The sequence below is a fragment of the Anolis carolinensis genome, chromosome 4 (genome assembly GCF_035594765.1).
Source record: "Anolis carolinensis isolate JA03-04 chromosome 4, rAnoCar3.1.pri, whole genome shotgun sequence".
NCBI classification, from domain to species: Eukaryota; Metazoa; Chordata; class Lepidosauria; order Squamata; family Dactyloidae; genus Anolis; species Anolis carolinensis.
Genome location: NC_085844.1, coordinates 207 through 68,078, shown reverse-complemented (window position 1 = coordinate 68,078; position 67,872 = coordinate 207). Strand labels below are relative to the sequence as shown.

At 46.3% G+C, this 67,872-nt stretch overlaps 4 protein-coding genes and 2 long non-coding RNA genes across 7 annotated transcripts; 3 read left to right on the top strand and 3 right to left on the bottom strand.

Annotated features, from left to right (window-relative positions):
* Positions 1-7,160: 7,160 nt before the first annotated feature.
* LOC134298735 (zinc finger protein 135-like) lies at positions 7,161-22,061 on the top strand. Of its 2 annotated transcripts, XM_062979803.1 has the most exons (3): positions 7,161-7,387; positions 7,665-7,841; positions 18,127-22,061. In XM_062979803.1, exon 3 carries the CDS (start codon positions 18,357-18,359, stop codon positions 19,596-19,598), a length of 1,242 nt encoding a protein of 413 aa, XP_062835873.1. In that variant the 5' UTR covers positions 7,161-7,387; positions 7,665-7,841; positions 18,127-18,356; the 3' UTR covers positions 19,599-22,061. The 2 variants fall into 2 exon arrangements, with proteins under 2 accessions (XP_062835873.1, XP_062835872.1); XM_062979802.1 differs by lacking the exon at positions 7,665-7,841 and having other exon boundaries at positions 7,162-7,387.
* Positions 22,062-23,715: 1,654 nt separating this feature from the next.
* Positions 23,716-37,255, bottom strand: LOC134298738 (uncharacterized). Its single transcript, XR_010005826.1, has 4 exons — positions 37,115-37,255; positions 32,210-32,424; positions 26,215-26,322; positions 23,716-25,621 (listed from the first exon to the last, which is right to left on the bottom strand). It is a non-coding gene; the product is annotated as an uncharacterized LOC134298738 (long non-coding RNA).
* On the top strand, positions 37,254-44,376 carry LOC134298739 (uncharacterized). Its single transcript, XR_010005827.1, has 2 exons — positions 37,254-37,342; positions 42,051-44,376. It is a non-coding gene; the product is annotated as an uncharacterized LOC134298739 (long non-coding RNA).
* Positions 40,201-42,052, bottom strand: LOC107983776 (oocyte zinc finger protein XlCOF6-like). Its single transcript, XM_062979804.1, has one exon. It carries the CDS (start codon positions 41,941-41,943, stop codon positions 40,900-40,902), a length of 1,044 nt encoding a protein of 347 aa, XP_062835874.1. The 5' UTR covers positions 41,944-42,052; the 3' UTR covers positions 40,201-40,899.
* Positions 44,377-48,799: 4,423 nt separating the features above from the next.
* LOC103281811 (cocaine esterase-like) lies at positions 48,800-59,444 on the top strand. The gene is made up of 7 exons (XM_062979319.1): positions 48,800-49,836; positions 50,841-50,975; positions 51,088-51,270; positions 52,615-52,768; positions 53,282-53,386; positions 54,102-54,140; positions 54,669-59,444. Exons 1-7 carry the CDS (start codon positions 49,412-49,414, stop codon positions 54,993-54,995), a joined length of 1,368 nt encoding a protein of 455 aa, XP_062835389.1. The 5' UTR covers positions 48,800-49,411; the 3' UTR covers positions 54,996-59,444.
* Positions 59,445-62,308: 2,864 nt separating this feature from the next.
* On the bottom strand, positions 62,309-66,903 carry LOC134298737 (zinc finger protein 239-like). Its single transcript, XM_062979806.1, has one exon. It carries the CDS (start codon positions 63,738-63,740, stop codon positions 62,922-62,924), a length of 819 nt encoding a protein of 272 aa, XP_062835876.1. The 5' UTR covers positions 63,741-66,903; the 3' UTR covers positions 62,309-62,921.
* Between the last annotated feature and the right edge of the window lie 969 nt (positions 66,904-67,872).

Sequence of the window (67,872 nt, the reverse complement as noted above, 5' to 3'; positions counted from 1 at the left end):
ATTGCATGCAAAGGAAGGAGTCAGAGAAAGATACAAAATAACCAGATAGAGAGTGTTACTGTTAAAATGAATGCTACTTTTATTGGGGGATTTGTTACATAGTTCAGGGAAGGGGAAAGTGAAGAAAAAAAGATCTTTTAATAATAGTCTGCTGCGGTCCCGTCCCGTTCCTTTGGCGAGTGATCTGCGGAACTCTCCGCTGCGCTTTCAATTCAACTTGAGAGCCGGGGTGACGGTCATCATATTCCCCACTCGGGAGGGCGGGGCGAGGTGGGCGGAGCCCATTTCGCCCCTGCCCTACCGCATAAGCATTATAACCTCTCAGCGGCAGCATGGCCATCTGCTGAAAGGGGTTCGAATGGTTCTTTTGCTGCAAATTTGGAACAGAGCGGGCAAATGCGACCAGCAGCAGCTTATTATTAGAAGGAAAAGGACTACAGCTAGAAAAGAGGAGAAATCCTTTGCAAAACCGGGCTAGAATTGACAGGGAGGGTTAGAGAAGAAATGAGAATTAGGGTTAGGGTTAGCACGCTGGACAGCTCCCAGCGGTGAAGGATAGGGAAAGAACAGGGAGAGAAAAATAGAGAGAAAATTAGAACTCACGGCTCCTGATTCAGCACGCTGGACAGCTCCCAGTGGAACCACGGTGTCAGTTCTTCCGAGCGGGGGGGGGTTGAAGTGAGGGCCGATTTGACAGCTGTCAAAGTGAGCTGTCAAATGTTTGTAGGTCCAAATAGGGGTGTTCCCGTGGTGCTAGGGGGATGGGATTTGGAGGGATCCTCGGAGGGGGTCTTGTGCTTCCGTCTCTGGCGTTTGGTCTTTCTCCGGACCTCGAGAGGGTGTAGGTCAGGACAGTTTGCGGGCGGCAGGCCCTGAGGAGGTGTTTTCCGGAACAACACCTTCAGGTCGTCTCCCAGCTTGGCAGTCCACAGGTCTTTGTCTCCCTCACCGCTGGTGGGGGCTGGTTCTGGTTCAGGAGCACTTTTGGTGGATATGCCATCTTCACCAGGCGCCTCCTAGTGACCACAGCCAGGTCCAGCACCTCCGCCCGGGAAGGGGGGTCCGAGGGATAGAGAATGCCTCAAGACAGCAAAGAAAAGAGATCACGTGTCCCCTCCCCACTCCCCTTCCCCCAAAACCCTAAGTGTGGAGGGTTAATTTTGTAAAGAAGGAAAAAAAGGAAAAAAATGGAAATAGATCATTCATACCTTTTGGGACGTTTTCAATACTGAAGGTACATCTGGCATTCTCGCAGCCATGTTAGGGCTCCCCACTCGCGCCTGACCCAGCGACCAACAGCGAGGGTCTTGTTCGTGGCTCCATGGGGACGCACTTTCAGCATCTGCCGCCTCTTCTCAGGTGAGGGGGGGTCGCCCTTACGTGCCAGCCTTCTCCTGGTCTCGTGGGGGCGCCCTTTCCTCCCTGCAGTTGAAGGGGGGTGTTCTTCTGCTCAGGGTCAGTCTTACGACCCCTGCCAGGGATTAGAGCCAGCTGGTAGGTGGGGGCCTCATCACCGTGATGGCACCCCACTGGTTGCTCTTGCCTTATCTGAGCTGGGTTTCTCAGAGTCCCTTTACAGCCACAGGAGCGGATGATGGTCCTGGTAGTCCAGGTCGGAGTGGGGTGCCTTCCATGTGGGGTGCCAGGGTTCCCATTCTACATTTTCCAACGGTCCCTTTTATACTGAGAGAGTGTTAGTAAAACCCCTAACCCATTGTATACACAGTCATTCAAGAAATAGCAAACAAGAGGGGGAGAGAGAAACAGAAGGGATAGCTCAAGGAAGAAAACCATGAGAAAGAGGAACCAAACTTGGTCCCCCATATTTAAAAGACAGGCAAATTCCAAAATCAAGGCAACAAACAAAGAATACTACTCAGAGAACAGGGAAGCCCCAGGCAGGGCTCAACCAGTCCCTGAAGATGGAAGGTTTTCCGAAGATACACAATAACTCCCAGAGAGGGGGGGGGGGCTGAGATAATGTTTTGAAAACAAACAGAAAAGAAGAGGGAAAAAAGGGGATTGAACTGTGACTCAAAAATTCAGAAGCAGATTGCTTTGAAAAGGAGGGAGAGAGGGGAAAATAATTCTTTGGAAAGCTATTGACCCAATATTCAGGCTTCAGATAAAACAGAGGATGGCTATGGATGTTTTATGGTCTCTGAACAGTCAATTCCTCCTTCCTCTGATGGTCCTCATCCCCCCCCATGGCCCCTCCTTTCCCCCTGTTCCTCTGGCCAAAAAGGACGAGCGAGAGGAAGAGAGGGAGAGATTAAGGGAGGGGGGGGGCCGCAAGGGGGAAGAAGTCTTGGGGTGGAAGGGAAAAAGGCTTAGAGGGATTCGGTTGGGGGGGGGGCGGAGAGGGAATAGGAGGTTGGGAAACGGAGGGGAGATGGGGCTGAGAGAAAACAGAGGGCTGGGAAACGGAGGGGGGACGGGGGAAAATGGCAGGGAGTTGGGAGAGTGAGTCTGGGAGAGTGGGATCCCGGGAAGCAGAGGTTCCCTTGAAGGGTTGATTTGGGGTTCTGGGTCGGTGCAGGACTCAGAACAGGGGAGAAAGCGGGGGATGAGGTGGGGCAAGGGATGGGGGTCGGGGTTGGTAAGGTGGGGGGCAAGCAAATGTCTCCAGAAGTTCCTCTTCTGGTGGAGGCGGGAGGGGAAGTAGGTCTAGAGAGGAGCTTCTGAGGAGGGTAGGTTTGGAGCCCACGTCCCTGCATGGGAAGACTTGGACCCCCTCCCCCCTTCCACTCTCCCTCTGGCTTAAGGCCATGAACATCGCAGCATAAGCAAGCTGGAACCACCTGCCCTCCCCATGGCGAGTCACCTTAGGTCAACACTCCGAATTCGGCGACTCGAGCGGGGGGGGGCAAGCTGTTCCCCCTTCAAGGGCCACAAGGGGCCACTTATGTGCTCTGAGTTAGCCCAACCTGGCCTGCACCATGTTTTTCGATGCAAAGCCCACCCCAATTGGCCAGGATCTTGCCCAATGGAGAATCCCTGGGGATGTCTGCTGGGGTGGGACACCCTAGACGTGCTGAACAAACACCCATCCTTGGCTCAGCCCCTGCCCAGACCCGACAGTTAATGGAGTAACGACTCACCCAACCGGCTAGGTCAGCTCGTCCTTTCAAGAGTTCCTTCCACCAAGGCTGAATGGCTGGCGTTCGTGGAATCCGCAGGTGCCCCGGGAACACAACCGTTCCCCTACCCCACGATCCTTGAACCTGTAATCTTACAAGCCAGACTGTTCTCACACGCCCCCCGGGTGCCAGATGTTCCCGCGTTTCACCAGGAATTTGTTACCGAGCCCTGATCCGAAGTGCAATACCTCCAGAGCTCCGCCCACCTGGGTCTCAACAACGGGGCCGGTTCCCTTTTATTTTTTTCCAGGGCGTCCCCTGTTTCACGTTGGCGCCTTTCCTTCGAGGAGCTAAAAATCTGCTTCCTCCTATCTGGCTCCTTTGTTCAGTACCCTGAATCAGATCTAGAGAGAGAAAGGGACTGCCAGAGAAATTTGGATGTGAAATGAGGTCAAATTGTTGGTCGGAGGGCCCTCCTTGCAGCCGTTTCTCTCCCCAACCTGTTCCAGAATATCTGGACCAAGGTCGCCGCTTGGAATTTTAGCCTAAAAAATTGATTTTTGGAACTTCCAAGCAAGTCCCTTCGTGGTAAAGCCAAATTATGTTGTCGACCGCGTTTTAGGGGATCGGGCCCTTAAGGAGAGACCCGACCCGGTCCAGAGGGAACGGACCTTGGCGAAGCCAAAAGGAGAATATAAGCCGCAATACAACCTAAAGCCCGAAATGAAGAAGGTTCGCCAAAGTTGAAGGAAAATCCGCCAAGGAGTCTTTATTGAGCAATTCAGCTGAAAAGGACGCTAATAGCGATCATTCAATCTACTAGCGTAACATATGTTTCAAATAAAGCCATATTTATACAATGTTTCGGTCTGACAGCCCTTTGAATTTCCCGCCCCGCTCCCCCGCCCATCTGATCGTGGATAGGCTAGGAGGTTGAACGAGGCGGGCTTTCGTTTCCCGCCTCGCTCTGCTGGCCCAATGGGGAGCCGCTTTTTTGTCCCCACTCGGGCCAATCAGGGAGGAGGAGGCGGGAGCTATTGAAACAATGAAGTGACCGGACAGGAAATATCAGATTAATCCTGGCCCGGCCGATTTCTAAAGGAATTAATGGCACCCATCAAGGATGTCCGGGGTCCTGTCACGTTCACAGATTTTAGATATGCCTTGGGGTGTCAGGGGGAAGTAGAGAAGGGTGGTGATGAGCCGTCATTGACGGGCCCCACAGGGTGCCTTCCTGAGGCGTCCTGGCCTGGGATATGACAATGTTTACCTTGGGGTCGAATCACCTTTAGGAATTTGGTGACTCAAGCCCTATATTGTCCATGCGATCGGAATGAGATTGGATTAAACTGTGGCAGATTATCCTTTTGTTTTTGGGAAGGGAGGTCTGGATCATGGGGGCTAGGGTTCACGTTGGGGTCATAATATTTCCCATTTGATTTCATGATTTGACAATTATATGGGATAGAGTGAAAATTAAAATAAAGTTGGAACATAAACCCTGCTGGGAAGAATACATATTTTCCGGGGATCCCAAAGAGTACAAATACATACAGGCAGATAGATAGATTTCAAGGAAATAAAGGAGAATCCATAAAGGTGGGTGACATTGCATAAAGGGGAATCATGAATGATATAAACAATAGAAAACATTTGATAAGAACGAAGTTTACAACATCTGGGGAACCCAATATAGAAGTGGAGTTCTAGCAGCATGATTTCACAATTCATGAAGTTAGCCCAACGATTAGAAGTTCATACAACAGTGAGTCATGAGAGTGTCCAAGTACATAGAATATGAAAATTCACAAATACATGAGGAAAAAGAGTTCATAAGGAATTCATAGAGATGGCATGGGGAAGGGGCACAGGTGGGTTGTAGTCTTCGGAAATATAAGATTCCATAAGTCCAGGGATAGGTCTGGGGAAGAGTGTTCTTCTCCTTCATAAAATTATGAAAGTATGAATGAAACGTGGAGGGCACCCGTCCGGGCACCCCCTGGCAGCTGCAGAGAGGGTGAGGGTACTTGGAGATCCATGTCTCCCCCGCGAGAGAGCGATCCCCCCATCCCCAGTTCACAGAAAGGGGCTAGGGATCTCTTCCGCGGGGAGAGGAAAGTCCGGGATAAGGCAGCAGTTTGGCTTGAAAGGAGCAGTCGGTCCCGTTTGACAGTCAGCTGTTGAGGTGCCGAGAACTGGACCGATTTCGGTTCCGCTGGTGGTCTTCGAGTCAGGAGCCTTAGAAAGGGTTAGGACTAAAAGAGGAGCGTTCTAGGGGTAATTTTGATAGAGATATGAGCCGATTTGTATCGTCCGCCATATTAATCTATGGCGGAGAAACCTCAGCCGGAGTTAAAGGGACGGGAGAGAGAGAGAAATTGCATGCAAAGGAAGGAGTCAGAGAAAGATACAAAATAACCAGATAGAGAGTGTTACTGTTAAAATGAATGCTACTTTTATTGGGGGATTTGTTACATAGTTCAGGGAAGGGGAAAGTGAAGAAAAAAAGATCTTTTAATAATAGTCTGCTGCGGTCCCGTCCCGTTCCTTTGGCGAGTGATCTGCGGAACTCTCCGCTGCGCTTTCAATTCAACTTGAGAGCCGGGGTGACGGTCATCACCCGCATTTATAATATAATATTTTATATCAGTTTTAATAATATAATATATTGTATATACATATGATATTGATAATAATATTATCATTTTACACAATAGAATACTAATAATAATACCATATAATAATATTAATTATATGTTATATATTACATATAATGTTATAGTATAGTGGTATAGTTCAATATAGTAATATATAATGCTAATATTGTGCTATGCTAATAATATAATATATTGTATGTACATATAGCTGCTCTGAATTCCCTTCGGGGTGAGAAGGGTGGGATATAAATGTAGTAAATAAATGTAGTAAATGAATAAATAAATAATTTTGGACTTAGGCTTGCCCAGAGTCTGAAATAACTTGAAGACACACAACAACAACAACAATCCTAATTAACCTGACTATCTCATTGGCCAGAAGGAGGCCCACACTTCCTATTGAAATCCTGATAGGTTTATGTTGGTTAAAATTATTTTCATTTTTAAATATTGTATTGGTCTTTCATTGTTATTGTTGTTTTGCACTACAAATAAGATATGTACAGTGTGCACAGGAATTTGTTCGGTTTTTTTCCCCAAATGATAATTCGGCCCCTCCACAGTCTGAAGGATTGTGGACCGGCCCTCGGATTAAAAAGTTTGAGGACCCCTGATCTACGGTGTCTATATATCTGTGGAATAATATCCAGGGTGGAGAAAGAAATCTTGTGTGTTGGAGGCCAGTGTGAATGTTGCAATTAATCACCTTGATGAGCATCAAATAGCCTTGCAGCTTCAAGACCTGGCTGCTTCCTGCCTGGGGGAATACTTTGTTGGGAGGCGTTAGCTGGCCCTGATTGTTTCCTGCCTGGATTTTCCGTTTGCGGAGTGTTGTTCTGTATTTACTGTCCTGGATCCTGCGAGCCCAGTGTTGTTCATTTCCATGGTTTCCTCCTCCTTTCAGTGGAGATTGTCCACCTGCTTCTTGTCGATTTCAGTGGACGTGGTGGTGGTGGTGAGTGGACCAGCATTGCTGTGTTCTCAAATAATAAACTATGATCCCCAATAAATATACTGTGTCCGGGTTGGTTCATCAGGTGCTTGTGGCTGAATTAGTCTCCCCCAGGCAGGAAGCAGCCAGGCTTTGCATTTGCAAGGCCATTCAATACTAATCAAGCTGGCCAATGGCAACATTCCCACTTGCCTCCAACAGACAAGGGTTCTTTCTTTCTTTCTTTCTTTCTCCCACTCTGGACGCCAAGGAGATAGATGAGCCCCAGTGGCCTAATTCCCAACAGACTTCCCAACCTCTGGGGATGCTTGCCACAGAGGTGGGCGAAACGTCAGGAGAGAATGCTTCTGGGACACGCAGCGACCTTTCCTTCTTCCTGCGGTGACGTCAGTCTCTCTGTCCCCGAAGCGGAAGAAGAGAAGGCTTCTGGGAAGGAGAGGCGCCGGGCTCCTTTCTCCTCTCCCTCCCTGCCACTTTCTTTCCAGCCTTTTCTTGCCACCCGTCAATCAAAGCTGCAGAGGCAACCAATGGGAGCCTTGGGTGGGCGGGGCTTCGCGGGCTCAGCCAATGGGAGGGAGCGGGCCGGCTTGACGGGCGAAGACGAAGGAGAAGCCGAGTCAGGAGGAGGGCGCTTCTCCCTCCGCCATTGATTTGTGACGCGGGAAGGCGGCGGGGGAAGGAGAGAGACAGAGAGAGAAGTATGTATATATATATGTATGTATGTATGTATATGTATATATGTGTCTCCCTTTGGGGCAGAGGCGGCACAGCGCGGAATCCCATCGAGTCCCTGAAGGCGCCTCCTCCCCCCCCCCCCCCGGGCCTCAATGGCCGCCACGCCCCCTCCTGCTTCCCAGAATGCCTCGCGCGTGCCCCCCCCGCCTCTCCTTAATAATAATTCTATATTTACCTTCCTTGCCTAGTTTACCCGTGCCTCACAACCTCTGAGAAGGCCCTCTCTCTCGTCCCCACCAGGCGTAACGGTGAGGAAGATGGAAGCGAGAGGAGGGCCCCGCCAGAGGATCTTGGAGATAATAACAACAACAACAACAACTTTATTCTTATACCCCGCCCCATCTCCCCGAAGGGACTCGGGGCGGCTTACATGGGGCCTTGCCCAGACACAACAATATAAAAGCAAAACAACAATGGGTAAGGTGCTGGAGCGGGTGGTTGCCTCCCAGCTCCAGGGCTTTCTAGATGACATCAACCACCTAGATCAGTCACAGTCTGGTTTCAGGCCTGGTCACGGCACCCAGACAGCCTTGGTCGCCTTGGTGGATGACCTCCGTAGAGAGCTGGACAGGGGGAGTGTGACCCTGTTGGTTCTCTTGGACATCTCAGCGGCTTTCGATACCATCGATCATGGTATCCTTCTGGGACGACTCTCTGGGATGGGTCTCGGGGGCACGGTTTTGTCGTGGCCTTTGAGCTGTGGGGTCCCGCAAGGCTCTACTCTGTCTCCCATGCTCTTTAACATCTACATGAAACCGCTGGGAGAGGTCATCCGGAGTTTTGGAGTTGGGTGTCACCTCTATGCAGATGACGCACAACTCTACTACTCCTTTCCATCTAATTCCAAGGAGGCCTCTCGGGTGCTGGACGAGTGCCTGGCCGCTGTGTCCATCTGGATGAGGAGGAACAAGCTGAAGATCAATCCCGACAAGACAGAGGTCCTTCTGGTCGATCGTAATCCTGACCGGGGTATAGGGTGGCAACCTGTGCTGGACGGGGTTACACTCCCCCTGAAGCCACAGGTCCGCAGTCTGGGAGTCCTCTTGGATTCATCGCTTACGCTCGAGGCTCAGGCGTCGGCGGTGTCTGGGAGGGCCTTCGCACAACTGAGACTCGTGCGCCAACTGCGACCGTACCTCGCGAAGGCTGATCTGGCCGGGGTGGTCCACGCCTTGGTCACCTCCAGACTGGACTACTGTAATGCGCTCTACGTGGGGCTGCCCTTGACAACGGCTCGGAAGTTCCAACTGGTCCAACGAGCGGCAGCCAGGATGTTAACTGGGGCCCCTTACAGAGAGAGGTCAACCCTCCTGTTCAAGGAGCTCCACTGGCTGCCATTTACTTTCCGAGCCCAATTTAAGGTGCAGGTGCTTACCTACAAAGCCCTGAACAGTTTAGGACCATCCTACCTCCGTGACCGCATCTCCGTCTACGAACCCACGCGTTCACTTCGGTCATCTGGAGAGGCCCTGCTCGTGATCCCGCCTGCGTCGCAAGCGCGGTTGGTGGGGACACGAGACAGGGCCTTCTCTGTGGTGGCCCCCCGACTCTGGAACACCCTCCCCAAGGATCTCAGACAGGTGCCTACATTGGCAGTCTTCAGAAAGAACTTGAAGACCTGGCTGTTCCAATGTGCCTTCCCAGATTAATAGGAAATATCCAACACCAAGTCCCATAAGCACTTTATTAGAACTAAGATTGTATATCGCACTCTGCACTTGCGCTAGAAGCCTTATATATCACCTGTCACATCAGCACTTTTAATCTTGTACCCATTACTCTGGCCCGGCCCAGTTTTATTGTGTTTTAGCGTATTGTTTATTGCTTGTTGTTTATACTGTTTTAATTGTTTTTAATTTGCCTTTTGTTTTGTATTGTTATATTGTGTGTTGAGGCCTTGGCCTTTGTAAGCCTCATCGAGTCCTTTGGGAGATGCTAGCGGGGTACAAATAAAGTTTAATAATAATAATAATAATAATAAAACAAGTTTACAACAATAAAACATCAGCATCAATAAAAACAATCATAAAAGGTCACCATACAAAATAAAGCGTTAAAACAGGAATATAATACACAGATCTGGGAAATGTGTCAAAGTCGGAGAGGTAGTTACACAACTGACATAGTCAATAAAGTGCTAAGAATAACAATGAGAAGGCGAATCAGTGGGTCTATTGTTACGTAGGCAGACAACTCGAGCCTGCAAGGATCAGTCATCAAAGGCTTTTTGGAAGAGCCAGGTTTTCAGGCTCCTCCAAAAGGAGAGGAGGGTGGGGCCTGCCTGATCTCCCTGGGAAGCGAGTTCCAAAGCCAGGGGGCCACGATGGAAGAGGCCCTCTCCCTCGTCCTCGTCCCCACCAACCGCGACTGCGAGGGTGGTGGGAGCGAGAGGAGGGCCTCTCCCGATGAGCGAAGAGATCGTGTGGGTTCATAGGGGGAGATGCGGTCTCTAAGGTAGGTGGGTCCCAAACCGTTTAGGGCTTAGAGTAGGTTCATAGGGGACAACGCGGTCATGAAGATAAACAGGTCCCGAACCGTTTAGAGTTTTATAGGTAAATAGCCTGCACCTTGAATTGGGCCCAGAATATTATCGGCAGCCAGTGGAGCTGCTTGAACGGGGGTTTACTAGTTATTACTGTATTTACGAATTTAGCACCAAAACATGGCAACATTAACTACAAAAACAATGACTACTAAAAGGCAGACTGCCTTGGATAATACAGAACCTTGGATAAGTGAAGCTTAGATAGGTGAGACTCTACTGTATGTTGAAGGATAAAACAACTATTTAGAGAAGGGAAGGGACTAGAAAGGGATGGAGAGCGAGGGAGATTGATGGAGGGGTAGGACCATTCAGGGCACAAGTCTAGGGGACTGGGTGTGTGTGTGTGTGTGGGGGGAGCACTGATTTACATTTCAGTTCACTGATAGTTAGATGGCTAACTTTTGGATCCAGTTATCACCTGGTGGATTTTGAATGCTGCTGTACAAAACTTGGCAGTATTATAGGTTAGTTGGTATCTGAGAGCAGCAGGATGGTGTAAAATTTTCCTGAACAGCCCAGATAATTATATAGCAAAGGCAAGATTAATCTGGATCAAATGTCCCTGTAGTACAGGCACTGGAGGAGCACATGCTCAGTTGTTCGATTTGACCCGAGTCGCAGGGGCAGAGTCTCTGTGGGTGGGTTGGGGGGTCTTCTGGTATCGGCCCTCAAGTACAGCTGATGGACGGGTGTGAGATCGGGCCAGGGTGAAGGAGCTCCAATGATTGGGAATCTCTAGATTTGTTAAGAATGCCATAGGGGAGGCGAGATATTTGCTGGCTTCGTTGACAATAAAGGTTGGGGTGTAGGTTAGATCCAATTGGCGCTCTGTCCAAGATACGGGGGCCGAGTTGTGGCGCAGGCTGGTTGGTAGCCAGCTGCAATAAATCAGTATGACCCAGAGGTCATGAGTTCGAGGCCAGCCCATGTCAGAGTGAGCACCTGACAATTAAAAAATAAAAAATAGCCCCTGCTTGTTGTTGACCTAAGCAACCCGAAAGATAGTTGCATCTATCAAGTAGGAAATTTAGGTACCACTATGTGGGGAGGGTAATTTAACTAAAATTTACGACACCATAAAACTGCCACCAGTGTGCAGAAAGGAATGAGGAAGTCGGCTTCACAGTGGATGATGAAGCAACTGCTCCCCATGTGGCCGGAATCGAGCACACCCTCAGGAAGCTGGAAGCTGGAGAAGGTTAAATTGCCTCTGTCTTTGTCTCAATGTTCCCATGGCATTGAATGTTGGCCATGTATGTGTACAATGTGATCCACCCTGAGTCCCCTTCGGGGTGAGAAGAGCGGAATATAAGTACTGTAAATAAATAAATACGTTGTTTGATGAGTGCTTTGGCTTGAACGTATTTCATACTGAGTAACAACCCTGGAGAGAAGCCCAGTGATGAATTGTTTGTTGCTACTGCCTGTTTCCAGTAGTTGAGTATGACCAGCCACACACTGGCCTCCATTTTCATGAAACCTGACTCCAGTCGTAGAATGTCATTGGAGATGCATTTTGGTACTTGCAGGGCTGATCTCAAAAATTTGATTGTACAAGCTCTAGAGAGGCAGAATTGGGGAAGGGGCCTAGCTGGGCTCCATACAGGAGTTGTGCCACTGGTTTGACTTCAGATCATTTGAGTGCTGCAGGTATGAAGTGTCCCCCTCTTGACTTGAGGTATTTTAGGATGGCGAACGAGCTCCTTTGAGCAGACTCGGCCACGTGGTCTCCATGGGCTCTTCTGCTTCTGTTGGATTGGAAGACTACTTCCAGATATTTGAAACAAGAGACCTGCTCGATATTGTGTCCGTCTACTCCAGGCGTAATCCTTGGGTCTTTTGGCAAATGCCACAATACTGGTTTTCTTATAATTAAGTTGGAGCTGATCTGTTTTGCATTGTTGTGTTAGTGCTTTTAGTGCTCATTTAGAATACAGCTGTTCTTAAGAGTACAGCTGCATCATCTGCATAAAGCAAAGTGGGTGTTATTTTGGGGGGGGGGTATAGAAATCCATGTTGTGAAGATGGTCCATAATGGAGTTGATGTAGAAGTTAAATAGTGGAGGCGCCAGGATGCAGTCTTGCTTGACACCTTTTCCCATTCCAACTGCCTATGTAAATATGTGTTGTTTGCACCCAGAGTTCTCAGTACTCATCAGCACTGTTCTTTCCAACAGTTCATCGAATTCTTCGCCTTCTTTGTACTCCATAATGCAGTTTTCCAGGTTCCATTTTTAGGATGGTGTCTTCAGCTGTGTCGGACCTTAATAGGCCCCAGCCAGACCCCAAACATACAATTCATTCATTCCATTCATCACACCTGTGCATGTCGTTTTGCACAGAAGCTGGTCCCCACATCAGAAATGGCACTCAAAGGTCGAGAAAAGTTCCCACACCACACAAAAAGTACAAATGTAACATGAATGCCCAAATGAAAAACATAAGTGTATGTCTACATTTTGCTTTTATGAGTGCATTTTGGCACCACATTAACTCCGATAACTCAATGGCACAGAATTCTGCGAGCTGTAGATTCACATGCTCTTAGGTTACTCTGCGACAGAAAGCTGGTGCCTCCCAAACTACAGCTCCCAGGCATTTGACATCAATGAGCAGTTAAAGTGGTGGCCCCTCGGCTACAGAACCCCCTCCCCAGCAACATTAGACCAGCCCCCTCCCTCCTGGCCTTTAGAAGAAAGGTGGAAACCTGGCTGTGGGATCAGGCTTTTAGTGAATAGGGCAGTGCAATGACAAATCTGGAAAATATGGAATGACTAGAAAGTCCTGGACTATGACTATGGATGGCGTGATTTCTTGTGTAATGTAATGTTTTAAATGTTTAATACATCTGATTTTAATCTAAATTTTAATTTATTATATATTTTTAAGGCATTGAATAATGGCCTCTATGTAAGCCGCCTTGAGACCCCTTTGGGGGTAGAGAAAGACGGGGTAGAAATAGAGCAAACAAATAAATAAATCATAAATAGGCTGGGGTTGTTGTATGTATTCCGGGCTGTCTGGCCATGTTCTAGAAGTATTCTCTCCTGACGTTTTGCCCACATCTATGGAAGGCATCCTCACAGGTTGTGAGGTATGGAGAAACTAAGCAAGGAAGGTTTATATATACAGTAGAGTCTCGCTTATCCAACGTAAACGGGCCGGCAGAACGTTAGATAAGCGAATATGTTGGATAATAAGGAGAGATTAAGGAAAAGCCTATTAAACATTAAATTAGGTTATGATTTTGCAAATTAAGCACCAAAACATCATGTTTAACAACAAATTTGACAGAAAAAGTGTTCAATACACAGTAATGCTATGTAGTAATTACTGTATTTACGAATTTAGCACCAAAATATCACGATGTATTGAAAACATTGACTACACAAATGCGTTGGATAATACAGAATGTTGGATAAGCGAGAGTGAGAATCTACTGTATCTGTGGAAAGTCCAGAAAGAAGGACTCTTTGTCAGTTGGAGGCCAGTGTGAATGTTTTAGTTAATCACCTTGATTAGCTTTGAATAGCTGGCTTCTCCTGCCTGGGGGCATCCTTTGTTCAGAGTCGTTAACTGCCTTTGGTTCCCCTGTCTGGAACTCCTCTGTTTTCAGAGTGTTGCTTCTTATTTACTGTTCTGATTTTTGAGTTTTTTAATATTGGTGGCCAGATTTTGTTCATTTTCATGGTTTCCTCCTTTCTGTTGAAGTTGTCCACATGCTTGTGAATTTCAGTGGCTTGTCTGTGTCGTCTGACATGATCGTTGTTGGAGTGGTCAAGCATTTCTGTGTTCTCAGATAATATCCTGTGTCCAGGTTGGTTCATCAAATGCTCTGGCTGATTTCTCTGGTTGAGTGAGTCTACAGTGTCTTTCATGTTCTTTGACTCGTGTTTGGACGACCCTATGTAGACTTGTCCACAGCTGCATGGGACACGGTAGACTCCTGCATAAACAGTCTGTTCAGGGAACCCTGGAAGGTCTCTTCCAAAAGGCATCCAGAGAAGACTTTTTCTCTCCACAGCCTCCAGTTTTCGTATGATTTCCTTTTGCCTGCAAAGACTGTATGCCATGTTTTTATTTAATCTACAGGGCATAAAGCTGGCTTATCTCCTCCCTGCTTTCCTCTCTGCTTCACGTATGCACCGTAAGGCATTTGTTTGGAGGCTTCTATGGGAGGATTGCGTAGAGTAGATGCCCATTCTTCCCAGTCGGGATTCATTGCTTTGGTTTCTGTAAACACATTCCTACAGCACTGTATGGAAAGCTGGCATGCCTGCTGTTCTTCCCTTCCTGGAAGAAGAGGAAAAGGGAGAAGTGGGCAAAGATGAAAGAAGTTGGCAGGAAGGAGGCTTTGTCAATGGACCTCTGCCTGTCGTTGTGTCTCATCCTGGGGGTCCAATCAAGGGAATGAATGGCCTGAATGGAACTGAGTTCAGCATGGACTCATTTTGTGAACATCCCAACAAGCCTCAATGTGGTTTTGAACCAGCCGGGTGGGAGGGCAGGTGCTTGGTAGTTTGGAGGATGTTTTTTTTTGGGGGGGGGGGGATCTAAGAAATTTAGTGGCAGCAGTAACCATTTGGGATGCTCAGAAAGTAGAGTTGGGAGTCCCTGTGGCCTGGAAGGTGATGAAATAACACTATGTAATACAATTTGGAAAAAAAATGTATGCCTGGTTTGAAAGTGTTATTTCCTGTTTAATTATGCGATACTTACAGTAGTCTCTCACTTATCCAACATTCGCTTATCCAACGTTCTGGATTATCCAATGTAGTCTGCCTTTTAGTAGTCAATGTTTTTGTAGTCAATGTTTTCAATACATTGTGATGTTTTGGTACTAAATTCGTAAATACAGTAATTACTACGTAGCATTACTGTGTATTGAACTACTTTTTCTGTCAAATTTGTTGTATAACATGTTTTGGTGCTTAATTTGTAAAATCATAACCTAATTTGATGTTTAATAAGCTTTTCCTTAATCCCTCCTTATTATCTAACAATATTTGCTTTTGCAACGTTCTGCCGGCCTGTTTATGTTGGACAAGTGAGACTCTACTGTACTTTGAAAGTAATTGTTATACTCCAGAAACTTGGTTTTTGTGGCTTCCACAAACTATGTTGAATTGGTTGAGACTCTCTGAGATATTCATTGAAAAACAACAGCAAAATGTGCTTCAGGATGTCCCACAAAAACAAACATTTTGCAGTTTAATAAACTTTTTCCATGTTTTCTAGATAGATCCAGTTAGGAAATGTCGTTTATAGAACAGGAACAAAACTCGTATTACGTAGTGTAATCAGTAAAGAAATAATTGTTTCTTTCAGCATTTAGCACATGCCGGTAATTCACAGAAACTCATTATCCAGAGTTAATTACATCCTTTAAAATTGGAAGGAGTTCTTCCTGCCTGCCTTCTGTTCCTTTAGCCACATTTGGGTTTGACCCAATGAAATCAGTGTGACCCTCTAATCTTGAGAAGTTTCCATTCCTTCCCTTCCATCTTTCTATTATCCTGCCCTTCTGTGTTTCCTATCCTCTGTCTTCCTGTCCTTCTTTTATTTATTTTTTCCTTTTTCACTTTCTTTACCTTGAGCCATATTTGAGCCAGGACTAATTGTGTTCCCACATGTGTTCAATGAAATTGGATCTGGGTCAGATTGTTCTTGTTCATGAATCTGTGGCCACCTAAAGTATTTTGCTTTGTACAGGGAGGTGACCACAAATCATGAACTATTATTTATTTATTTATTTATTTATTTACCATATTTATATCCCGCCGTTCTCTACCCCGAGGGGGACTCAAGGCGGCTTTCAAACGGCACTTATACAGTGCCTTCAGCATAAAACACAGACATGACATAGAATTATACAAATTAAAACAAACATAAAGCATAATTAAAATACATTCCACTATGAGACACGTCATCCAAAGGCAAGGTTGAAGCCGTTCCAAAATCCATTGCACCATTTCCAGGTAAAATCTTTTTTTGCACTGCGCTATTTATCAAAGGCCTGCTTCCAGAGCCAAGTTTCTACTGTTTTTCTAAAGGTTAGGAGGAAAGGGGCTGATCTAATAACTGAGTAATAATGAAATGAGCATTTAGCACATGCCAGTTATTCACTGAAACACATTATCCAGAAAAGAATAATTGACTCTTCTGTTCCTTTAACCACATTTGGGGTTGACCCAATGAATTCAGTGGGATCCTCTAACATGGAAAGCGGTTCCTCTTCCTTCTTTTATTCCTTTCTTTCTTCTGTCCTTGTTTTGCCTTCCTTCCTTCCTTCCTTCCTTCACTCTCTCCTTCCTTTCCTTCTATCCACTCTTTTGCCGTTCTTTTATTCCTTCTTTTCTTCTGTGCTTCCTACATACCTTCCTTCCTTCCACTTATCTGTCTTCCTCTCCCTCCCTTTCTTTCTTTTCTCCCCTCCTTCCTTGTCCTGTGTTTGTTGAATCATCTTTGATCCAGGACTAACTTTCATCACTATTATATTCACTCAGAGCATCTGAATTCGTTCCTTATTGTTTATGAATCTGTGATTGCTTTGCTGGTTTCTGTGTACGTCCTTGAGCCACTTTATGCCTCTATTTATTGGTATTTCCATTTTTAACATGATACATAAAAGAAAAAGAAGATAATGTTGGAGGTTAAGGATGTTTGGAACTTCATGTTTAATCTGGCTTGCATCACCAAGACCTGGTTGGATGAGCCCAGCGGGGTAAATCTTGCCCAGCTGTGTCCTCCAGGTTTTGGGGTGCAACAGCAGGCCAGAGCCGGGGGGCGGGGAGGTGGGGTTGCAGTGGTCTTTCGGCAGCCCATCTCCCTGGTCAGGTGCACCGCCCCACAATCTGCAGGTTTTGAGTGTGTCCATCTTAAGGTGCGTACCCGGGACAGTTTGGGGATTCTACTGGTGTACCATCCACCCCGTGACACGGCAGTCTCCCTGCCCGAGCTGGCAGAGGTGGTCTCTGGTGTGGCGTTGGTCTCTCAGCGGCTGGTAGTGCTGGGGGACTTTAACATTCATGCCGAGGCCACCTTAACTGGTGCGGCTCAAGACTTCATGGCTGCCATGACGACCGTGGGACTGTCCCAAGTGATATCTGGTCCCACTCATCAAGCTGGACACACACTTGACCTGGTTTTTGTTGCGCCAGATGGTGAGGTCGGAGTGGAAGAGCAAAATATTCTTCTGTTGTCACGGTCCAATCACCACCTGACCTGGCCATGGTGGTCCATGCCTTAGTTACCTCTAGACTGGACTATTGCAATGTGCTCTATGTGGGGATTCCCTTGAAGACGGCCCGGAAACCCCAACTAGTCCAACGTTCGGCAGCCTTGCTTCTAACTGGAGCTAATTATAGGGAGCGGTCACCCCTCCTGCTTAAGGAGCTCCACTGGCTGCCGTTCACCTTCCGGACCCAATTCAAGGTGCAGGTGATCACCTACAAAGCCCTGAACGGTTTGGGACCCTCTTACCTTTGTGATCACCTTTCCCCCTACGAACCTGCACGATCTCTTCGTTCATCGGGAGAGGCCCTCCTCTCGCTCCCACCACCCTCGCAGTCGCAGTTGGTGGGGACGAGAGAGAGGGCCTTCTCCGTGGTGGCCCCCCGGCTCTGGAACTCGCTCCCCAGAGAAATCAGGCAAGCCCCCACCCTGGTAGCATTCAGAAAGAGCTTCAAAACCCGTGTCTTCACTCAGGCCTTTGGATAAAGATTGCTCATCCCCATAACAATCCTGTATCTGTCACCATTCCTGTACCGGTTTGCACTTTTTACTTTTGTCAACTTGATATAGACACAGGGTCTATTCCCATCCCAATTTACACTTCCAATAATTTGCAGCACTTTATCAGTCACCTTGTGTTTACAATATTTATGTGGTGCACCTTACCCAGTCTACTTTTACAACCTCTTCATTTTAATCCATGTTTTTTTTAGTTCTTGTCATTTGTTTTTATTTGCTAATGTTTAAATTTTTATAATTGTGCATGTCTTTTGTCTATTGTTGTGTTTTATATTGCTATTGTTTTTATTCGGGCTTGGCCCCATGTCAGCCGCCCTGAGTCCCATTTGGGGAAATAGAGGCGGGGTATAAAAATAAAGTTATTATTATTATTATTTAAACTTTTGCTTCTTCTTTCTTTACCAGGGACATGAGGGTCCCATGGAGCCACCACTGGTGTGATGAGAAACAAACCAGCTTCTAGTGGATATTGAAGAATTTGGAAACTAAAGTCCGGTAATGACACCAGTCCTGTAGGAAAATAAATCTTCCCAAGGTGCGGATCTGGTTGAATTCTTAAACTCCCTTTCGATCGGAAATGGAAACACAAGAATCAAGTGTCCATAATACAATTGTATGTACATAACACTGTCAACATGGAGGAGAAAACATATAAATGTACTGAATGTAAAAAGATTTTTGGTCAGCTTGCAGCTCTGAAGAGACATCAAAGGACTCACACTGGGGAGAAACCCTATAAATGCCTGGAGTGTGGAAAGAGCTTCACTCTGATTGGAAGTCTGCATTCACATCAAAGGATTCACACGGGGGAGAAACCCTATCCGTGTCTAGAGTGTGGAAAGAGCTTTGCTTGGAGTGGATCTCTAAGTTCACATCAAAGGACTCACACGGGGGAGAAACCTTATAAATGCCTGGAGTGTGGGCAGAGCTATACTCAGAGTGGAAATCTACGTTTACATCAAAGGACTCACATAGGAGAGAAACCCTATAAATGTGTGGAGTGTAGACAGAGCTTTACTCAGAGAGTAAATCTACACACACATCAAAGGACTCACACGGGGGAGAAACCCTATAAATGTCTGGAGTGTGGACAGAACTTCACTCATAGTTCAGGTCTATGTTCACATCAAAGGACTCACACAGGGGAGAAACCCTACACATGCCTGGAGTGTGGAAAAAGCTTCACTCATAGTTCAGGTCTACGTTCACATCAAAGCACTCACACTAAGGAGAAATCCTATACATGTCTGGAGTGTGGGCAGAGCTTTGCTCAGAGTGGACATCTACGTAGACATCAAATGACTCACACTGGGGAAAAACCCTATAAATGCCTGGAGTGTGGAAAGAGCTTTACTCGTAATTTTTGTCTACATTTACATCAAAGGACTCACACGGGGGAGAAACCCTATACATGCCTGGAGTGTGGAAAGAGCTTTGCTATCAGGGGGCATCTACATTCACATCAAAGGACTCACACGGGGGAGAAACCTTATAAATGCATGGAGTGTGGGCAGAGCTTTACTCAGAGTGGACATCTACGTTTACATCAAAGGACTCACATAGGAGAGAAACCCTATAAATGCGTGCAGTGTGGACGCAGCTTTACTCAGAGGGGAAGTCTACGTAGCCATCAAAGGACTCACACTGGGGAGAAACCCTATACATGCCTGGAGTGTGGAAAGAGCTTCACTTATAGTTCAGGTCTACGTTCCCATCAAAGGACTCATACGGGGGGGAAACCCTATACATGCCTTGAGTGTGGAAAGAGCTTCACTAAGAGTGGAAGTCTACGTTCACATCAAAGGACTCACACTAGCGAGAAATCCTATACATGTCAGGAGTGGGCAAAGCTTTTCTCAGAGGGGACATCTACATAGACATCAAAGGACTCACACTGGGGATAAACCCTATCATGATGAAATATGATAGATAGTATAAATGAATTGTATGAAACATGAATGAATGAGAGTTAATAACTTTGGAGACACCATTCTGAAAATCAAGGCCTGCAATGAAAAAAATCATTAAGTACACTTAAAGGTAAAGGTAAAGGTTTTCCCCTGACGTTAAGTCCAGTTGTGTCTGACTCCGGGGGTTGGTGCTCATCTCCATTTCTAAGCTGAAGAGCCGGCGTTGAAGAGCCGTAGACACCTCCAAGGTCATGTGGCCACTGGCATGACTGCATGGAGCGCCATTACCTTCCCGCTGGAGCGGTACCTATTGATCTACTCACATTTGCATGTTTTCGAACTGCTAGGTTGGAAGGAGCTGGGGCTAACAGTGGGTGCTCATTCCGGGATTTGAACCTAGAATCATAGAATCATAGAATAGTAGAGTTGGAAGAGACCACATGGGCCATCTAGTCCAACCCCATTCTGCTAAGAAGCAGGAAATCGCATTCAAAGCACCCCCGACAGATGGCCATCCAGCCTCTGCTTAAAAGCTTCCAAAGAAGGAGCCTCCACCACGGCCCCGGGGAGAGAGTTCCACTGTCGAACAGCCCTTCTCACTGTGAGGAAGTTCTTCCTGATGTTCAGGTGGAATCTCCTTCCTTTCCTGTAGTTTGAAGCCATTGTTCCATTGTGTCCTAGTCTGCAGGGCAGCAGAAAGGAAGCTCCCTCCCTCTTCCCTGTGACTTCCCTTCACGTATTTGTACATGGGACCTTTTGGTCTGCAAGTTCAGCAGCTCAGCGCTTTAACGCCCTGCATCACCACCAGGGGCCCAACTACACTTAGGAAATGTAATTAAAATTCGCTGAACTGCTGACATTGATAAGAACTGTGACAAATGATTAACTGTTGAACCTTTTGTGAAAAACAACTTGTTTACGTTAATCAGAAACAATGGATCTTTAAATTAAGGGAATTTTACAACATTCCTTATGTTGAGAAAGAAGTCAAGAAAATGTTTACAATATTCCTTATGTTAAGAAGTAAGTCAACACAAGGCTGCTTGCATTTGACAATACCAATTACACAGAGTCAACATCCGCCAGGAAACTGAGATGGAGCCAGGATCTTTCAGGATGGAAGACGTCTATCATTCATTTATAACTTTGAAACAACATCAGCAGAAATATTGCTGTATAAGAGAGATTATTACAACCCCAAAAGTGTGGCACACAGCAGAGCTGCTCACCCACCATCCTCTATGGAGAGATGGTCTAGGAAGAGAGTCCGATCTGCAATGGGATGCTGGAGTCTAGACCAGGGGTCCCCAAACTAAGGCCCGGGGGACGGATGCGGCCCACCAAAGACATTTATCTGGCCCCCACGGCACAAGGGCTTGAAAGGGGTTGGGCTAAATGACCCAAGGGTTCTCTTCTCTTAAAACCATTATTATTATTATTATTATTATTATTATTATTATTATTATTATTACTGCTACTACTAATAATATTATTATCATTAAGGCTGGGTGGCCATCTGTCAGGGGTGCTTTGCTTGTGCTTTTGGTCCACAGAGGCAGAAGGGGGTTGGACAAAATGGCCCAAGGGGTCTCTTCCAAGCCTCTATTATTATTATTATTATTATTATTATTATTATTATTATTATTATCATCAACACAACGACGTTGTATGGCACAGCAAACAAGATAGATATGCTGGATTTCGTTTTGCAAAACCACAAGTCGAACACTTCCCAAGTGTCTAGGACTGTGTGATGTATTATCTGATGATGTGTGCAGATCCATTATTATTAACATTGAGGCTGGGTGGCCATCTGTCAGGGGTGCTTTGCTTGTGCTTTCAGTGCACAAAGGCAGAAGAGGATTGGACTCAATGGCCCAAAGGGTCTCTTCCATCTTTTATTATTATTATTATTGCTGCTGCTGCTGTTGTTATTATTTTTACTATTAATTATTATTATTAATATTATTATTGCTCGGTGGCCAACTATAGTCCGTCCGGCCCTCCAATGGTCCGAAGGATTGTGAACTGGCCCCCTGTTTAAAAAGTTTGGGGACCCCTGGCCTAGACATTGGGACCTCCTTTTCTCAAGGGAAGAGAACGGCGTGCATTTTGGAGTCATGGTCCTTGTTGCAGGGAGTCAGTTTCTGCTGTATGGAAAACAGGGATCTGATCCTTGGCCTTGTTCTTCGGAAAAGGAGGCATTTTGGCCTTTTAGAAGTCTTGGTGCGTTGGCAGATTTGCAAGGAAGCAGTCTGGATGTTTGTATGTGTCAGTGAACGCTGAGTGAAAATGTAATCTCCCCTTGTTTGTTTGTTAGCCAATGTAACTGTAGATTGTTTGTGAATCTGTATTTCATTCTTTGTGCAAAAGTTCTGATCTACCCTCTCACACTGAAATTGCAATAAAAGAACTTTTGTTTAAAAAGTATTCATGACAACCCTGTAAATGTGTGAAAAGAGCTTTGCTCACAATTTTGGTCTATATTCACATCAAAGGAGAAACCCTATACATGCCCGGAGTGTGGAAAGAGCTTTGTTTTGAGTGGGCATCCACATGCACATCTAAGAACTCACACGGGGGAGAAACCCTGTAAACACGTGGAGTGTGGAAAAAGCTTCACACGGAGTGACTGTCTACATCAGGGATCCCCAAACTAAGGCCCGGGGGCCGGATGGGGCCCTCCAAGGCCATTTACCTGGCCCTCGCCCTCAGTTTAGACTTAGGCTCACAAGTACCCAGCCTTCCAAGCAGCAAGCCTATTCCATTGTATTCCAGCTCACCAAACAAGATTTGCATAAGAAGAAAACAGCTAGGCTTTGAGGCTGCAAGGCTATTCACTGCTATTCCACCTGGCCAACAAATGATTACCATAAGCCACAGCAACACGTGGCCGGGCACAGCTAGGGTTAGGGTTATATTGTGTATACATATAATATTGATAATAATATTATAATGTAATATAATAATACAATATAATAATATTAATTATATATTAAATATAATATTACTAATAACATTACAGTACAGTGGTATAGTACAATATAGTAATATATAATGCTAATTTTTTGCTGTGCCAATAATATATGTTATGTACATACAACTTGTAAGTCGCTCTGAGTCCCCTTTGGGGTGAGAGGGTGGGGGATAAATGTAGTAAATAAATAAATAAAATGTTGTTGGGGTTTTTTTGCACTACAAATAAGACATGTGCAGTGTGCATAGGAATTTGTTCATATTTATTTCAAATAATTCGGCCCCTCAACAGTTTGAGTGACCATGAACATGACCTCCACTTTAAAAGTTTGAGGACCCCTGGTCTACATAAACATCATAGAATTCACACTGGAGAGAATGGTTATAGTTGACATCAGAGAGTCTGGTGTGAATTGTAAATATTGGAAGCAACTCTTGTAAATGTTGGAAATGCAGGTAGAATGTTGGGGCACTTTGTCATATGTGGTGTATTGTAGAAAGAGTGAAATAAAATACATTCCACCCGAAAAGTAATTAAAGTTAAATGAAGCCAGAGGGGTTTTTTCAGAATGTTAGAGCTTTACATATTGAATAAACACAGTAAGAATTGTCTATGTGCAGAGATGGAAGGATCAGCTTATTCCAATGCAAAAAGAATGGTTTATGGATTTCTTCAAATTAGCCTAAAGGAACAAACTACAAGAATATGGGCAAATGTTAGTTGTAAAGTTTATTAATTGGAGGAATGTTATCAAAAATAGAACTGCGATTATATAACATCTAAAGGGAGTAGAATAATAAGGGATAAGACAGAATGTAGCTTGTAGAAATGTATCCATATTCCTGTTTGTTCATTGTTTTGTTCAGTTTGTGTGTCCGTGTAGGTATCTGTTTGGTGTTTTTCTTTCTGATTTAGTTTTGTATTTTATGTAACAGTTTGCTGTGTAGTTCAAGCATTATATACAATTTCTGCCTTTTTGTATTTTTGCTTTTTCCTCTTTTGAATAATATTGTTTAATATTCTTAGGGCCGGGTTGTGACGTAGCTGGCTAGTAACCAGCTGCAATAAATCACTACTGACCGAGAGGTCATGAGTTCAAAGCCCGGGTCGGGTTTATTACTTACTTTTATTTTATTACATCACTCCTACCCCGCCCTTCTCACCCATCAGAGGACTCAGGGTGGCTTACAATATAAACATACACATCAAAAACAGTTTTCATCATAGAATCATAGAATAGTAGAGTTGGAAGAGGCCTCATGGGCCATCCAGTCCAACCCCCCGCTAAGAAGCAGGAAATCGCATTCAAAGCACCCCAAATCTAAAAATCCATCAAGATTAAGAATTACAATAAAATTAAGAATATACATTAAAATATACATAATTATACATTTAAATATACATTTAAGGCGCTTTCCATGTCCAGGTGGGGTCTGTCAATAGGCCATATATTCATATCTCATTTTTGCAGCCCCCGACCATTAAATAGCCTGGCTTACTGTTTACTTAAGCAGCCCGAAAGACAGTTGCCTCTGTCAACTAGGAAATTTAGGTACGCTTTATGCGGGAGGCTAATTTAACTAATTTACAACACCATAAAACTGCCAGCAACAAGTGGAAAGGAATGAGGAAGTACAGCACTCGGTGTCACTAGTGGACGGTGAACCAACAGCTCCCCCTATGGCTGGAATCGAGCATACCTCATGAAGCTGGACATGCTAAATGCCTCTGTGTGTGTCTATACTGTATGTTGTTTGTCTGATAGCATTGAACGTTTGCCATATATATGTTCATTGTGATCCACCCTGAGTCCCCTTTGGGGTGAGAAGAAAGGGCGGAATATAAATACTGCAAATAAATAATATTTTGCAAAAAAAGGGACAGATCTATAAGGGTCAAACCTGCTGACACGGGAGAGGTGTATAGACCTGGTTTTATCCCAAAATGGGGTTTAATGTCTAATCTAGAGTAGTAATAAATGATGTTCAAAGGCAAAGGACTTACTGTTGGCATCACGTCAACACTGAGCTGTTTTTATCTGCAGCTATGAATACATTTTATGAATTTTAATGTTTTACATTGTAATTATGTATATGTGTTATTGTAATCCTATGGTTTTATCGTTGAGATTTATGATTGTCTATATAGAGCACTTTGCTGTATTTTGTTAGCCGCCCTGAGTCCCTTTGGGGAGATGGTGGAGGGGTAGAAATAAAATTGTATTATTCCTGCCTCTGTGTTGGTGGCATGGGTTTGGATTCAATTGCCTTACTTCAGACATTATTTTTCATATTCTGTTTTGCACAACATAGGTTCACTACTTTGATCATCATCTATTGCTTTTCACCGTCTTGTTTGTTATCACAATAAATCTTGCATTGATCCTCTTTTGTTATGTATTTGGTTTTCATTGCCACACACCTTGATTCAACATTTAAATACAGTTTGCCCTTCTCATTTGCAGGTTTAGTTGTCATGGTTTTCTTTATTCCCAGATTTCTTATCCATAATAAAAGGGGTTTGTGTTAGAGCTGTAAGTCCCATTTTTTTTTTCAGTTTTAGAGTGGTCACTTTTCTGTTAGTTTTATTATTATTATTATTATTATTATTATTATTATTATTATTATATGTATATAAAATGTCATTTAAAACATATATTATTTTAAATGGCAGATATTATCATTATCATTATTAAATTAAAACATCATTTGTTAAAAGACGAATTTAAAAGAGATATATATGAAACATCATTTATTAAAACATTTTAAAACGGAGGGGCCTTGCCTGCGCCCCCGAGAGGACGGCGCCTCCTGCCCTGGCGTAGTCCGCACACCGCTCCAGCCCCCCCGGCTCCACCTCGGCCGCCTTGGTCCTCCTGGCTGACCGTTTCCCGTGGCACAATGTCCAGGGCCTGGTTCCGGACGATCCGCTTCCCGGGGGCCCCTCCGCACGGACCGGTGGCGGCAGCGGAGGAGGAGGATCCAGCACTCAAGGCGTGGTTTCCGGCAGGTCTCTGAAAATAAGATAATAATAATTATTATTATTATTTTAGTTTTGTACCCCGCCACCATCTCCCCAGAGGGACTCGGGGCGGCTTACAGATATAAAACCAACATACAATAATATCAAATACAAAAACACACAAATAAATTTAAAGGCATTAAAAATCACAGTCATTATAAAACACTTGAGAAACACAGCAATAAAAACATAAAATGAGCTGGGCAAAAGTAAGGTTGAAAGTAAGGTTTAAGAATCAGAGTACGATTCTAGGATTCGATGAAACTGACTCCAAATGAATTTGCTGCACTTTATTTCTTATCCTGAATTCATAACGTATGAGGCGCACTTTGGCTCCCCTGATACTGTAACCTCGCTGGTGTTGATTCTATGTTTTATGAAGCGTGTTTTTATATCATAGGCTAATGTTGAGATTTTATAACGGGTGCTGTATACGGTTGTTGTTTTTATTTGATATTTCTGTGAGCGGCCCCAGTCCCCTTCGGGGGACATAAATAGACGAAATACATAAATGAATAAACGAAGGGTGAAGGGCAGAGGGGCAACAGCAGCCCACCCACCCACTCGCCCTGCCCAGCTTCTCACCTCTTGTGTCGCTCTTTCAGCTTCCGGCTCCTCTTTGGCCGCTTTCTGGGCCTGAACTTTGGCCTCCAGGTCACCGATGTTCTCCTGCTCCATCTGGTCCCGAACACGCTGCAGGGAGGGAGGGAGGGAGGGAGGAGAGCCCCATGGACCCCCACTCAATACAATGCAATATTTAAAAATGAAAACCATTGTAACCAACATAAACCTATCAGAAGTGTGGGCCTGCTTCTGGCCAATGAGGTGGTCAAGTGAATTAGGATTCCTGTTCTGTGCCTTCAAGTCATTTCAGACTCTGGGCAAGCCTAAGCCTAATATTATTTATTTATTCATGTACAACATTTATTTATTACATTTATATCCTGCCCTTCTCACTCCAAAGGGGACTCAGAGCAGCTGTATGTACATACAATATATTATATTATTGCCATAGCACAATATTAGCATTATATTATTATTTTATTGTATGACACAGCAAACAAGATAGATATGCTGGATTTCGTATCACAAAATCACAAGTCGGACACTTCCCAGTGTCTAGGACTGTGTGATGTATTTTCATATGATGCGTGCAGATCCCAGCAGGGTGGCCTTTTGCAGTTGTTAATAATAATAATAATAATAATAATAATAATAATAATAATAATAATAATAATAATAATATACATCACACAGTCCTAGACACTTGGGAAGTGTTCGACTTGTGGTTTTGTGATACGAAATCCAGCATGACTATCTTGTTTGCTGTGTCATACAACGTCGTTGTGTCAATAATAATAAAACTTTATTTATATACCGCTCTATCTCCTGGATGGGACTCAGGGCGGTTTCCAATCATAAAAACAACACAAACATTACATAGCAAACATAATAACATATTTGTTAGGTTTTACTGAGTCATGCACTGCTAATGGGCTTCTATTGGGAATCATTTGGGGAATGTGTTTGGGCCTACTCTAGGTGATTGTCAATGATGCAATCCTGAGTTTGGGTTGGGTTAATTAGTTGGTAACCAATCAGTGATTACTATGTGTATGTATTGTATATAAGGAACCATGTTCAGTGTATTTTCCCTCCCCCATTCCTTTTCCTTTTGATGTCGTGACGTCTATATGTAATTAAACCTACTACTACTTGGACAAGATACTACGTTCTGTGGTAAGTCTGTAATATCATCTAGACTAGGGGAAAGACAGTAGTAAAAACTGACAATGGCCGGGCATGTGCTCAAGAGTCTACTATGGAAGCAGACTGAAAGTACTGAGCAGATGTAAGCTACTGGAAGGCGCTGAGACTCTGCAAGCATAAAGTTAAGTCTTAACAGGTTATGGGCCCAGAAGAACCAGAAGAACCAGAAGAACCAGAAAAACCAGAAGAACCAGAAAGCTGTCTCTGCTACTATGGTCTCTGCTGCAAGTCCAGGTGGAATCTCTTTGGGCTAGATTGTCTGTGTTTTGTCAGTTTTTCTATTTGTTTTTTTCCTTTTCTAGTGGTATTACATTCTGCTCAGACAAGCAAATATATTATCTTGTCTAGATAGGGTTGTTATTATTTTTTGTTACTAACCTTATCTGACGATGGCGTTACCAAGCCAAGGAGGGGCTGGAGCTGCTCTGTTTTCTTTTCAAAAGCTGACTTCGGAGAATTACCTGTTGTGGGCTGAACGGATGCAGTGCCTACTGATTAGAGAAGGATTATGGAAATCTGTTCAGACCAGACCAGATCCAACCAAGGAAGAAGAAGTCGAGTTGGATGAAAAAGCAAGAGCTACTATTATTCTCAGTTTGAGTGATCGAATGCTCTGCCATGTGAGAAACTTTAAAACTGCAGAGGAGACCTGGAATGGTTTAAAGGAGCTGCTACAAAGACCGTCAGCTGGAGCAAAAGTTACCTTGTGTAGAAGGCTTTACAGCATGAAGCTAAATGTTGGGGAGGATGTGAAACTGTTTATTGATAACATGATGTGTTTATTTAATGACTTATCTGCTAGAAAACTAGAGTTTTCTGAAGAGCATAAAGCTATGGTGTTACTTTCTGCTTTAAACAAAGGCTATGATACGCTTGTGGGTTCGTTAAGTGTGCTGCCAGATGATCAACTTACACCTAATCTGATTGTAAATAAACTTTTGGAATTTCAAAGCTGCCAAGAGATGAAAAGGAAAGACTTTTCTGGATCTAGTTCTTCTCAACAGTGTACAAACACTTGTGCTGCAATTAAAACTTGTTATTTTTGCAAGCGTCCAGGGCATTTTGCCAAAAACTGTCCGGCAAAAGATAAGGGGAGAAGAAAAACTTTTGTCAAACCAGCTGTAGAGGATAAGGATGCTTCGCGTCAAGGTTTTTCAAGGCAAAGACTAATGTTAATTGATAGGATGAACAGTAATCAGAATGGTCTCATTTTCATTGTGGATTCTGGGAGCTGTTTTCACATTGTGAATAAAGAAAATGTTTTGTTAGATGCTCATTCACCCAGTATTAATTATGTATGTTTAGCTGATGGAAAAATTTTAAATGTTCAAATGCAAGGCAATGTGTTTGTGAACAGTTTAAAGACAATAATTTCTGATGTTTTGTTTGTAAAGGAGATAGAACACAATGTGTTAAGTGTTTCTCTGTTACTTAAACAAGGTTTTGATGTGATTTTCAAAAATGAAAGTAATCAAATTGTGTGCAAGGATAATGGAATTGCTACAAAGTTGGTTGAAAAGAATGGTTTATTTTTTACTAATGGGGATTTTGACAATGATTTAAATTGTTTAAAAAATGTTCCTCTGCATATGAATTGTATACATGCATTCCATAGGACGATGGGACATGTGGGTTACAAAGCTCTAAAGAACACTGTGCTTTCATGTGGGTTAAAGCTGTCTAACTGTGATAATTTTCTTGATTGTAACATTTGTAATAGAACAAAATTGAAGAGATATTCTGTGACTAGAAAAAGTTTAAGAAGGACTAGTGACATTCTTCAGTTAGTTCATTGTGATGTTGCAGGCCCAATGCCTTTGAGCTTGGGAGGGGCTAGATTTTTCCTGATAATAGTGGATGATTTTTCTCGGTTCAATTTTGTTTATGTGTTAAAAGGAAAACATGAAGTTTTTGAAAAGTTTAAACAGTGGCTTAATCTGGTTGAACGGCAGTTCCCAGGTAAGCGTGTGATGAAGGTGCAAACTGACAGGGGAACTGAGTTTGTTAATGAAAAAATGGATAAGTTGTTCAAGGATCGTGGTATGATTCATCAAAGGAGTAATCCGCACAGTTCAGCAGAAAATGGAGTTGCAGAGAGGTGGTTAGGACTCTTGGAGGGGATGATGAAGCGGATGCTTGAAGATGCTCAGATGAGTAGTGGTTTTTGGGCGGAGGCCATTAATACAGCTAGTTATGTTCTGAATCGTGTGTGGTCTTCCAGTATTAATGATACCCCATACAGTCTGTTTTTTGGGAAGAAGCCGGATTTAAAATTTCTTCGTGTGTTTGGTAGTTTTGCACATGTGCTTGTGCCAGTGCAGCAGCGTGCTAAGAGGAGCCAAATTTGGAGAAAAATGAGGTTTTTAGGGTATGAAGCTTTTACTAAAGGGTACCGTTTTTTGGGTCCTGACAAAAGAGTGGTTGTTTCAAGGAGTGTGAAATTTGATGTGCACTCAGGATGGGATAGGATTCATGCGAATGAAGAAGTGTTTTTGCCCATGGGGCATCAGTTAACCACAAACATGGAGAATGTGAAAAGAGAGTTGATAGATGCAGAAGATTCATTGGAAGGTGGCAGTGATGTTTCTGAACAGATTAGTAAGAGGAAAAGATATGAAAAGGGTGAAAGTTCTTCCAGTGAAGAAGACGAGTCTTTAAATAAAAGGAAGGTTGTAAAAACAGAGAAAATTGTACCAGTGGTTAGGCGAAGTGAAAGAAAGAATAAGGGAGTACCGCCTAAAAGATTTCAGGTTGGTCAGGTATCAGGACAGTGGACTGAACCTCTAAGTTATGCTGAAGTTTTGGAAAGGTCTCCAAGTGAGCAAGAGTTGTGGAAAATGGCAATGAAGAAGGAGTTTAATTCGTTAAAGAGACTTAATGTGATGTCAGTGGTGGAGCCACCAAAAGACAGCAATGTAATTGGCTGTAGGTGGGTTTTTCGTAGAAAGGTAGTGGAAGATGGTAGTTTTGTTTATAAGGCTAGACTTGTTGCAAAGGGTTTTCAACAAAAGTTATTTGAAGATTATGATGAAGTGTTTGCTCCTACGGTCAAGTGTGAGACACTCAGGTTGGTTTTGTCTGTGGCCTGTGCCAAGCAGTTAGTGGTAAGACATTTCGATGTCGAAACTGCATATCTAAATGCAAACTTGGATGAGACAGTGTTTATGTCAAGAATTCCTGGTTTTGAGGATGATTCTCCTACTGGTACATACAGATTGAACAGAGCATTATATGGATTAAAGCAATCAGCGAGAAATTGGAGCCATCATTTGCACGGTTTGTTGTGTAGTTTGGGTTTTACAAGAAGCTCTCAAGATGCGTGTTTCTATATACGTGGTTCTGGTAATGAACAGGTGTTGTTAGTTGTGTTTGTTGACGATGTACTTGTGTTAGCACAGAATCACGATGTTGTTGACGAAGTTCATAGAAGTCTGAGTAAAAAGTTGCGTATCAAAGATTTAGGAAATGTCAGCAAATATTTGGGCTTAAGTGTAGTCAGAACTGAGCACAGAATTTTGCTAAGTCAGTGTGATAAAATAAGCAAGTTGTTGGAGAAGACTGGTTTGTCTGATGCTAAGTGTGCAGCCACACCAATGGCAGTGGAGTTTTTAAAACAAGTTGCTGGTGAGAAGTTTAAGTTTCCTGAGTTATATAGGTCTATCGTAGGGAGTCTCCAGTACATTGCTGGATTGACTAGGCCTGATATTTCTTATGCTGTATCAGTTTTGAGTAGAAGAGTTCAAAGTCCAAGTTGCACAGATTGGAATGGTTTGAAGAGAGTATTGAGGTATTTGAAAGGATCGATCAATAAGGTTTTTGAGGTGAAACCTTTTGATAAGAGTGTTTTGTCGGTCTATAGTGACAGCAGTTTTGCTGATGTAGAAAATCACAAATCTGTGAGTGGTTTTGTGATTAAGTTAGGAGATTGTCTTTTGAGTTGGAAGTCTAGAAAACAAGCGGTTGTTTGTTTGTCAACTTCTGAAGCTGAGTTTGCCAGTTTGACGGAAGCATGTAAGGAAATGATGTGGATCAAGAAGTTAGTTGAAGATGCTGGTATTAGTTTGGAAGATAAAGTTCAAGTTTTTGTAGATTCACAAACGTGTATAGATTTGGCAAAAATGGAGAGTCTGAAAGCTAGGTCTAGATATATTGGTGTTAGACATGCGTATGTAAGAGAATTAGTTAGCAATGGTGAGATGTGTTTGAACTATGTAAGAAGTGAGGAAAATTTTGCAGATGTGTTGACAAAAGCTTTAGGTGAAGAAAAGTTTCTAAAGTTTTCAGAAATGTTAGGTTTAGTCAGTGCATGAGGAGGGGTGTTAGGTTTTACTGAGTCATGCACTGCTAATGGGCTTCTATTGGGAATCATTTGGGGAATGTGTTTGGGCCTACTCTAGGTGATTGTCAATGATGCAATCCTGAGTTTGGGTTGGGTTAATTAGTTGGTAACCAATCAGTGATTACTATGTGTATGTATTGTATATAAGGAACCATGTTCAGTGTATTTTCCCTCCCCCATTCCTTTTCCTTTTGATGTCGTGACGTCTATATGTAATTAAACCTACTACTACTTGGACAAGATACTACGTTCTGTGGTAAGTCTGTAATATCATCTAGACTAGGGGAAAGACAGTAGTAAAAACTGACAATGGCCGGGCATGTGCTCAAGAGTCTACTATGGAAGCAGACTGAAAGTACTGAGCAGATGTAAGCTACTGGAAGGCGCTGAGACTCTGCAAGCATAAAGTTAAGTCTTAACAATATTATTAAGCAAAGTAAAAATACAATTATAGAAATAAATAACACTTACATGACCTGATCAAGGGGACGGGATTGGCGTGTTCCGAGTCCCACTCGCGGCCTCTCCCGTTAAGCTCATCTTGAACAACGCAGTAGGATTCTTTGGATTTTTCTGGTGCCCTTCATAGAACGCCTCTGTGGCCTTGACGTCATAATCCATAACCCATCAGTTGAAGATCTTCCTCTTCTTGTCCTCAATGGTCAGTCTCTGGGCCGCCGCCATCGCTGTCGAACAGACATACAACATATTATATTATTAGTTTAGCACAACATTAGCACTATATAAGCATTAGATATTGTTACATTAAACTACACCAGGAACTCCCAAAGTGGGCGCTACCGCCCCCTGGTGGGCACTGCAGAGATCCGGGGGGCGGTGATGGCCACAGGTGCCCATTCTAATAATTTTTTGTAGACTTTTGTTATTACTGTATATACTCGAGTATAGGCCTAGTTTTTCAGCCCTCTTTTTAAGACTGAAAAAGCCCCCCTCGGCTTATACTCCAGTGAGGGTCCTGGTTGGCTTATATATGGGTCAGCTTATGCTCGAGAATATATGGTACATTTATTATTTTTCTCTATTATTGTTGCTACTATTGCATTTATTTTACTCTGTTTTTATTATTATTAATATATTTATTATTTCACTCCGATATTATTATTATTACATCTATTATTTTACTCTATTTATTATTACATCTATTATTTTACTCTATTATTATTATTATTATTATATGTATTATTTTACTCTATTATTATTATTATTACATGTATTATTTTACTCTATTATTATTAAAAGGATACATAAGCACATTTACATTGAGGAAGATAATAATAACAATAAAACTTTATTTATACCCCGCCACCATTTCCCCGCGGGGACTCGGGCCGGCTTACATGGGGCAGAGGCCCAAACAACATAGGACAAAACATAGGCAACAGATGGGAGTAATGATTTAATCAGAGTTGGGCAGTCTTATCTTAAATTAGTTTTCTGTAAATATTCAGAAACATTTAACCTACCGATGCCTCAATTAATGTCATTTTATTGGGTATTATTTTTATTTCTGAAATTTACCACCCTCGGCTTATACTGGAATCAATGTCTTCCCAGGTTTTTTTGTGGTAAAATTAGGTGCCTCGGCTTATATTCAGGTCGGCTTATACTCGAGTATATACTGTATATCTTTCAGTTTAATTGCTATTAATTTTTTTAAATTAATTTCCAGATGGTGCTGAGTAATATTTTTTCTGGAAAGGGGGCAGTGGGCCAAATAAGTTTGGGAACCACTGCTCTAGATCTCTTTTCCTACATTTTTAGGGTCAAAAACTTCATCTTGACCTCCCTTCTGTCAATCTAATCCAGGGGTCCCCAAACTTTTGAAGCAGGGGGCCGGTCCACAATCCTTCAGACTGTGGAGGGGCTGAATTATCATTTGAAAAAAAAATACAAACAAAATCCTATGCACACTGCACATGTCTTATTAGTAATGCAACAACAACAACAACGAAAGAACAATACAATATTTAAAAATGAAAACAATTTTAACCAACATAAACCTATTAGGATTTCAATGGAAAGTCTGGGCCTGCTACTGGCCAATGAGATAGTCAAGTTAATTAGGATTGTTGTTGTTGTTGTTGTTGTGTGCCTTCAAGTCATGTCAGACTTTGGCCGAGCCCAAGTCTAAAATTATTTATTTACTGCATTTATTTACTACATTTATATCCCACCCTTCTCACCCCGAAGGGGACTCAGAGCAGCTGTATGTAGCCGGATGGTTCTTGCTCAGAGTGAGAAGAGTCACCGAATGGGAGGAGTGAGAAGGGTTTTCTTGCTGTGACTTGGAGGAATAAAGTGCTGAGCTCATTGCCGAGGACGAGGGGACCCCGGAGAGCCCCACCCTGGAAACTCCTCCATGTGCTGGTTTGGTCTGGAGGGACTGGCATGCCCATCGTCCCCACGGGGAGGGGGAGGAAGGCCCTGCGAGTGGAGGCTTCCTGGGGTCTTGTTGTGTTTTCAGCCACGAAAAGGTTCAAGATGAAAAGGAAACTTGGGGGAAATCTTGCCAAGGAGGAAGAGAGCCTTTGCACTGGGAGGTTTTTCTTGTAACAAACTAGCTTGGGGTCATTTGAAAAAGGCATGATTTGTCTTTCAATGTTAAATATTCTGTTTGGAGTGGGTGAACTACAATTCCCAGAATTGAGGCTCACCTGCGGACACCCCCCCCCCCCAAGACACCGGAAACGGAGGACCATCATCCTCAAACTTCGAGGGATCACCTAAGTAAGGTAGTTTAAAGGAATACCTTGTTCCAAAATCCTCTCCTAAAAAGGTCCTTACTTGAGCAGAGCACCCTGGTTTGACAAAGTGACAAAGTACTGGATAGAGAAGCCCAAAAAGACATGGCTACCCTCAGTGAAGCTGGCTCATTGAAATGGCAAAGTCGCTTTAAACATACTTTCCAAACAGCCCAATATCAGAAGACAGAAATGCCTAAACACCTCAGGAGGGTATTGACCAGAGCCCGTTTTGAGCAGCTGGATACGATGGTCAAACCCGGAAGGTTTAACCACGTCCCAGACAAGGAACGGTTTTGTATTTGTGGAGCATCAGAGGTGGAGGATATCGCACATGTCCTGCTTGGCTGTGAATTGTGTAAGAAAGAGAGACCCCAATGCCTCGGGCCAGACATTGTTCACAAAACACACTGGGACCCACATATTAAAACTACATCTTCGTTGGCCAGCCAGAATCCTAAAATAACACACAAAACAGCCCCTTTTCTATTCAAAGCAACCCAGCTGAGAACTGCATAGCACTACTGCGTATTGAACTACTTTTTCTGCCAAATTTGTTGTCTAACATGGTGTTTTGGTGCTTAATTTGTAAAATCATAACCTAATTTGATGTTTAATAGGCTTCTCCTTAATCCCTCCTGATTATCCAAGATATTTGCTTATCCAAGCTTCTGACGGCCCGTTTATGTTGGATAAGTGAGACTCATCTATATATAGATATATATCTTTTATATATCTATATATATAAAAGAGTGATGGCATCACGGCGACCGAGAAAACAACAAAACTACAGGCCCCCCAAACCTCAAAATTTGACAACACAACCCATCATCCACGCCTCTAGGTTGATACAACAAAAAGAAAAGAAAAATAAAGTCCTAATTAGAGGGAGAGCAATAATTGCTTTTATCCAATTGCTGCCAGTTTAGAGGGCTAATCTCTGCCCATTTAGCAACCAACTCAGCCAAGGGACAGCCAGGGTTCAGTTAGGGGACAGGCAGATTTAGGCCTCACTTAAGCTTCTTCCACAGATTATCTCATTTGCACTGGATTATCTTGACTCCACACTGCCATATAATCCACTTCAGTGTGCATTTTATACAGCTGTGAAGAAGGGGCCTCATATAATCCAGTTCTGAGCAGATAATATAAGATTATCAATATACAGTAGTCTCACTTATCCAACATAAACAGGCCGGCAGGATAAGTGAATATGTCGGATAATAAGAAGGGATTTAGGAAAAGCCAATTAAACATCAAAATAGGTAATCGTTATACAAATTAAGCATCAGAACATCATATTATACAACAAATTTGATAGAAAAAGTAGTTCAATGCTCAGTAATGCTATGTTGTAATTACAGAAGAGTCTCACTTATCCAACACTCTCTTATCCAACGTTCTAGATTATCCAACACAGTTTTGTAGTCAGTTTTCAATATATCGTGATATTTTGGTGCTAAATTCATAAATATAGTAATTACTACATAGCTTTACTGCGCATTGAACTACTTTTTCTGCCAAATTTGTTGTCTAACATGATGTTTTGGTGCTTCAATTGTAAAATCATAACCTAATTTGATGTTTAATAGGCTTTTCCTTAATGCCTGCTTATTATCCAACATATTCGCTTATCCAACGTTCTGCCAGCCCATTTATGTTGGATAAGTGAGACTCTACTGTACTGTATTTACAAATTTACCACTAAAATATCACAATGAATTTAAAACACTGACTACAAAAACATTATGAAAAGGCAGACTGCGTTGGATAATCCAGAACACTGTATAAGTGAGTGTTGGATAAGTGAGATTCTACTTTAATATGAAATAATTACTGGGATAGAATAATGCAGAACAATATAATACACAACTGGCGTACACAACTGGCAACAATTCTATGCCAACACATAAACATAACAGTAAATAACATCCATTACAAACAATTAATACAGTATGAAAATATAAAAACATAGGGTTAAAATCCATTTATCAAACATCCTTGTGCTTTAGCCAAGAATACATGGCTATATTAAATTTCAGTTGCTGTACTAAAATGATTTTGAGAATTTATCGCCAAATAATAGAAGAAAGTTGAATTTTGTTGCCAAAATGCCAGCACCCACCTCTGCTAATAAAAATAAAACGCCATTCTCGTGGCTGTAAAGGGCGGCGCTTCTGTTTCAGTTATGAGTCACTCTGGGGCTGGTGCTCATCTCCATTCCTAAGCCGAAGAGCCGGCGTTGTCCGTAGACACCTCCCAGGTCATGTGGCCACGGGCATGACTGCATGGAGCGCCGTTAGGGTTGCATGCTTAAATGCATACTTCAATCTCCCTAAAATAGTCTAATATTTCTAGGCTGCCAAGGCAGGGTCAAACTGATCTCATTCAAGGCAGGCCAGGGAGAACCGGGGTCCTAGTGCCGGCCGCTCAGGCGCCGCAACCGAGAGGCGCGTTCTGTCTTCGCCCGAGGAGGCCGAGCCCACGCAACGCGGGACAAGGACCCACGGAATGCAAACCAGGCGCATCGGGCGGGCGGGCGGGCGTGTCCGGGCTTCAAGAAGCCTGTCCCCCAAGAAGCACAATTTTAAGAAAGAGCAGCCATGATACAGACCGGTCTGAAGAGACAGAAGTCGTCGCGGAGTCCGGGTCGGGCTTGGAGACAGAGAGGCGAAGAGAGCGGTCCAAACACAGTCCAGTCAAAGAATTATCCCAGAACAGCCCGAGTCACGGTTTTAAAGTCGGTAAACTGGAGAGACGCCTCTGCTGCTGCTGCTGCTCCGAAGGGCGGCGAAAGAAGGACCCGAGGCCACGGCCCCCCCTCGGGCTAAATCTCCCCCAGGTGGGCGTGGGCGGGGTGGGTTAGGGTGGGGGTGGGCGGGCCCTCCTCCTCCTCCTCCTCCCCCCCAGCCCCCCCTCCTCCGCAGCCCCTCCTCAGGCTAAATCTCCCCCAGGTGGGGGTGGAGGTGGGGGTGGGTGTGGGCGGGCCCCCCTCCTCCTCCTCCGCAGCCCCTCCTCAGGCTAAATCTCCCTCAGGTGTGGGGTGGGGGTGGGCGGGCCCCCCTCCTCCTCCTCCTCCTCCCCCCCAGCCCCCCCTCCTCCGCAGCCCCTCCTCAGGCTAAATCTCCCCCAGGTGGGGGTGGAGGTGGGGGTGGGTGTGGGCGGGCCCCCCTCCTCCTCCTCCGCAGCCCCTCCTCAGGCTAAATCTCCCTCAGGTGTGGGGTGGGGGGTGGGGTGGGGGTGGGCGGGCCCTCCTCCTCCTCCGCAGCCCCTCCTCCTCCGCAGCCCCTCCTCAGGCTAAATCTCCCCCAGGTGGAGGTGGGGGTGGGGGTGGGGGTGGGCGGGCCCTCCTCCTCCTCCGCAGCCCCTCCTCCTCCGCAGCCCCTCCTCAGGCTAAATCTCCCCCAGGTGGAGGTGGGGGGTGGGGGGGCGGGTGGGCGGGCCCGTCGCCACCATCCGGGCTTTCCAGACGCTTCCGTTGATTGATGCACCGACGCCCACATGTGCGCATTTCCACAGACGCCACGAAGGACAAACACAGGTATCAAATAAAATAACAGTGTGACAGATAAGGAAAGGATTTAGCTGAAAAGGGCAGCACACGCACCTCCGGAACAAAAGCTCAAGATAAAGTCACCACCGCAGTCTAAACTGCAGGGCCCTCGACTAAATAATAATGTTGTATTAACCATTAAAAAGGCAATTCTTTACTCAAGATGTTAACATTGTTATTCAACAACTTAATGACTTTTAAAAAACCCTCCATGAATTGATTCCAAGCTCTGCATAGGTTAAAGGTTTCTTCCGACGTTAAGTCCAGTCGTGACCGACTCTGGGACTTTGGTGCTCATCTCCATTTCTAAGCCAAAGAGCCGGCGTTGTCCGTAGACACCTCCAAGGTCATGTGGCCACTGACATGACTGCATGGAGCGCCCTTACCTTCCCGCCAGAGCGGTATCTATTCATCTACTCACGTTTGCATGTTTTTGAACTGCTAGGTTGGCAGAAGCTGGAGCTAACAGCGGGCACCCAGTCAGCTCCCGGGATTTGAACCTGGGACCTTTCTGTCTGCAAGTTCAGCAGCTCAGCGCTTTAACACACTTTGACATTTAACAAAAATTAAATCAGGTGTCAGTGGTGGTCGGGAGGGCCTTTGCACAACTAAAACTTGTGCGCCAACTGCGACCGTACCTCGAGAAGTCTGGCTTGACCACGGTGGTCCACACTCTGGTTACCTCAAGGATGGATTACTGTAACGCACTCTACGTGGGGCTGCCCTTGAAGACAGTCCGGAAATTGCAGTTGGTAGAACGGTCGGCAGCCAGGTTACTAACTGGAGCTGCTTACAGGGAGCGGTCAACCCCCCTGTTCAAGCAGCTCCACTGGCTGCCGATTATATTCCGAGCCCAATTTAAGGTGCAGGTTATCTATATATTTAAAAGGGTAATGAAATTTCGGCCTAGGACAAAACAACAAAACTGCACATCCCAGAAACACTAAACTTGGCAGCACAACCCCTCATCCATGCCTCTACGTTCATACAACAAAAAGAAAAGAAAATAAAGTCCTAATTAGAGGGAGAGGAATAATTGTTTTTTTCCTCTGGGCCCAGCTCCACGTTTTTAGCCCTGTTTTTAACAATTTTATGCCGTGCGCTGACTTTTATAACTGTTCATTGATGTTATGTTTTTATTGATATGACATTGTTTTATTGCTGACCTTGTTTTATTGTTGCTATTGTATTGTTGTCGGGCATGGCCCCATGTAAGCCGCTCCGAGTCCCTTCGGGGAGATGGGGCGGGATATAAAAATAAAGTTATTATTATTATTATCCAATTGCTGCCAGTTAGAAGGCTAAGCTCCGCCCACTTGGTCTCCTAGCAACCCACTCAGCCCAGGGGACAGGCAGAGTTAGGCCTCACTTAGGCCTCTTCCACACTGCCTATAAAATATAGATTATCTGATTTTAACTAGATTATATGGCAGTGCAGACTCAAGGCCCTTCCACACAGCTATATAACCCATTTATAATGGACTTAATGTCAGGGGAAAACCTTTACCTTAACTACCACCAATTCCTCAATACTTTATTTCCCATACCACCAGACTTCGCCACAGCAACGCGTGGCCGGGCACAGCTAGTTACCTATAAAGCTCTAAACGGTTCGGGACCTGCCTATCTTCGTGACCGCGTCGTCCCCTATGAACCCACCCGATCGCTGAGATCTTCCAGGGAGGCCCTCCTCTCGCTTCCGCCCTCCTCACAACTGCGTTTGGTGGGGACGAGAGAGAGAGAGAGAGAGAGAGAGAGAGAGAGAGAGGGGGGGGGGCCCTTCTCGGCCGTGGCCCCCATTCCGGCTCTGGAACTCCCTCCCCAGGGAGATGAGGTTGGCTCCCTCTCTATCCTCCTTCGAGAAACAACTGAAGACTTGGATGTTTCAGCAGGCCTTCAGAGATAGTCATGAATTAATCCGCCCCAGAGGGTTTTTAATAATCTATCCCGTTTTTATTACGATTTTACCATTTATGTGTTTTAAATGCAATTTTTTATCCTGTATTTTTGTTTTAATTGATATATTGTATTATCTTTTTATAGTGTGATTTGTATTATGTTGCCTATGTTTTGTCCTATGTTGTTTGGGCCTCTGCCCCACGTAAGCCGCCCCGAGTCCCCGCGGAGAGATGGTGGCGGGGTATAAATAAAGTTTTATTATTATTTTATTATTTGTTCATAGTTTTTTTAAAACTATAGTCCAGCCCTCCAATGGTCTGAGGGACACTGAACTGGCCCCCGGTTTAAGAAGTTTGGGGACCCCTGGTTTAGACTCATATCATCCACTTCAAAGCAGATACAGTAGTCTCATTTATCCAACATAAACAGGCCGGCAGAACGTTGGATAAGTGAATATGTTGGATAACAGGGAGAGATGGAGAAGCCTATTAAACACCAAATTAGGTTATGATTTTTCAAATTAAGCACCAAAACATCATGTTATACAACAGAATTGACAGAAAAAGTAGTTCAATATGCAGTAATGCTACATAGTAATTACTGTATTTATGAATTTAGCACCAAAATATCACGATGTATTGAAAACATTGACTACAAAAATGCATTGGATAATCCAGAACGTTAGATAAGTGAATGTTGGATAAGTGAGACTCTACTGTATATGGTTATGCTGTTTTGTGATGACAACTCTGTACAGTATATAATAAATGTTCTCTTTTTTTGTCCAACAATAAATGTGAATTCTTCTTCATGGAAAAATAAGACATCCCCTGAAAATAAGACCTAGTACATCTTTGGGAGCAAAAATTAATATAAGATACTGTCTTATTTTAGGGGAAATAGGGTAGACTTCCATCTGAGTGAAGCTTTTTCCATATTCCAGGCATTTATAATGTTCCTCCCCAGTGTGTCTTTTTATGTGAACGTAGATGTGCACTCTGAGTGAAGCTGCGTCCACACTCCAAGCATGAATATGGTTTCTCTCCAGTGTGAGTCCTTTGATGTGAACGTAGACTTCCACTCTGAGTGAAGCTCTTTCCGCACTCCAGGCATGAATAGGGTTTCTCTCCAGTGTGAGTCCTATGATGTAAACGTAGATGTCCACTATGAGTGAAGCCCTGTCCACACTCTGGACATGTATAGGGTTTCTCCCCAGTGTGAGTCCTTTGATGTGAACGTAGACTTCCACTCTCAGTGAAGCTCTTTCCACACTCCAGGCATATATAAGGTTTCTCCCCAGTGTGAGTCCGTTGATGTATATGCAGATGTCCACTCTGAATGAAGCTCTTTCCACACTCCAGGCATGTATAGGGTTTCTTCCCAGTGTGAGTCCATTGATGTAAACGTAGATGTCCACTCTGAGTGAAGCTCTGGCCACACTCCAAGCATGTATAGGGTTTCTCCCCAGTGTGAGTTGTTTGATGTGAAAGTAGACCTGAACTATGAGTGAAGCTCTGTCCACACTCACAACATGTATAGGGTTTCTCCCCAGTGTGAGTCCTTTGATGTAAACTTAGATGTCCACTCTGAGTGAAGCTCTGTCCACATTCCAAGCATGTATAGGGTTTCTCCCCAGTGTGAGTCCTTTGATGTAAACTCAAATGTCCACTCTGAGTGAAGCTCTGTCCACACTCCAAGCATGTATAGGGCTTCTCCCCAGTGTGAGTCCTTTGATGTGAACGTAGATTTCCATTATGAGTAAAACTCATTCCACACTCCAGGCATGTATAGGGCTTCTCCCCAGTGTGAGTCCTTTGATGTGAATGCAGGTGTGCACTCTGAGTGAAGCTCTTTCCACACTCCAGGCATGTATAGGGTTTCTCCCCAGTGTGAGTCCTTTGATGTGTCTTCAGATCTCTAGGCTGTTTAAAGCTCTTTCCACATTCAACACATTTAAATGCTTTCTCCTCCATGGTGACAGTATTGTTCATACAACTGCAATATGGACACTTGACTCTTGTTTTTTCCCTTTGTGATCTAAAGTGAGTTTAAGAATTCAGCAAGATTGGCACTTTGAGATTATTTCTTTTTCCTACAGGACTAGTTTCCTTTCTGCACTTTGGTTTCCAAATTCTTCAATATCCACTCCAGAAGCGACTCGAGTTGCTCCTGACACGGAAAAAAAAATCCACGAGATGCTGGTTTGTTTCTCATCACGGCAGGGGTGGCTCCATAGGACCCTCATGTCCCTGGTCAAGAAAGAAGAAGCAAAAGGTTAAACATGAAGCCTCAAACCTCCTTTGCCTCCAACATTATCCTCTTTTCCCTTCATGGATCATGCTGAAAATGGAAATACCAAGAAATAGAGGCATGAAGTGTCTTCTCAAGGATGAACACATAAACCTTAAAAAGCCATCACAGATTGATAAACAAGGAACAGATTCAGACGCTCTAAGAAAATATAACAGAGACAAAAGTTGGTCCCGATTCAAAGGTTATTCAATAAACACATGGTACGCCCTCCCAGAGAGATCAGGCAAGGCCCTGCACTGTGCTCCTTCCACAAGGAACGGAAAACCTGGTGCTTCCTACAGGTTTTCGAGCAGGATTATTCCCTCGGCCCCCCGGTTGTCAGCTGGGACCCTGCCCTGCCCTTTATCCACTTCCCGGCCCTATGATGTTCTGGTGCCCCAGTCTTTGCCTAGCCCTCATCGTTGGCCATGTCCATTCTGACATTGATATTTTGAACCCGTTAATGGAACATTCTGAAACTGGATTTTAATTTTTGTGATGGTTTTAGCAGATTTGTATTTTCTTGTTTTATTATGTTTTATTTATTTATTTATTTATTTACATCACCTTTACCCCGCCTTTCTCTCCGAGGAGACTCAAAGCGGCTTACAGTAAATGGCAAAAATTCAATGCCTAAAAACAATGTAAAAACAACAATTCATCTAAAACAATCTACAAAACAACAGTTCATATAAAACAGATACCATTACAAAATAAAATCACATTATATAAAATTTTAAGAATGTCCAAGATTAAAATCCATTCATCCAGAAACCTCATACAACCTTTTGTTGTATATTTCCTTCTGGCAACTGAATGTTTGCTTTATATTGGAAACTGCCCTGAGTCCTCTTGAGGAGATGGGGCGGTATATAAATAAAGGTTTGTATTTTATTGTATGACACAACAAATAAGATAGACATGCTGGATTTCATATCACAAAATCACAAGTCGAACACTTCCCAAGCGTTTAGGACTGTGTGATGTATTTTCGGATGATGCGTGCAGATCCCAGTCGGGTGGCCCTTTGCAGGCGGCAGATCGTGATTTTGTCAATGTCTATTATTATTGTTACAAAGGCTGGACATCCATCTGTTGGGAGTGGGGTTGATTGTGCCTTCTGTGCATGGAGGCGGAAGAAGGGGGTTGGGCTGGAAGGTCCTGGGGATTGCTCCTATTACTGTTGTTGTTGTTGTTGTTGTTATTATTATTACAAAGGCTGGACGGCCACTTGTTTGGGGGGGGGCTTTGATTGCATTCCCCCTGCATGGATTGTGTGATGCCTCATGGGTTTTGTAGTCCTGTGCCTAGTGTCACCGTGACAGATGAGGATGAAAACATGCGGTTTTCACAGCCAGAGCCAGAGTTTTTCCAGATGCCTGAGGTTCTTGTCCAAGAACCAATTAAAACTGACCTTGATCAACGCTCACCTCCCTTCGCTAGAAAGCAATCCTTCTCGGCAGATAGGGGAGTGAGAGAGAAAATTCGGAGGAGTGCCCGAATTGCTGCCAAGCAAGAGACTGAGTAGCCATGTTTCCCCTGGGAAAATCCAGAGAGTCTCACACCTGCAAGTTGGGTTTCGTTCCCTGTTCTCTAGGGAAAGAGAACGCTGGACGCCCGTTTGGCGGGAAATGAGACCCAGATAAAAGTATCGGGCTCTGTTGATTCTTTGCGGAGACAACAGCTCAGCTTCGGGAGTGAATTCCATGTTTCCAGCCTAGTGTGGACTTCGCTAAGTCCGCAATCCAGTTTCCTTGCCTCACCTGTTCAAGTCTCCAAGAATTGCCTTGCTGTGTTTTTAGCCACGGATTTTGTTCTTAGAATCAAGTTGTTAGACTACCTTGCCTCGTTTTGAACCACGGACCTTGTTTCCTAGATTCAAGCCTTGTTCCCAGCTTCCTTGTGGATTTACCTTGTGCCTTGAAAGACTTTGGACAATTCCCCTCACTATTGCCTGGCAATAGTGAGTGTTTCGGTATTGGATTTTATCTTTGAACTCTAATATCATTTATTGGACAAACTATTCCTGGACTATTTTAGACCTCATTTGAAAGGTCTGTTTCTGGACTATATTCTCTACTTGCTTTTATCCTTCTTATATATTTCCTTAATAAAGATATTAGATAGTTTTATTGGCCTCCGTGTTTGGTTCTTGGTGCTCCGCTGCCTTGGTGTGTGACAGATTGCTCTATTACCATTACTATTATTAGGTTGCTGTGAGTTATCTGGCCTGTCTGGCCATGTTCCAGAAGATTCTCTCCTGACATGTTGCCCACATCTATGGCAGGCATCCTCAGAGGTTGTGAGGTGTTGGCAACGAGGCAAGGAAGGTTTATATATTTGTGGAAGGTACAGGGTGGGAGATAGAACTCTTGTCTTCTGGAGGCAAGTGTGAATGTTTCACTTGGCCAGCTTGATTCCCCGTCTCCATTATAGTCTTTGTATCTACGACCATTTCCTCATCTGTTGCACTTTATTACGCCTCACCTATTTATAATAGTCACATCATCTCCCATCCCAAGTTGCTTCCCTATGGACGGTAGCACCTTTTAACTATCTTGTTTACAATACTCACTCACTGCACTTTACCCAGTTCATTTTATCCTTTTTACTTGGGAGCCAAATCCATGTTTTTATGATGTTTATGATGTTTATATTTTAAAATGTTCATTTTAATTTTCGTGTTTTGTATTTTCTGATGTTTTATTTTGCTTTGTTTGTTTTATCCGGGCTTGGCCTCATGTAAGCCGTCCCAGGTCCCCTGGGGAGATGGAGGTGGGGTATAAAAATAAAGCATTATATTATTATTATATTATATAATAGCTTTGCTATTCAAAGCCTGGCTGCTTCCTACCCGTGGGAATCACAGTTCAAACATGAATCAAGGAACACGAATGGCACTGCAGACGTTTTTCATGTCAGGAGCGACTTGAGCAACTGCAAGTCGCTTCTGGCGTGAGAGAATTGGCTACCTGCAAGGATGTTGCCCAGGGGAAGCCCGGATGTTTGATGTTTTACCATCCTGTGGGAGGCTTTTCTCATGTCCCCGCATGGGGAGCTGGAGCTGATAGAGCAGTGGTTCTCAGCCTGTAGTTCCCCAGGTGCTGGGATTTCTGGGAGTTGAAGGCCTAAACATCTGGGGACCTACAGGTTGAGAACCACTGTGATAGAGGGAAGCTCATCTCCCTGGCTGGATTCGAACTGGCAACCTTCAGTCAGCAACTCAACCTTCAAGTCAGCAGTCCTGCCGGCACAAGGGTTTATCTAATTGCGCTACCTGGGGCTTCTAACTGCAGACTATCTCAACCACAGAAGTCAGTCATAGCAGAGCCCTTGATGAACCAACCTGGACACAGCATATTATTATTGGAGAACACAGAAGTCCTGGAGCTTTCTCACAATAATATTTTATTATTATTTCCGAGAATATTTGTGAATATTTCTATCAATATATTGTCAAAGGCTTTCATGGCCAGGATCACAGGGTTGTTGTATGTTTTACGGGCTGTATGGCCATGTTTATTTATTTATTAGACTTGTATGCTGCTACTCCCAGTTTGGCTCGGAGCGGTTTACAGAAATAGATTAAAACAATACATGTTCCAGAAGCATTCCAACCAGGGGCAGCTAACGACTCTGAACAGAGGATACCCCCAGGCAGGAAGAAGCCAGGAGAGGAAGCTATTCAATGCTAATTTAGGTGATTAACTACAACATTCACACTGGCCTCCAACTGACAAGAGTTCTTTCTCCCACCCTGGACTTTCCACAGATATATATAAACCTTCCTGGCTTAGTTTCTCCATACCTCACAACCTCTAAGGATGCCTGCCATAAATGTGGGCGAAACGTCAGGAGAGAATGCTGCTTCTGGAACATGGCCAGACAGCCCGGAAAACCTCTATCAATATATTTTAATGAATACTTGGCAACTATTGTTATGAGAAAACAACCCTAACCCTTTACCTCCTCCTCCTTTTTCTCTCTCTCCCGACGCCATTCGGGCCTTCCCTCTCCCCGCTCCTCCGGAAGTGACCTCAGAGGGAAACGCGTCGCGTGAGCCTTTTCCCGCCTCTCTAGGAATCGGAGGCAGCCCCTCTCGCTGGTCGTCTGCCCGGCCCAAACATGGCGGCCGTGAGCAGGTGCCCAAAGAGAGGCGGGGCTTCGCCTGAGGGAGATGGAGCTGGAGCCCCAGAAAGAGAGAGATTGACAGCGAGAGAGAGAGAGAGAGAGAGAGAGAGAGAGAGGAATCAGTCAGGCTGGAGAGGCCACTCCCTCCCCCTCCCTCCCCATTTCCTGGGACTACATCCCCCAGAATCCCCGCTCCTTGGACCACGGCAGCTGAGGCTTCTGGGAGTTGAGTCTCGCTTATCCAACACCCGCTTATCCAACGTTCTTGACTATCCAACGCAGTTTGGCTCCTGCCCCGATCCAAAACTGTTTCTCTAGACAGCAAGGATTGAACCTTTTTTATGGATTCCATTTCCGATGATGTTGCTACTGTACGTTCATTTTAATAATTATAATTATTTTATTTTATTGTATGACACAGCAAACAAGATAGATATGCTGGATTTCATATCACAAAATCACAAGTATTATTATTATTATTATTATTATTATTATTATTATTATTTTATGATGACACAGCAAACAAGATAGATATGCTGGATTTCGTTTCACAAAATCACCAGTCGAACACTTCCCAAGTGTCTAGGACTGTGTGATGTATTATTTATTATTATTATTATTACTGTATTATTATTATTATTATTATTATTATTATTATTATTATTATTATTATTTTATGATGACACAGCAAACAAGATAGACATGCTGGATTTCGTTTCACAAAATCACAAGTCGAACACTTCCCAAGTGTCTAGGACTGTGTGATGTATTTTCGGATGATGCTGCAGATCCCAGTCGGGTGGCCTTTTGCAGGTGACAGATCGTGATTTTATCAATGTCTGTTGTTTCCAAATGCCGGCTGAGATCTTTTGGCACGGCACCCAGTGTGCCCATCACCACCGGGACCACCTGCACTGGTTTCTGCCAGAGTCTTTGAAGTTCAATCTTGAGGTCCTGAGAGCGGTTGAGTTTTTCCTGTTGTTTTTCGTCAATGCGACTGTCACCTGGGATGGCGACATCAATGATCCAAACCTTTTTCCTTTCCACAACTGTGATGTCTGGTGTGTGTTGTTATTATTATTATTATTAGCCCCCATCATGCATAGGGGATATATTGAGCATGGGGATCAGATCATGATATGTATAAATATAACAGTTTAAATCAGGGGTCCTCAAACTTTTTAAGTGGAGGGCCGATTCACAGTCCCTCAGAGTGTTGGGGGGCCAGACTATGATGAAATAGTCCAAAATTAGGATTATTTTTGCGTGTCTTCAAGTCGTTTCAGACTTAGGTCAACCCTTAGTCTAAAGTTTAGGACAGAGGCCAGGGAAATGACTTTGGAGGGCCGCGTCTGGCCTATGGCCTTAGTTTGGGGACCCCTGATCTAGACGACCTCATAAGACCATCGGTAAGGAAAGGGACCCTCAAAGCCCATCTAGATGATCTCATCAGGCCATCAGAAGACCGTAGATAAGAAAAGGGACCCTCAAAGACCACCTAGATGGTTTCATAAGACCATAGGCAAGGAAAGAGACCTTCAAAGACCATCTAGACAATCTCATAAGACCATAGGTAAGCAAAGAGACCTCCAAAGACCAACTATACTTAGGTCAACTCTAAGTCTAATGTTTAAGATGGGGGCCCGGTAAATGACCTTGGAGGGCCGCATCCGGCCCACGGGCCTTAGTTTGGAGACCCCTGGTTTAAATGGTAAATGTAAGGCCCTCTCAGGGACCACCCTGAGAATTTCGGAGGGGGGGGCTGAAGCCCCTGAAGCCCCCCCCCCCCCGCTCCATGCCTGCCCCTGGGGGTCCCCGGGCGGGCGTAGCCTATGGGCGCCTTCCCTCCAAGTGGCCTGGGGGCGGGGAGGGGGAGGGGGAGGGGGAGGGGTCTGTCCTGGGTCGACCCCGGAGGGAAGGCTGCAGCTGGAACCTGGCGAGGCTGAGCGGCAGCAGCGCCCCCGCCCTGCCTTCTTGCCCCGAGCCCAGCAAGGCAGGCCCCCTCCCCCTCCCCCTCCCCCTCCTCCTTTGAAGCCGAGAAATAAACACAAGAAGAGCCCCCCCTTCTCCCGGGGGAGGCGCGGAGGGGGCGGGGCCTGAGGGGAGGGGAGGAGCTTGTTCCTTGAAGGGGGGGGGAGAGAGAGAGAGAGAGAGAGAAGGCAAGGGAGAGAGAGGGCGGACGAGGCGGAGGGGCGACGATGCGGGCGGCGTGGGTCCTGCTGGGCGAGGCCCTCCCTCGTGTCCTGGGCCCCGGGCCCCTCCGCCGCCCAAGGGGGTAAGGCCAGCAGCCCCGCCTCCCCGGTGGCTTCCTTTCTGCCGCCCTGGAGACGAGGAAGCAGTGGAGCCATGGCTTCAAACTACAGGAAAGGAAGGAGAGTCCGCCTGACGATCAGGAAGAACTTCCTCACTGGGAGACACAGAGAGAGAGCTGTTCAGTGGCCCCCGGTGGCGCAGTGGGTTAAAGCCTCGTGACTTGAAGGTTGGGCTGCTGACCTGAAGGCTGCCAGGTTCGAATCCCACCCGGGGAGAGTGCGGATGAGCTCCCTCTCTCAGCTCCAGCTCCATGCGGGGACATGAGAGGAGCCTCCCACAAGGATGGTAAAAACATCAAAACATCCGGGCAATATCCCCAGGGCAACGTCCTTGCAGACGGCCAATTCGCTCACTCCAGAAGCGACTCTGGTTGCTCCTGACACGGAAAAAAAGCAGTGGAATTCTCTCTCTCTCTCTCTCTCTCTCTCTCTGCCTCGGGCTGTGGTGGAGGCTCCTTCCTTGGAGGCTTTTAAGCAGAGGCTGGATGGCCATCTGTCGGGGGCGCTTTGAATGCGATATCCTGCTTCTTGGCAGAATGGGGTTGGACTGGGTGGCCCGTGAGGTCTCCTCCAACTCTAGGGTCCTGTGATTGTACAGTATGAGCAGAGTGGTGCCAAGCTGTGTCAAGGCCTGATTCTGGGCAGCCGGCCCGCCTGCCACTCATTGCAGAGCATATCCCCCGATGAGGCCGGGCTGGGTTTTGACCTTGACGATTGTGCTGCGATGTCTTTAAAGATTTCCTGTTGCATTCAGCGTCATGTGTCGGTCAGACTGGACCCAGAGCTGGGCCTGAGGCCAGAGACCCTTGGCCAAGACGGGGGGGGGGGGCAGCCACGTCCCCTGCCCCCCCCGCCCCTGTGTGTGCCTTCTCCCCCCCCCCTTTCTGACTACCCATCTCTGTGGGGAGCCCTGACGCCGCCCCCCCCTCTCTCTCCTGCAGGTCCGGGAAGCGCCCGCCCGACGGTCTCCACCCGCCTGGGGCGCCTGCGGGGGACGCTGCTGAGCGTGGAGGGGGCCCCCGCCCCCGTCAAGGCCTTCCTGGGGGTCCCCTTCGCCAGCCCCCCCCCCCCGGGCGCCCTCCGCTTCGCCCCGCCCGAGCCGCCCCAGCCGTGGGCCCACCTGAGGGAGGCCGCCTCCCAGCCCCCCCTGTAAGAACGCACGCACGCGCGGGTGGCCCTCTCTGGGCCGGGGACACTTCACCCTCTCCCCCTGAAGCCAAAGGCCTCCGAGGTGCGGCTCAAGGCCCCGACAGGGCAGCCGGGCCAGGATTCACGCGTCTGGGGGTGGTGGGGCCGAGGGGGGAGCCAGCCCCCAAAGTGATGCAGTGGGTGAGGAAGCGTCAGGCAGCAAAGCCGCAGTTAAGGCTGCACAGAGCCCGGCCGGCTGCCTTCCCAAACTCTGCAGGAGTGCAATTGCGAGCGTCCTTAAAAGTATTTATAATGGACTCATTATTAATAATAATAATAAAACTTTATTTATATACCACCCTATCTTCCGAATGAGGAGCCCCGGTGGCGAAGCGCGTTAAAGCGCTGGGCTGCTGAACTTGCAGACCGAAAGGAGCGGAGTGAGCGCCCGCTGTTGCTCCAGCTCCTGCCAACCTAGCAGTTCGAAAACATGCCAATGTGAGTAGAGCAATAGGTACCGCTATAGCACTCATTCCGCTCCCCAGGTTCGAACCTGGCACCTTTTGGTCCACAAGTTCAGCAGCTCAGCTTTAACACACTGTGCCGCCAGGGCCCCCGGCTTATAAATAGGGTAAATAAATACAGGAGGCGGGGTGGCTTGGCCCCGTGTTTGGCCCCTTTGGAAGTCTCTGTCCATGGGATGCCTCGAGGGAAGGACAAGGAAGCCTGGGGAGCGGGGCAGGCTCCTCCGGATTGCCCCACAGGAGAGGCCGCCCTGTGCTCTGCCCCCCCCCCCCCCAAGGCACAATGGCTTCACATGACAGGAAGGGGGATTTCTATGGGGCCCCAGCAGAAAGGAGACAGAGAGGCCTTGGGTCCCCCCCCCCCCCCTTAAGGAAGAGCCTGTCCCGCGCTGCTGGGGTCCTGCGGGCGCAGAGGGTGGGCTCCGGGCCCTGTGATCCTGGGGGGGGGGGGCGTGGGTTGCTCACCTGCCCCCCTGCCCCCCCCCCCCCCCCGTCCGCAAGGTGCCTGCAGGACCTGAGCTGGATGCAGGAGCTGAACCAAGGGCTGAACTTGACGCTGCCCCACCTGCCCCTCTCCGGGGACTGCCTCTACCTCAACGTCTTCACGCCGGACACGGAGGCCACGTTGCCGGTGAGGCAGGCACTGCCCCCCCCCCCGTCCTTGGGGCCCGGTGCCTGGGTTCCTCTGTTTTGATCCTGCTCTTTGGCCCCGAAGAGCTTGCCCCTGGGTCAGTTGAGGGGCCTGCAGCCGGGAGGGAAGGGGGGCGGCCAGCCTGGCCCCAGTGCCTGGCCGCGAGCCCCGTCCTGTCCACGGAGGGGCCCTGGTGGTGGGCTCCGCCTCCTTCTACGACGCGCGCGGCCTCGCCGCCCTCGAGGGCGTGGTGGTGGTGGTGGTCCTTCAGTACCGGTTGGGGATCCCGGGCTTCTTCGGGTGAGGAAGGCCTTTGACCCTTTCCCTGGACAGTGGCCCCCTGTCTCCTTGGCCAGTCGCCTACCTCCTAGCCCGGGCTGTGGCGCAGGCTGGTGAGCAGCCAGCTGCAACAAATCACTCTGACCAAGAGGTCATGAGTTCAAGGCCAGCTCGGAACCTGCATTTGTCTATGTCTCTGTTCTATGTTAAGGCATTGAAGGTTTGCCTTATATGTGTAATGAGTCCCCTTTGGGGTGAGAAAGAAGGGCGGGATATAAATACTGTAAATAATATATGTCTCTGAGGCCCCTTCCACACTGCCCCATGTCCCAGGATCTGGTCCCAGATTATCTGCTTATTCCAGACTCTCTGGCAGTGGAGACCCATATAATCCAGCTCAAAGCAGATAACCTGGGATCATACCCTGGGATATCGGGCAGTGTGGAAGGGCCTTCTTGTCGCTCTTTGCTTGACCGGCCAGCCTCGGCCCCTTCCGGCCTTCAGCTTTCTTTATGCTGTTGTGACGTGATGCATTTTATAGATTTCCAGAAAGAGCTTTGAGTGGTCACTTGCTGCAAAGATTTTTTTTAAATCTTTGGATGTGTTACTTTCTGAATGATAAAGATGTTGGTAGAAGGTCTGGAATTCTAGATTCATTTATCTTAGCATCATTTCTAAACCATCTTTTTAATGGGTTGTTGTATGTTTTCTGGGCTGTATGGCCATGTTCCAGAAGCATTCTCTCCTGACGTTTCGCCCACATCCATGGCAGCCATCCTCAGAGGTTGTGAGGTATGGAGAAACTAGGCAAGGAAGGTTGATATATATCTGTGGAAAGTCCAGGGTGAGAGAACCTCACAACCTCTGAGGATGCCTGCCATAGATGTGGGCGAAACAGGAGAGAATGCTTCTGGAACATGGCCAGACAACCCAGAAAACATACAACAACCCTGTGATCCTGGCCATGAAAGCCTTCAACAACACATTTTTTTACTTTATGTCACTAATGGTTGGCCTGTCAATATTTCTCCTTTTGGCTTAAATTTAGAAGTTTTATTCCCAGCTTTCTCATACCTCTGCCTTGATCTGTTTTCTATTTCGAAGTATTCATATTGAGTTTTCTTACTAATTGGCTGTTACCAATTGGCTGAGGCAAAGCTCTAGGCTCTACAATTACTATTATTTATTTATTTATTTATTTCGGACCTTTCTACCCTGCCTTTCTCCAATGGTCCCAAGGCAGCTTACAACAATTACTGCATTCCTTATGCTTTCTCCAAATATAATGAAATGGTCACTTGCGCACGGGGGTCAAGTGTTGTTGGGTCGCTTGACCGGCTCTCCTTGGTGCCGCGTCTCTTCCAGCACCGGGTCCAAGGAGGCGCCGGGCAACTGGGGGTTGCTGGACCAGGTGGCAGCCCTCAGGTGGGTCCAGGAGAACATCAAGGCCTTCGGAGGAGACCCCACTTCGGTGACCACCATGGGAGAGTCGGCCGGAGCGTTCAGCGTGGGGGTCCAGGTGGGTCAGGGTCAGCCGGCCCATGGAAGTTGCAAGGGCCCACGGTTTTGGCCGGAGAGAAGCCCCAGGGACGCCCGTTCTGGGTCCCTCTGAGCCCTTGGCTTCCTCCTCTTCCTCCTCAGAAGTGGTGCCCTGTCTCCGCAAAGAACGTTTTGGGACCTTAATGACCGAAATCCTTGCAGCATAATTCCATGTTCAGAGGCTTTTTGACCCCATGGGATGGGAGCCACTATTTCTGAAAGGCCCCTGTTCAGACACCAAAGTCCTCCGTCCAGAGAAGTCTAATACAATAACAGAAACTATAAAATAGCCAAGGCAAAGAGGACCACATTCTCTGCAAGGACACATTGTGTGCCAGTGTCATTTTGGTCTGTTTTATTTCTCAATATTTCTCTCCAACTCTACTATTCTATGATTCTATGATTCAAGACTGGAAGGAGAAACCAAGGAGCTCTAAGGCACAAGCCCACCTGCCCTTCCTTTGCCCCATTTTCTGTCCTTTTTCTGGTGCAGGTTTTGTCCCCGTTGTCCAGGGGCCTCTTTCACAGAGCCATCGCAGAGAGCGGAGTCGCCCTCCTGCCCAGCCTCTTTGTGAGGAGCCCCGGAGCCATGGTCCAGGTGAGTCCATGGCCCAGGTGAGTCCATGGTCCAGGTGAGTCCATGGCGCAGGTGGGTCTTATGGTGACCTAGTGGCAGAGGCATCCACAGGTATTTTGCCTTAGTAGGCAAAATAATTTTTGGCGCCCCCCCCCCCCCAGCGCTGTGGGAGGCATGGCCGTGTGACGCAAAAGGCATGGCCGCGTGATGCAAGAGCCGTGGCCGCGCGATGCGGGAGGCGTGGCCAGACCTGGGGCAAGGTTGCGTGGGCTGCGGCAGGAAGGTCCAGCCAGCCTGCCTGGGTGTTCTCGCTGTGGCCTGGATGGACCTTCCCACAGTGGCCTGACTGAGCCAGCACGTGGCGGGGTGGCCCATCCAGGTTGGCTGGGCCAGACCGTGCGGCGTGGGAGGCGGGGCCAGGATGCGTGGACCACGGTGGGGAGGCCCAGCCAGCTTGCATGGGCCTTCTCCTTCGGGCCTGGATGGGCCATGGTGGGAAGGCCCAGGTCTGAAGGAGAAGGAGGTGGGGGTGGTGCCATCCTCCCAGGGGCTCGACAGCGCCCCCGGGACCATGGCGCCACAGGCCCCGAAGACATGGACAGCCCCACCTGGGATGGGGGCCCAGGGGTCTCATCCAAGGATCGGGCCAAAGTAAGCTTCTACCTGCTTGTTTATTGGGTTTCTTTATAACTACAGACAATGACTTCCCCTCCACCTCTTTCTTTTTTTAAAAAAGGCTCTGGTGCGCCCGTCTACTTTTACGAATTCCAGCATCGCCCTTCCATCTTCAGAGACACAAAGCCGGATTTTGTGAAGTCCGACCATGGAGACGAAGTCACCTTTGTTTTGGGAACGCTGTTCTTAAGCAGCGACGACTCCCCGTTCGGTGAGGCCAATGCAAGGGAACGAGTGCCTTTGGGTGGGAGCAGAGGCGGGGGTTCCGGGGGTCTCTCTTCCGTTTTTGGCCTGAGAGGAGGCAGATAGACTGAACCGCACTTCATGAAGGAACATTATTTATTTGCAGTATTTATATTCCGCCCTTCTTTCTCACCCCGAAGGGGACTCAGGGCGGATCACATTGTACACATATAAGGCAAACATTCAATGCCATATAACATAGAACAGAGACAGAGACAGACGCAGAGGCAATTTAAACCTTCTCCAGCTTCCAGCTTCCTGAGGCTATGCTTGATTCCGGCCACAGGGGGAGCAGCTGCTTCATCATCCACTGCGACGGCAACTTCCTCATTCCAACGGCAGCTGGATGATGTTTATGGTGTCGTAAATTAACCTCCCCACATATAAGTGGTACCTGAATTTCCTACTTGATAGATGCAACTATCTTTTGGGTTGCTTGGGTCAACAACAAGCAGGGGCTATTTTTTATTTGAATTGTCGGGTGCTCACAAGGCCGGCCAGGCTGACCCTGTGCCCTCTGGCCCTCAACAGGGCACGCTCCTCTCCCGTTCCCTCCCCAATGTGTGGGTTTCCCTCCCTTTGGGGCGCAGGCGGAGTGTGGGGTGTCTCAGGGCCTCTTCCTTCTGCCTTCGCAGGGGAGCACACCGAGGAGGAGAAGCGGCTCAGCAAGACGGTGATGAGATACTGGGCCAACTTTGCCCGCAGCGGGTGAGGCTCCCTCTTGGCTCAAGGCTTCCGCTGTGATGTTGTGGTTCACAAAGTTGCACAAGTTGCACCTGCACGGTCTCTTTGTTCCTCGGGGGAGGCCCTCCTCTCGCTCCCGCCTCCGTCCCAAGCGCGGCCGGTGGGGACGAGAGAGAGAGAGAGAGAGAGAGAGAGAGGGAGAGAGATTGCAGAGGCTCAGTAAAAGTTCAAAAACATTTATTTAGGTAAAAAGAACTCCATTGTAGATAGAAAGGCTTGGGAGCTGTCTAGCTCTCTAGGCTAGTTTCTAAGGTAAATAAGATAGGTAAAAATAACAAACATCTAGATAGTTACATCTTGCCTGGAGGGACAGCAAGATGCTGTTGTTAGCTTGGAAGACAAAGAGGAAGAGAGTGAACCAAAATGGTTCCAACCTCATAGTCCAGTTTATTGGGGCCATAAAAGAGATTCTGACCAACGGGAAGTTAGTGTCCCTGAAGATTCACATTTCTACTAACTTCAAAGTAAGGGATGTGACGTACACAGGATAGAGTGAAACACAGTAAAGCCTGTCTAGGCATGCTTTGGAAACAGGGAAAGGATTCCCTCCATCTAATCCTGTCATCTATCTGACTACATCTAGACTTGAGTCGTCCAGGGTGACTCCCAACACACCCACTCCCTCACTGTCCAAAGATTAGTTTCCGTGCTTCTCCAATTCCTCGTGGTGGGAGTTTTATGGTCGATCCTGCATCACCCGCCCCACACAGACCGTCAGCCCCCTTCCCCTTGTTTGGCCAGCTGCCAGACTTAGGAAGGACGGGGGGGGGGGGGGGTCAGCCCGTCACTCCATCCTGACCCCCTTTCCTGCTTTGGGGGACTGGGTGACCCGCATAGCGTCTGCAACTAATAGACCATCGGGGTTGTTCCGTGTTGTTGGGGAGCTCCTCCACCCTCCTGAGGGTGAGGGGCACCCGGAGACTTGGCAACTCGGTGCAGCGAGTTTGCGCACGACTTTCCAGACAAAGCCGCTCAGATTTGCCTTGAGCTGGGCGCTAGCTTAGATGCAATGCCAGAAGAGATAACCGAGGCACCTGTCTGTCCTATTTTGTGGCATTTGTTTCAGCTTGTTCACCCGGATGACGTGGACAAGATCCTTGGAGCGGTGAGGGCAACCACTTGTGAACGGATCCTTGCACCTCTTGGCTAATTAAATCTGCCAGAGGAGGGTTGGGAGATTGGTTTGTGTGGATAATTAATTCCTCTCTGGATCAAGGTAAATTTCCATCTGCCCTTAAACAGGCCATAGACCAATTCTGAAGAAGGCCTCCCTTGATTCGACCATTTTAAGTAACTATAGACCAATCTCGAACCTACCCTTTTTGGGGCAAGGTCCTGGAGTGGGTAGTTGCCTTGCAGCTCCTGGGTTTCTTGGATACCGATTTTCTGGACCCATCACAGTGTGGCTTTAGACCTGGTCACAGCTCTGAGACAGCTTTGGTCGCCTTTGTGGATGACCTCCACAGGGAACTGGACAGGGGGAGTGTGACCCTGCTGGTTCTCTTGGACATCTCAGCAGCTTTCGATACCATCGACCTTGGTATCATTCTGGGTCGGCTCTCCAGGAGGGGCCTTGGGGGTTCTGCTCTGCAGTAGCTCCAGTCCTTCCTGGAAGGCCGTTCCCAGTTGGTGAAGCTGGGGGACACCTGCTCGGACCCCTGGCCATTGACCTGTGGGGTCCCGCAAGGTTCCATTCTGTCCCTCATGCTTTTCAACATGTACATGAAACCGCTGGGAGAGATCATCCGGAGTTGGAGTTTGGTGCCATCTCTAGGTGAATGACACCCAACTCTACTACTCCCTTCCACCAAACTCCAAAGAAGCCCCTCAGATACTGGACCAGTGCTTGGCGGCTGTGATGGGCTGGATGAGGGTGAATAAGCTCAAGCTTAGCCCTGACAAGACAGAAGTCATCCAGGTCAGTTGTAGGTCTGATTGGGGTATTGGGTGGCAGCCTGTGCTTTACAGGGTCACACTCCCCCTGAAGGCGCAGGTCCAGTTTGGGGGGTCCTCCTGGATTCAGCGCTGGTGCTTGATGCTCAGGTGCTGGCGGTGGCCGGGAAGGCCTTTGCACAATTAAAACTTGTGCGCCAGCTGCGACCTTACCTCGTGAAGTCTGATCTGGCCATGGTGGTCCCTGCCTTAGTTACCTCTAGACTGGACTATTGCAATGCACTCTACGTGGGGCTGCCCTTGAAAACGGCCCAGAAACTTCAACTAGTCTAACGCTCGGCAGCCTTGCTCCTAACTGGAGCTCACTATAGGGAAAGGTCAACCCTCCTGCTTAAGGAGCTCCACTGGCTGCCGTTCATTTTCCGGACCCAATTCAAGGTGCAGGTGAATACCTACAAAGTCCTGTACTGTTTGGGACCCTCCTACCTTCAGGATCGCCTCTCCCCCTATGAACCTGCACGATCTCTTCATTTGTCGGGGGAGGCCGTCCTCTCGCTTCCGCTGCCGTCACAAGCGCGGTTGGTGGGGACGAGGGAGAGAGGGGGGGGCTTCTCTGTCGTGGCCCCCATCCCGGTTATGGAATTCTCTGCCTGGGGAGATCAGGCAAGCCCCCGCCTTGATGGCATTTTGGAAGAGCCTGAAAACTTGGCTTTTCACCCAGGCCTTTGGTTAGGATCACCTTTTTCCATCACAATTATTATGCTCCTCGACCTTTTGCACTGGTCTCTCTTCTCCTGATTCCTGATTGATTGATATTATCCAGGACTCCTCCCTTCCGTAACGAATGTGACCTTAAATGACTCTATTGCACTTTATCTATTTATGAATTTGTTACCCATAATGTGCACCTTGCTTATCCACTTTTGCAACCTCATTGTTTTTAGTTTGATGTTTTAATTCTGTGTTGTGTTTTTAACCTATTGTGTATATCTTTTATTGGTTTTTGTTTTTGTTCTTTGATGTTTTATATTTTATCATTGTTTGTATTTTGATTTTGCTGTAAGCCGCCCTGAGTCCCCTTCAGGGGAGATGGAGGCGGGATATAAATATACTTATTATTATTATTATTATTATTATTATTATTATTATTATTATTATTATGGCAGCCATCTTGGATATTGGGGGAATGATACATTAATAAGTTGGTCATCTCGCCCATCCCCATCATAATTACAATTATACTCCTCGACCTTTTGTACTAGAATCATAGAATCATAGAATAGTAGAGTTGGAAGAGACCACATGGGCCATCTAGTCCAAACCCCTGCTAAGAAGCAGGAAATCGCATTCAAAGCACCCCCGACAGATGGCCATCCAGCCTCTGCTTAAAACCCTCCAAGGAAGGAGCCTCCACCACGGCCCCGGGGAGAGAGTTCCACTGTCGAACAGCCCTTCTCACAGTGAGGAAGTTCTTCCTGATGTTCAGGTGGAATCTCCTTTCCTGTAGTTTGAAGCCATTGTTCCGTGTCCTAGTCTGCAGGGCAGCAGAAAACAAGCTTGCTCCCTCTTCCCTATGACTTCCCTTCACGTATTTGTACATGGCTATCATGTCTCCTCTCAGCCTTCTCTTCTGCAGGCTAAACATGCCCAGCTCTTTAAGCCGCTCCTCATAGGGATTCTTGTTCTCCAGACCCTTAATCATTTTAGTCGCCCTCCTCTGGACGCTTTCCAGCTTGTCAACATCTCCCTTCAACTGTGGTGCCCAAAATTGGACACAGTATTCCAGGTGTGGTCTGACCAAGGCAGAATAGAGGGGGAGCATAACTTCCCTGGATCTAGACGCTATTCCCCTATTGATGCAGGCCAGAATCCCATTGGCTTTTTTAGCAGCCGCATCACATTGTTGGCTCTCACATGTGAGAGTCGCTCCTTTCCTGATTACTTGATATTAATTCAGGGCTCCTCCCTACCCGATGTGATCTTAAATGAATCTATTGCACTTTATCTATTTAAAATTTGTAACTCATAATGTGCACCTTGTTTATCCGCTATTGCAACCTCATTGTTTTTAATTTGATGTGTATATATTATTATTGGTTTTTATTATTATTCTTTGACGTTTTATCTTTTATTTTGTTATTGTTTTGTATCAGATTTTGCTGTAAGCCGCCCTGAGTCCCCTTCGGGGGAGATGGAGGCGGGATATAAATAAACTTATTATTGTGGGGTGGGGTGGCCAGGCAACCACTCCTGATCATGGCCTGCTCTGTGCCACTCAGAGGGGCCGGGCTGTGGCGCAGGCTGTTGAGCAACCCGCTGCAACAAATCACTCTGACCAAGAGGTCATGAGTTCGAGGCCAGCTCGGAGCCTGCGTTTGTCTCTGTCTTTGTTCTATGTTAAGGCATTGAATGTTTGCCTATATGTGTAATGTGATCCGCCCTGAGTCCCCTTCAGGGTGAGAAAGAAGGGCGGAATATAAATACTGCAAATAAATAAATAAATAAATAATATGCTCAAAAAACATTTCCCACAATACATTTTGAAAATGTTTTTTTCCCCAGTGGATCATAGTCTTTGCTTTTGTGTTTAATGAATGCTCCCATTAGAAAATACATAACCATGTGGGGAAACAAGTGGATACATGGAACACCAAATTATCCAATGCACTCGATGAGATCGCCCCTAGACGCCTTCTCCGACCCCGTAAGAATCGGTCTCCTTGGTTTACTGGGGAGCTCCGTGCGATGAAACGGGAGAAGAGACGGCTAGAGGTCGTGTGGCGGGAATGCCGTGATGAGGAATCAGAATCAGCTTATAAGAAGTCCAGAGAGTCTTATGAGCAGATTATCACCGAGGCAAAAAAGTCGTATTATGCTTCCTTGATAGCGTCTGCGATTTCACACCCAGCACAATTATTTAAGATCATTAGATCCCTGACAAAGGTCCCTTCTGTTCCAAACAATAATGACCTGGCTCCTTCTGCTGAGGTTTTTCAGAGCTATTTCGCGGACAAGATCTCGCTGCTCCGCCGGGAACTCCCTGCCGCGATGGATACAGTAACTGAACTTGAGACTCCGTGGCCACTCGCCGGGCCCACCCTCGACCGGTTTACCCCGCTGGATGCGGAGGCTGTCGACAGGATCATGACTGCAACTAGGCCGACCACCTGCTCCCTCGATCCGTGTCCCTCCTGGCTAATAAAATCCTGCCTGGAGGGATTACGTGAACCTCTGTTGAACATAATAAATAGCTCCCTTGAGCAAGGAGTTTTTCCAGAGGGTTTAAAAGAGGCATCGGTATCTCCGCTGCTGAAGAAACCAGACTTAGATGGTTCGGTTCCCTCCAGCTACCGCCCAGTGTCGAATCTTCCGTTTCTGGGCAAGGTGGTTGAGAGGGCAGCAGCAGAAAAGTTGCAGCAGTTCCTCAATGACACAGCCGGACTTGGTCCCTTCCAGTCCGGCTTCCGTAAGGGGCACGGGACGGAGACTGTGCTGGTCGCCATCACAGATCAGCTTCGCTGCCAGAGGGATCAAGGCGGATCAGCACTGCTCGTGTTATTGGATCTCACAGCAGCATTTGATATGGTCGACCACAATCTATTGACCCACCGCTTGGCCATGACGGGGGTTAGGGGGATACCTCTTAAATGGGTGTCTTCCTTCCTCCAAAATCGGGGACAGCGGGTGGTGAGGGGAGGGTTGGTTTCCGCGTGGTCTCCGCTAACTTGTGGGGTCCCACAGGGAGCTATTCTCTCTCCTCTATTATTTAACATCTATATGCGACCGCTTGCCCGACTGGTGCGGAGCTTTGGGCTCGAGTGCCACCAGTACGCTGATGACACTCAGCTCATTCTGAGGATGGAGGGCCGGCCGGACTCCGTACCCGATAGTTTCCATCAGTGCCTTGAAGCCGTTACTGGATGGTTGCGTGCCAGCAGGTTGAGGGTGAATCCAGCGAAGACGGAGATCCTTTGGCTGGGCCGCCCGGGTGGGAGGGAGATCCAGCTGCCTACCCTGGATGGTGAGACACTACGTCCGTCATCTTCGGTAAAAAGTCTTGGTGTCTTATTGGACCCTCTGCTCACAATGGAGGCCGAGGTCTCTGCTGTGAGCAGATCTGCGTTTTTCCATCTACGTCAGGCTAGGTGACTGGCTTCCTACCTATCTAGGAACGACCTGGCGACGGTGATCCAGGCGACGGTCATCTCGAGGCTCGACTACTGTAACGCCCTCTACATTGGCCTTCCTCTGTCAGTGATCCGGAAACTGAAGCTGTTGCAAAATGCGGCGGTTCATCTTCTCGCCGGGGCGCCAGCGAGGTGGCGTATCACCCCAATTCTTCAACAGCTGCACTGGCTACCGATTGAGTACCGGATTACTTTCAAGAAACTGGTACTAACCTTTAAGGCCTTACATGGTTTGGGGCCGGCGTACCTGAGGGCCCGCTTATCCCCCTACCAACCCCAGAGATTACTTCGGTCCGAAGACCAAAATTTGCTTGAAGTCCCTAACATACGGACTTATCATTTGTCTTCCACTAGGCAGAGAGCCTTCTCGATTGTAGCCCCTCATTTATGGAATGCCTTCCCAGTTGAAACTCGAGCTATCCGAGACCTACTTGCCTTTCTGAAAGCCTGCAAAACCTTTCTCTTCCGACAAGCTTTTGATGGGTGAAAAACTCGGGGCTATGTCTGTTTTTATTGTTGTTTTTATTGTTATTTTATAGCTAAGTGTATTGTTTTAATCTGTTTCTGTAAACCGCTCCGAGCCAAACTGGGAGTAGCGGTATACAAGTCTAATAAATAAATAAATAAATAAGGTCACAGTCCAACAGTCAGGTGACAGGAGTTCATTCATCAGAGTTCATAAAATAACAACCAAGAACGCAAGAGTACAAGCCAAAGTGTACTCTTGGTTTGTTCCGAATTCAAGCTGGATAGACAAGTATACAAGCTGAAGTCCATAAATCAAGCCAGGAAATCAGTCCAGAATTTAGAGTCTACACATCAGGATACAAGAGTCCAGAAGAAGGTTACAGAATCAAGGCCAGAGTCCACGGAATCCGAGGCAGCAGAGCCAAGATCCAGGACAACAGTACGAAGGTATGCTGTCATCTGCTCCCACAGAGCTATTCTTTCCCAGAATCCTTTTATCATAAGATCTCAGCTCCTCTCATTTAAGCAAGCCTTCCCAGATCATCCCAGAAGTCTGTGATGCTTTCCTTGAGGAGGAAGACCCCCTTCAAAAATGGCTGCAATACTGAGAGGAGTCCTCCTCGGTGGGAGACCTACCCTCTGTAGCAATCCACACAAGCCACACAGATCGCTGTCCATGATGTTGCAGAATTTTGTTTGGACGCGGGTGAAGAAAGCAGACTGACAGCAGAAGTTCTCTTCAAGATAGTTTACTTTTGGCCAAGAGCAGGTGACAATGTTAGCTAATGCCTAGAAAACGCAATGCCACCCCTTACCTGTAGTGGCTTTCCAATTTATACAATTTTACAATTTATACAATTTTACAGAAGCATGCACAGAAAGCTAACTGACAATGGAATTTGCTGACTATTATAATCCTTTTGGACATGCGTAGTTGCCTTGTAACTTATATAACTCATTACTCATCACATCAGGTGAAGTGTCCATAGTTTGCTCCACGTATGCACTATCCTCAGGTGACATGTTCATAGTTCATCCCACGTATGGACCATCCAGCAGCCACATCATTACTGCAGTTTGCATGACCTTATATTGTGAGCAAAGAGCAAATGTCAGGCAGAACATGTCCTGTCAACACTTTCATGGAAAAACAAGATTTTTGAGTAAGGGTCATCTAGGTAAGGGATTTCTAGGGTCTTTAAATAAAATATTCAAGAGCTGCTCCATTAATGACAGATAGCGAACAAGGTGGCAGCTTTCCTCTTTGCTTCCATTCTCCCATGCTTTGCCTGCCTGTGGGGGATGGGACCATTGTTTGGGGGATTTCTTTAACAGAAGAAGGAAACTCAAAGGCAGGTCTCTTCCTCTAGCTGTGTGTGGGTCCTGTGATGGGAATGCAGCTGTCCAATCCATCTGAAGCTCTGTTTACATTCCATGCATTGATATGGGTTCTCCCCTGTGTGGGTCCTTTGATGAGAATGCAGATTGTTACGCCAGCTGAAGCTCTTTCCACATTCCATGCATTGATAAGGCTTCTCCCCTGTGTGGGTCCTTTGGTGGGAATGCAGATGTGCACCCTTACTGAAGCTCTTTCCACATTCCATGCATTGATAAGGCTTCTCTCCTGTGTGGGTCCTTTGATGGGAACGCAGATGTGCACTCTGACTGAAGCTCCTTCCACATTCAATGCATGTATATGGCTTCTCCCCTGTGTGCGTCCTTTGATGGGAACGCAGAACTCCACTCTGAGTGAAGCTCTTTCCACATTTCATGCATTGATGTGGCTTCTCCCCTGTGTGGGTCCTTTGGTGGGAACGCAGAGCTCCACTCTCACTGAAGCTCTTTCCACATTCCACGCATTGATATGGCTTCTCCCCTGTGTGAGTCCTTTGATGGGAACGGAGATGTGCACTCTGACTAAAGCTCCTTCCACATTCTATGCATTGATGTGGCTTCTCCCCTGTGTGGGTCCTTAGATGGGAACGCAGATGTCCACTCAGACTGAAGCTCTTTCCACATTCCACGCATGTATAAGGCTTCTCTTCTGTGTGAGTTTGTTGATGTCTAGTAAGAGATTGTCTCCCCATGAAACCTTCCCCACAGTCCATACACTTATGCAGCTTCTCTCCTGTATGTGATGTGGAACTGGGATGAAGATTTTCCATTCTTTTAAATTTATGATTCAAATATTATGCCAGAAATTCACAGATATGGACTCCTGAACAGCACAGGATTTCCTCTTCTCGTAGCCTTCTGGTCTCTTTCCAAGCCCTTCTTTTGACAGCACAATCCTCTCTTTCCTCCAAGGATGCCAGTTCAAATACGTCTTCCTCCTACTTCTTCCTCGTTCTTGCCAGTGCGGTGAGCCTTTCTTTCAGTCCCAAGGCATCCCTAGGGCAAGGCTCTCACAGGGTCTCCTTCACAAGTTACCTGCCAGACGAATGGGAAGAAAACCAGACTTATTAATTTATCCCCTCTTCTCTCAACATTCAAGATGGCCACCCCCTAAATATTTTTTTCTCCCAATATCCAAGATGGCTTTCCATTCCCAATATCCAAGATGACCTACTTATTAATGTATCATTCTCCCAATATCCAAGATGGCTGCCTTCTCTATGTATCCTTCATTCTCCCAATACCCAAAATGGCCAACTACTTAATGAATCCCAGTAACCAAAATGAATGTATATATACCCCCATCGAGGAGGAAAGCACAGACTAGAGCCTGATGGAAGGAATTGGAAAAGTATGTTGCTGAACTCATACTCCAAAATCCAACCGCCTTGGTAGTTCTGGGGGGAGATTTCAACGCAAGGATGGGCCTTGATGACATCTCTCTTCACAGACGACACAAGACTCTCCCTCTTGAGCCTGTAGGTGATCAATACCTCTTGACGCGACAATCTAAGGATCAGAAATCAAACCTTGCAGGACTATGCCTGGCTCAAACAACCGCCAGGCTAAACCTCCACATATTAAATGGCGCCTTGGAAGGAGACCACCCAGCCGAATTCACCTATCTCTCTGGAAATAAAATGAGTGCCATTGATTATATTGGCATATTGAGGGATCTAATACCACATGCCAAGTACCTGGAAGTCTTCCCAGTTCTTCTCGAAGTATCCATTCCTAGTCAAGAAATGGTGGACTGCTACCAATCCATCACACAACCAGCTGGAAAAGCCAACTGTTGAGCCAAATGGACGCCAGGGTTGAACCAAAGAGTTACTGAACTGTTGGTGACGGAACAGCTACAGAATCTAAGGATTGGCGTGACATCTACTACATCTCCCAGTGCTCTTATATTGGAAACCGCCCTGAGTCCCTTTCGGGAGAGAGGGCGGTATACAAATAAACTTTTACTTACTTACTTACTTACTCTTCTGGAGAACTTTAACTCAATAACCCAAGAGCTCCAAAAACAGGTAAGAAGCTCCAACACAGTTCCACATAGGCAACATCATTATCACTCAAAAACACTGGTTTGATAAGGAATGCATACATGCAAAAAAATTTCCACCTACCAGGCTTTCCAGTCTAATAATTTGGCAATAATGGCACAAGAGCTTCTTCACCAGAAGAGACGCTATAAGCTCCTGTTGGCCCATAAAAAAAGGGAAGACCCGAAAAACAATTGGGCACGGCTCATACAAGGTGTTCAAACTAAAGACTCAGCCACTTTCTGGCACATCATATCATGCACAGCTAACTACGTCCACCCCCGATGGAAAGCCATATCCCCTCAGGGTCCTGAGAAGCATATTTTCAGGACATATATAAGGATCATACTGGTGGGAATGCCCGTTCCACCCCAGACTTGGAAAATCTTCCAACATGGCCTGCTGTCACTCTGACAGAGAGCAAGAGCCTTGTCAACCAATTACAGCAAAAGAAGGCCGCAGGAGAAGATCTCATTCCTTCGGAAGGTATCAAGAACAATCTAGACTTCTGGGCCTTCTCTTTAGCATCACTTTTCACCTGCATTGACAAATTCCCAAGGACTGGGGAATGGCCATCATTGTCCCCATATACAAAAAAAAAAAAAAAAAAGGAAAAAGGAAAAAGAGATGATCCAGTAAACTACAGACCTATCGGCCTTCTTAACATTTTCAGTAAATTTTACAATAGACATCTAAAAGGGAAACTGCAGGATTGGATGGACCAAGAAGGCATATTAGCCGATGAATAAGCTGGATTTAAGGAAGGACGGTCCACGGTGGACCACTGCCTAATTCTCCAGCATCTGATAGAAAAATACACTACCAACAGCTCTGCATCCTTGTATGTAGCCTTTATAGACTTCAAGGCTGCCTTTGAGTCCATCTTTAGGAGCAAATTATGGGAAACATTAGATGGCACCTCAATTGACAGACGGCTTCTCCATCTTATCCGTCAACTCCACAAAGGGACATCTCTCAAAATAAGAAGCAGCCCTCAAGGCCACCTCACCCATGCAGTTAGAAGAGAGAAAGGAGTCAAACAAGGCTGCATCTTAGCCCTGTCATTATTCAACTTCTACATCAACTCTTTGGTGGACCAACTGCACAACATGGACTTTCATCCTCCAAAACTCGTGGGGAGACAGATCTCCACCCTACTTTATGCTGACCATGCAGCACTGATCTCAAGAACACCAATAGGCCTCAGAAGAGCTTTGAAAGCACTGGCACAATATTGTAGGGAGGATCAGTTACAACTCAACTATCAGAAAACGAAAATCGTGGTGTCTGCCAAAGGACCTAAGCTCCACCACTGGAATATAGATGGAAACAAAATTGAGCAGGTCCCATGTTTCAAATATCTGTGGAAGTCCTGCACTCTTCCGGCAGCAGAAGAGCACACGGCGGCTATGTGGCTGAGAATGCACACAGGAGTTCGTCCGCCATACTAAAATACCTGAGGTCAAAAGGGGGGCACTTTATACTCGCGGCACTCAAACATTTTGAAGCCAAGTCAATGGCCCAACTCCTTTATGGTGCCCAGACAGGACCTTTTTCTGACTTTGCCCCACTGAAGACCGTTCCATCCAAATTCTTAGGATCTGCTCTACAGGTACCAAGGTGTGTACCCAACACCATAACAACAACAACAGCAACAACAACAATTTCATTTTTGTATCATGCCTCCATCTCCCCAAAGGGACTTGGGGCGGCTCACATGGGGACAAGCCCAACAGCACAAGTTAAAACACAGAACAATCAGTTAAAAACATAGTAACTACACAAAACAATAAAACACATCAACAGAATTAAAACCAGGACAACAATAATAACTAAACATTCAGAGGGTAAAATTGTGTAGAACCCTGAATAGGGCTCCTAGGAAGTATAAGGGCGATAAAAAATAGCGAGTTGGCAAGGGCACTTGACACGATCGCTCCCGAACGTCCCCTTTCGCTGCGTAGAGTCACGTCGACTCCTTGGTTCACTGAGGAGCTGGCCGTGATGAAGCGTACGAGGAGGGGACTAGAGTGCATCTGGAGAAAATCTCAGGATGTGTCCGACCAAGCACGGGCTAAAGCCGCTATTAAGGCTTACTCCGTGGCTCTGCGAGCAGCCAGGAAAGCTTTCACGACTGCCCGCATAGCGTCTGCAGCCAATAGGCCATCGGAGTTGTTCCGAGTTGTTGGAGAGCTCCTGCGGCCTCCTGAGGCCCAGGAGCTTCCCGATGACTTGGCAACTCGGTGTAGCGATTTCGCACACCATTTCGCAGGCAAAGTTGCTCAGATACGTCATGAGTTGGACTCCAGCTTGACTGTGGTTTCAGCGGAGGTAACCGAGGCACCTGTCGGTTCCATCTTATGGGATTCTTTCCGGCTTGTTCTTCCTGATGACGTGGAGGGGATTCTTGGGTCTGTGAGGGCGACCACTTGTGCTCTGGATCCTTGTCCCTCTTGGTTGGTTAAACTGGCCAAAGATGGGCTGTTGGAGTGGTTTGTGGCCATAATAAATGCCTCCTTGGGTCAGGGGTCATTTCCATCCTGTTTTAAGCAAGCGGTGGTAAAACCGTTGCTAAAAAAGACCTCGCTAGACCCATTGGTTTGTGACAATTACAGACCAATCTCCAACCTTCCATTTTTGGGCAAGGTTCTGGAGCGGGTGGTTGCCACGCAGCTCCAGGAGTTCCTCGATGACACTGATTTTCTGGACCGCTCGCAGTCTGGCTTCAGGCCTGGGCACAGTACTGAGACGGCTTTGGTCGCCTTGGTGGATGACCTCCGCAGGGAGCTGGACAGGGGGAGTGTGACCCTGCTGGTTCTCCTGGATATCTCAGCGGCTTTCGATACCATCGACCATG

Coding starts and splice junctions, on each gene's coding strand:
- LOC107983776 (XM_062979804.1), bottom strand. CDS start 41,943: ATGAACAATACTGTCACCATGGAGGAGAAAGCATTTAAATGTGTTGAA.
- LOC103281811 (XM_062979319.1), top strand. CDS start 49,412: ATGTCTTTAAAGATTTCCTGTTGCATTCAGCGTCATGTGTCGGTCAGA. Junction 49,837..50,840: donor GCCGCCTCCCAGCCCCCCCT/GTAAGAACGCAC, acceptor CCCGTCCGCAAG/GTGCCTGCAGGACCTGAGCT. Junction 53,387..54,101: donor GCCCCGGAGCCATGGTCCAG/GTGAGTCCATGG, acceptor TTTTTAAAAAAG/GCTCTGGTGCGCCCGTCTAC.
- LOC134298735 (XM_062979803.1), top strand. CDS start 18,357: ATGGAGGAGAAAACATATAAATGTACTGAATGTAAAAAGATTTTTGGT.
- LOC134298737 (XM_062979806.1), bottom strand. CDS start 63,740: ATGGAAAATCTTCATCCCAGTTCCACATCACATACAGGAGAGAAGCTG.